Consider the following 70688-nt stretch of genomic DNA (forward strand, 5'->3'; position numbering starts at 1 on the left):
AATGAAAATAAAATAACTATATGTCATAATAATATGTTTTTCTTATCGTCTTATCAAGTCAATATTGAGTATTGTAGATGGATAAAAAAAATTCTTCAAGCATAATAGTGTTATATTTAATATAATATGTAAACAATATATTATTTGGTTCATTAAAGAAATAAAAGTAAAAAAGTTAATTGTTGTTTATTAAATAAATATAATATAGTAGACTAAAATCAGAAATGTAGGGTACTATTTATTAGAAAAACAAAAATAACCTATTATTCCTAGGTAATCAAAATTAAAAATATTTTATAAAAGAAAACATCACGAGCATTGTACACAACCGACTGTAAAAATTGTTTTTTAAAATAGTTTAATATCAAACTATAATAAATGTATATTTACTAACAAACTACTAAGAATTAATATGACTTTATCGGTTAATGAATATATCAATTTAAGAATAATAATTCTGTTGTTAAATTTGAATATTACGTAGGTTTTATATTTTTATAAGAAGTATAATATTAGTCTATAAAGTAATAATAGTTATTAAGATTACAGTACAGTAACTATTTTGCATCGGTTTCTTGATTTCTTTATTGTAATAAATAAGCACTTTTTTCATTGATTAATGAATATTACATATAGTTCAAAAACAAATGTATTAGGTACAACGGTATAAAATATTATGTTGTTGACATTAAATTTTACATACTTTATTTTTATTAAAAAAATATTGAACATAGAAAAATACTATTACTTTGTCTTAATGTATATAAAAAAAAAACACGTTCTACATTTATGAATTCATATTTTTTAACAATTTATTTGTTTTTAATATAATTTTGAAAATACAAGTTAAGCTAGTACACACAATTTTTTTTTTAACAAATTTCAAAATAAAACATTTATTTTATACCCGTTAAATACTGTATTAGGAAATGTGTCTTAAGTGTTATCTAGAATTAAGAAGAAGTATAGATCTTAGTAGTTAACGCCGCTTAACCGAAATATCCGTAGTGCACAAAGCATAATATGGGTTAAGATTAAAGCTAATGTTAAAAACCAAGAACCTAACTCCTTGTAATCCTAAACTTACTAAAACACACCAACCAAATTTGAAGTAATAAGTAAATAAGTAAGTACTGCATAAATGTAATACAAATTTTTTAAGTCATAAAATTATGAGACTTTGAAATGTTCTACTAAATTAAATTTTTTTTATAACATTGAAATAGTAATTAAGAGCTATCCGAGACCTATCCTCTCTTATAATTTGTAACAGGTGTTTGACTAGCGTTTTGTATTTATTTATGTACCTACTAAAAAAATGATATTATTAGTATTATTTAATAGAAATATTATATTTAAGTATACCTAATAATCAGCACGGTCAATTTTAAGTATGTCTAGTAATTTTAAAGGAAAATTAAAAATGTATATTGTTTGCAGTTGTCCGTTCAGCGTTCTGACAATAGTATAAAGGATTGCGTTCCAACTTTTTTCGGATAACACTGACTAGAGTAGGTGCCTCTGACACTTCAAAAAACAAAATATTATTATATGGTTGTAACATTATAGTTTAATAAGTTGACTAGCAAGCTATATGAGATCTTTGGGCTTTTGAGAGTTAAATATGATACTCAAGCCAGTCAACCTGTTAAGTAGTTTAATACATTATTTTATTTTACCTATTATAGTTTCTTAGTTTTCATAATGAAGTAGGTTTTATGTATAGTTTCATATCATTGTACATCATAGATCAAACAAACGCTTTCAAAATAACTTGTCACCAATTAGAACATGTTCCAAGATAATTGTATTGATGTATCGGAAAGAGTATGAAAAAGATGAATTACAATGCCTTCACCTAATACAAAGAAAGAAAAAAAATTGTTATATTTATAATAGTTTAAAATAATTTTAAGTAGTTAACTTACCATTAAGCATTTTATCATTTTTGATTAAACAAATCAAACTTCTTTATTCCGAAAAGTTTAATTGTGATTAACGAATCGAATGACGAAATTTTCTTATAAATATTATAGTTTTTCAAACAACTTTAAAGATAAGTATTTTTTAGTTTTAGAATACCATTTTCCAATGGAATTAAACGCAAATATATTTAAAATTAACGTAAAACGTTATGTGTCAGTGTTAATATAAACAGCACATCGCTGTACGGTTATTGACTATAAAGATTTAAGTATTTCATTAGAACGGCAATTTTTAGATTACATCATAATAACAGTAACAAAATGTACTAACTACTCACTACTGTTACCAAACACTATACATTACAATACGGGACAGAATCGTAGTGGTTGCCTATATCTACATAATCAGGCGTTCACAATATACTTTCTTAGATTCCAACTAAAATAAACATTAAAAAAGAAGAAATAATTTTAAATTATATTTAATAACTTATTCTACATGTTATGATGTATATATTTGTAGGTTGGCTCATATATTAAAAGAAAATTAAACAAATAAAATGTATTATTAAAAAATTATACGATTTATTTATTTTATTTTCAAAACAGGCACAATTGCTTAAAGAAATAATATACAGTGATATACATTATATATATATACTTAAAAATAATACTAAAACCTACTAAGCGTAGAAAAAGATAGGTCGCATTAGCACTCAAAGACCAAAAAAATTTGAATAAAATAGTTAGTCAATAAAAAACTAATGCAAAAAACTTTCTAAACAAATTAGCGACTTTAGCTCTACTAGAACAAGGATTATTATTTCAAGACTAAATTCATAAAACACTCTAAAGGTAGAATTTATTATTAGAAAATAAGTGTAACATTAAAACTAAAATGATTGAGTTAGTTAATCGTTACATACTTATAATTCCTAATATTTGTATAAATTGTAAATTCTTATTTATAGATAAGAAATTAAATGTCACTACAAATTCTTTTATAAAAAAAATGTAATAATCAGCTACAATTTAAGACTGTAAAAAACAAAAAAGTTAAAAAAAAATAATGAGTTTATAATAAAGTGTATATACAGTTAATAAATTACGAATGTATTTCTTAAACACACTATAAAATAATTATAAAACACAAAATCATAGACACCGATATAACTTTCTTATCATTGACTGTCCCGTATTGTAATGTACATATAGTCACAGATATATATAATAAACTAGATTGCTAACTAGCGATAAGAATTGAAGCCGACGGTCCGCCATCCTAGTGGGATTTATGTGTGTTATCAATGCATATAATATACATAATTATATCAATATTATATATATATATATGTAATTGTTATAAACATATATTATTCTCGCGTGATAAGGTTCTAATTCCCACCGAAATGGCGAAAAGTGGCTGCTTCAATCTTCTCTATTGGTGGCATGTACGGTTAGCAATCTAGTTTATTATGTATATCCATGTGTATAGTATTTGCTGTTACTAAAACGATTCGTGGTCACTTGGTCTGACTGGTCTTGATATTGATAGGTAAAATGTTTAACCCTTCACTGCATGAATTTTGTTTTTTAACCATATGCTATAAACGTACTTAATACTACTTAAAAAAATAAAAATACATTTTTTTTTTTTTTTTGAGTTTTGGTTTCATGGAAAACGCTAATTAAAGAATTTTACCAAATATTGAACATTGTGCAGTGAAGGGTTAACGCGTTTGTAAAAGATAAGAATTTAGAGTAATATTATAGCAGGTATAATTTAGACTACAGCTAAATTATCAAAACAAGCGTCGTATATTATCTTGTTATCTGTTGACAGATTCATATCATTCAAATATTCTTATTGGAACTTGCATGTACAGCAGCTATCCGCGCATTGACTTAAGCGTCTCTTAAATATTGCTGAAAGAATATTTTACCTCCTACCCCGCACGTCTATTACTTCAAATGCTAATAACTTTAAAACTAATATTTGGCACTAAGCTTGCGCTATGTCATTTTTTTAAAAATAATACTGTCTATCTAAAAACGAAATTATTTATAGGGGTTACCATTTGAAAATCAAAAGTTGGTGTCGAGTTTTTTAGGAAGGGGGGGGGGGATACAAAAAAAAAATTATTATATAATAAGTTAGTATTTTATACACAAACAAATTATTAAACATTTTTTTTTTGTAATAATCTAAGCAGTTTTTGAGTAAAGTAGTGTAGGGCGCTATAAGAATCACCCTGTACATATAAATCTAATTGGTTGATACATTGGACGCCAAATAAGTGATTTGATGTGCAACACTAACGTTTTGTAGAACTTAAAGCGGCTCTTAAGTCTTACCAGATCTATGTTTTTCCTAAGTGCGTCGAACGTCGGATTAATAATGCTTCATATGAAATTACAGTCAATACATGATCACATTTTATATTGACACAATTTTGAGTTTTTTTTTTTGCATTTATTAAAACAAAAAATTCTATCCTGAGACCTTCACTTCCATTGGACAACTCCTCTTTCTTTTAACGTTCTACTCTAGTTTACTCAAAAACTACTTATATTTTATCACTATCACTATGACTGCAGTAGTCTCTTATATTTTATTATCAATGTAAAATAGTTTGAATAATAACACTTTTTAATATTACACCTTAGTTAAATTTAATATAAATACCTTTAGTAAACTAAGTAACACCTTAAATGTTCAACAGTTTTATCGACAAATCTTTTTTTTTTTTCATTAGCCAACTGTACATTATTTTAATTCTAAAATAGATTTAAATTAAAAAGTTTCCAAACATAATGTAAGATAATATTTTATTTAATGACTCGTAAAATTCTGCAGTAAAATATTTGAAAGAAAAAATGTAATCAAAACATTGGAATATTGTTGTAACAATATAGTAGATTCAGTCAACAAGTTTTTTATTTGTTAATTTAATTAAATGGTACATTTAATGTTGTACCCGTGGTTAAAAATTAGGTATTATTGTTGTTGAAAGTAAAGTATCATTTATGATTGATCGAATCCTATCTTAAAATATAATTTAATTAGTACATTTAAAATGTACTCACCTTGTACAATACACATACGTTTTTCATGATTTTATTTTAAATCTTATACCTATTATAAATATATAGATAGCTATATGTAATATAATAAAATATAATTTATATTGTCCAATGGTCTTAGTGAATATTTTAGAATATAACTTAATAAATTTGATATTCTAATTTTTAAATTATTGTTATTGAAATAGGGTCACAGCAGGTGTTATTTTAGTACTTACTTTCAAACTTTAGTTCTTTAAGACACATACAAATATATATATATATATATATATATTAGATTAATCTTAGAATTTATCCGGCTTAGTAAATATGAGGCATCGGTGGAACATTTCAGTAGTTCAGTGAAAATTAGGTAATTAAAACGTTCTAAATTTATACTCATAAAATATATTCAAAACTAGTTTGGTGGGTTCAAATTATACTACAATTATAACATAATATGAAGTAAAGGGCATTTATTTTAATAAAATATCAAGTTTTATTAAAATAATATATATCATTTTTTTTAGTACAAGAGAACACATATCTAATGATTATAATTATATTGTATTTAAAAGAAACTGGTTATTTTTACGCCACTTTTTAGATCCGTCTTGTAAATAAATAAAACGTATTTGTCGTTCATAACTCAATTATGATTAACCGTTTTATATTTGGCTATTGGAATACTTTATTATTTCAAACGAATTAGTCCAATTATAAAATATATATATATCAATAACAAATTAAATATTGTGTAATTGTATGCAACAAAAAAAAAATGTATTACAAGGCGTATAAAGTAAATATGTTGTTTCCTTTTATAAAATACTAATTAATATGACTATAAGAACAGATTTTTTCTCAAGATAGAAAAGAGCAAGAGTACAAAAATGCATAACGTTTATTACAATAACAGGCTAATTATTGCAACAGCATTATTATTATTATTTTTGAATAATATTTCAATGTCTTAGATATTCCAAAACAATAATAATTTTACATACAGTTCTAACAACATGCAGTGAAAACATAAGGAAGGTAGAAACTTTTTCTGAGCGCTATTCGGGGACTTCAGATCTGAAATTAATAGGTTTGATTTAACCTACTAATAATTATCGTACTTAGTTTTGTATGAATAGTGCTATTCAGCAATTATTAATAGATTTATATTGTATGGATAACGTATCTTGTTCTTTAATACTATTATCTTATAAATTCAATCATCACTCTTGTTCTGCCAATAAGTGACATTGTAAACTAGAATTATTTATGTTTGAATAAAAAATATTTTATATATGAATCATACCCTTTGTCAAAACGAACATTGTATACTTCATAATTGATATTAATTATAATAGGATGTTATTGTAAAATTGTTATTTGCCATATTGTCGATAACAAAACGCTGTTAAATCATTAAATAATTAATTAGTACATTTAAATAATTATGCATTGAACAAGATTATGTAATATTCTATACTTTTTATAAATCGTTTTTATTATTATCAAACAGTGTATACGTCATGTCAAGCAGATTTAAAATTATTAACAAGACGGTTCTTTGTAAAACCGTATTGATCGCAATTAATAACTATAGATGAGTTAATATCTCAGAAACGGCTAAATAAAATCAATCAATCACTAAGTCGCCACCAAAATGCGGTGTTATAAATGAGTAGCAAATAACATAATAATATAAACATTATCAACAACTAATTTTACCACCAGATCATTATGTCTCTGAGATAAATGCTCCTTTATCTTTTGTGTAATTTTGGGAGCAAATCGTCTGCTATAGTTACGCCGCTGATTGTATGTATTGAATATAAATGGTTTGTTGGACTCGCCACAGGCTGCATTAATTGTATCAGCTTCTTGGTGGATTTATTCCAAATTACAGTGTCCGGTCAAGAAATCAAATTTGACGAAAACTTAAGTAAGTACTAAAAACCGAAAATATTATTATAATATATTTAGTAAATTTGCAATACTTTATAATTTTGTTCGTACATTTAATAAATAAGAACTACTAAAAATTCCTTTAACGATACAGCTAGAAAATAGATAGTTGTAATTTATTAAAAGCTACATTTTTTTTAAATTTAATGTGGAAAAGTGTTGTGCTATTTAGATGAACGAACAATTTCAAAGGTATAAATAAGAAAAATAATTGTAGTTTATAAGTCCTTAATGACAAAAAAATTTTAAAAAAATTAAAAAAATTTTTTTTTGGACATATGTAGTTAAATTATGTTTTTATGACCCATGTCATCTTTGAACCAATTAAGTTTTTTATTGCTATGAATTTACTGCTTCAAACGTGGGCGGTAAGCTGAAAACTGTCTACTTTAATGATCCACAACACAAACGTGACTGAACGAAAATTTTTCTAATTTATGCAATACTTACTTATAAGTGACATCTGGTAAAAGTTTGGTGTTGGGGGTCATTTAAGTAGGCAGTTTTCAGCAAACCACCCACGTATGAAGCCTTAAGTTAATAGCAAAAAAAACAAAACTTATTTGGTTCAAAGACGATATGAGTCATAAGAACATAATTTAAATTTTATACATACAAAATATTTGTTTTTGATTTAATTGTCTTTAAGGACTTAAAAAGAATGTATGATAAAAATTTCAAACATTACTGAAATATAGTCGCACAACCCATAGATGATTTCACGTGACCTTGTTTATTTTAACCAAAAAAATTTTAACTTTTCTCAAAACGTACCCCAAACGTCTAGTTAAGTTTAAAAAAATAATAACATTTTTTTTATGAGGCATAATGCTAAATATTTTTATTTCAAATTTGTTTGAACGTTGAAAATAGTAGTTACTATCATTATGCACATATAAAAATACCAGTATTAAAAATAATTTAAAACATTTTTATTTAATAAACTATACATTAAATTGTATTAATTAATATTTTAAAACACTTTATACGCAAACATATTTGATTTGTTTTTCAAACGCTTGTTAAATAAAACCAGAAAAAAAATAAATACAATGTTATTCATTATTTAGTACAAAAAAAAGTGATATACAAATTACACGATTATAATTTGTATAACTAGTGGCATGTTTTAATCTAACAAGTGAAATAATATTTTTCCTGTAATATAAAGTATTATAGCATAAGTTCTTATTAAAAAAAAAATTTTTGATTGTTATCATTAAATAATATACTATTACTTGGGCCGATTATTAACCGTTTTCCAAGAAAAAAAACACTTTATTTTTATCTTTTACGTTTTATATTTTTACATTTTTTTTTTCAGGAGTCCGTCATAATATGGCCTATTTTAGAAACAGAACTGTAATAAAGCACAGTTTATTTACAATACTTTTGTGTTTGTATTATATTCAACATGGCGATGCGTTTTCAAGGGACCGTCGAGATTTGCTTGAAGACATAGCTAAAGCAGCAGCGGCTTCTGTTGCGGGTACACAGAACGAGGCTTCTTCAAGTTGGGATGCTACTAAAGATATTGCAACTATAACAGCTAAAGTAGTAAATGATACTGTTGAGGGTACAAAGAACACGACTACTTCAAGTTGGGATGCTACTAAAGATATTGCGAAGAGTTTGCCGCCTAGGAGCCGTCGGGGTTTCCTTAAAAACTTAGATCAAGCTGCAAATGCTACTGTTGAGGGTACAAAGAACACGGCTAACTCAGCTTGGGGTGCTACCAATGATTTTGCCAATAAAACAGCTCAAAAAGCAAGTGATGCGGTTCAAGATCCAAAGAACACAGCTTCTTCAAGTTGGAATGCTACTAAAGATTTTGCAAATAAAACAGCTCAAGCAGCAGATTCTGCTGTTCAGGGTACAAAAAACATGGCTACCTCTGCTTGGGATGCTACTAAAGATTTTGCGAAAAGTTTGCTGCCCAGAAACCGTCGGGATGTGCTTGCCGACATAGCTAAAGCTACAAACGCTGCTGTTGAAGGTACAAAAAACACGGCTAATTCAGCTTGGGGTGCTACCAATGATTTTGCCAATAAAACAGCTCAAGTAGCAAGTGATGCGGTTCAAGATACAAAGAACACAGCTTCTTCAAGTTGGGATGCTACTAAAGATTATGCGAATAAAACAGCTCAAGCAGCAGATTCTGCTGTTCAGGGTACAAAAAACATGGCTACCTCTGCTTGGGATGCTACTAAAGATTTTGCGAAAAGTTTGCCGCCTAGAAACCGTCGGGATTACCTTGAAAACATTGAAATGACAGCAAAGGCCCTTGCAGGTAAAACAAAAATAGGTAACTCAGCTGAGGATGCTACTAAAGATTGTGCAAATAAACCAGCTGAAGTAATAAATGATACTGTTGAGGGTACAAAAAACACGGGTAAATCAGCTGACGATGCTTTGAATCATGAATATATATTAGCAAGGGATACTGTTCAGGATACAAATAACATGACTGCTTCAAATTTGAATGTTACTAAAGATTTTGCGAAAAGTTTGCCGCCTAGAAACCGTCGGGATGTGCTTGCCGACATAGCTAAAGCTACAAATGCTGCTGTTGAAGGTACAAAAAACACGGCTAATTCAGCTTGGGGTGCTACCAATGATTTTGCCAATAAAACAGCTCAAGTAGCAAGTGATGCGGTTCAAGATACAAAGAACACAGCTTCTTCAAGTTGGGATGCTACTAAAGATTATGCGAATAAAACAGCTCAAGCAGCAGATTCTGCTGTTCAGGGTACAAAAAACATGGCTACCTCAGCTTGGGATGCTACTAAAGATTTTGCGAAAAGTTTGCCGCCTAGAAACCGTCGGGATTACCTTGAAAACATTGAAATGACAGCAAAGGCCCTTGCAGGTAAAACAAAAATAGGTAACTCAGCTGAGGATGCTACTAAAGATTGTGCAAATAAACCAGCTGAAGTAATAAATGATACTGTTGAGGGTACAAAAAACACGGGTAAATCAGCTGACGATGCTTTGAATCAGGAATATATAATAGCAAGGGATACTGTTCAGGATACAAAGAACATGGCTGCTTCAAATTTGAATGTTACTAAAGATTTTGCGAAAAGTTTGCCGCCTAGAAACCGTCGGGATGTGCTTGCCGACATAGCTAAAGCTACAAACGCTGCTGTTGAGGGTACAAAGAACACGGCTAACTCAGCTTGGGATGCTACCAATGATTTTGCCAATAATACAGCTCAAAAAGCAAGTGATGCGGTTCAAGATACAAAGAACACAGCTTCTTCAAGTTGGAATGCTACTAAAGATTATGCGAATAAAACAGCTCAAGCAGCAGATTCTGCTGTTCAAGGTACAAAAAACATGGCTACCTCAGCTTGGGATGCTACTAAAGATTTTGCGAAAAGTTTGCCGCCTAGAAACCGTCGGGATTACCTTGAAAACATTGAAATGACAGCAAAGGCCCTTGCAGGTAAAACAAAAATAGGTAACTCAGCTGAGGATGCTACTAAAGATTGTGCAAATAAACCAGCTGAAGTAATAAATGATACTGTTGAGGGTACAAAAAACACGGGTAAATCAGCTGACGATGCTTTGAATCAGGAATATATAATAGCAAGGGATACTGTTCAGGATACAAAGAACATGGCTGCTTCAAATTTGAATGTTACTAAAGATTTTGCGAAAAGTTTGCCGCCTAGAAACCGTCGGGATGTGCTTGCCGACATAGCTAAAGCTACAAACGCTGCTGTTGAGGGTACAAAGAACACGGCTAACTCAGCTTGGGATGCTACCAATGATTTTGCCAATAATACAGCTCAAAAAGCAAGTGATGCGGTTCAAGATACAAAGAACACAGCTTCTTCAAGTTGGAATGCTACTAAAGATTATGCGAATAAAACAGCTCAAGCAGCAGATTCTGCTGTTCAAGGTACAAAAAACATGGCTACCTCAGCTTGGGATGCTACTAAAGATTTTGCGAAAAGTTTGCCGCCTAGAAACCGTCGGGATTACCTTGAAAACATTGAAATGACAGCAAAGGCCCTTGCAGGTAAAACAAAAATAGGTAACTCAGCTGAGGACGCTACTAAAGATTGTGCAAATAAACCAGCTGAAGTAATAAATGATACTGTTGAGGGTACAAAAAACACGGGTAAATCAGCTGACAATGCTTTGAATCATGAATATACAATAGCAAGGGATACTGTTCAGGATACAAAGAACATGACTGCTTCAAATTTGAATGTTACTAAAGATTTTGCGAAAAGTTTGCCGCCTAGAAACCGTCGGGATGTGCTTGCCGACATAGCTAAAGCTACAAATGCTGCTGTTGAGAGTACAAAGAACACGGCTAACTCAGCTTGGCAGGCTATGAAAGATTTTGCGAATAAACCAGCTAGAGAAACGGGTGACGCTGGTAAGAGTACAACGGACACGCGTCCTCCAGATCCGGAACTTTTTGAAAATTTGCCGCCTTCATTAGTAGATGACACTGATGAGGATACATCGGACTCGGAACCTCCACCTTGGGAATCTATTAACAATTTAGAAGATAGAATGCCGCCTGCAGAAATGGATGAAACTGAAGAGGATATATCGGACATGGGTCCTCCAACTTGGGATGTTAAAGGTATAAAGAGAAACATGCCGCAAAGGGTCCGTCGGGATTTGCTTGACGACATAGGTAAAGCAGCAAATGCTACTGTTAAGGGTACAATGAACGTTAACTCAGCTTGGGATGCTACTAAAGTTTTTACGAATAAAACAGCTCGATTAGCAAGTGATACGGTTGAACATACAAAGAACACAGCTGCTTTAGCTTGGGATGCTACTGCAGATTTTACGAATAAAACAGCTCAATTAGCAAACTCTACTTTTGAGGGTACAAAGAACACGGCTACTTCAAGTTGGGAAGCTACTAAAAATTTAGGAAGAATGTTGCCGCCTAGAGACCGTCGGGATATTTTGCTTGACGACAATGCTAAAGCAGCAGTTATTCCTTATAAGGGCACAACGAAAACGACTACTTCAAGTTTTAATCTTACTAGAGATTTTGAGGACAGGTCCAATAGGTTTTGAACATAGTTATTATTATTGATGTGTTTTTTTTTTTACTTTAAATCTCACAGAAAGGTGTAAATGTCATACCACACAATTAATATCAGCGCATACTAGTATCAATGAATGTTACATTATATGTCAAACAATTCTCATTTGTATATATTTTTTAAATATTGTCTAAATATCTTATAGCTGCCTTGAAAACTAAAGGTTATTTTAATAATAATAAAACTGTTATATTTAAACATAGGGATATTACTTTAAGAACACTAATCATTTTTTGAGCTTTGTACAAATGTATTTTTTTTATTTAATATTTTATTATAATCATAATTATGACATATCCTTGTGATTACAATATAACATCGGTATATACATAATATATAGGTATCATTAAATAAACCATGGCAGCTGAATAGGAACAAAGTTATTTTTTACCCAGCCTAGTTTTTTTTATTAATGCGGTCGTGATATTTAAATATTATGTTTTTCCTATTTATATAAAATACTAATTAGTATGCATAATGAAAGGTGATTCTATTGCGAGATGAACAAGAGCAAAGTACAGATATTTCATAACATTTGTTTACGAGAAACTACTTTCAACTAAATTAAGATTAATTTAAGGACTAGGACACCACCAAACAAAATGTATGGACGACCTAATTAGGTGGAGGTAATATATTTAATTAACTACATTGCTAATGTAAGAATATTACACCGGTCACAAACAAAAACGGTTGGAGATGTAAAGACTTTCAAATAGGTAAACATTAATTTGATAATATCTACTATATTTATTTAAATGATAAATTAATATTTTTGAAAATTTTAGACATAGCTAATAAAAGTATATATATATTGTAAAATACAAATTTAAAAACATTATTGATACGATGAAACAACCATGTCTTAATCTAGATTGAAAGTATTTAAAACATATTCATACTTTTATTTGGGATTTACTAAATTAAAAAAAAAATTTTTATTTTTATATTACAGTTAGTAATTTACCATCGAAAATAAGTTTTGTTTATCCTATAAAAGTATTATGCTCATTTTTACAAGTTTGGGTTGTTCTTGAGGTGTTGGGATACTACTCTTTTATCCCCTTATCTCTATTTATTACAATAACAAGTGTTGACTGTATCCAACAGGTCTTCCCTACTCTTACGCCGGCTACGTCACTGGATGTATGTTTTGAATAACAAACATACTCATGTGGTCTTATTCACGGCAGTGATGTTCTTGTTTCCTTGCCCACTACACTTGAAACGGTCAAATATAGTGTGACCGGCCAGAGAAGGTAAATAAGATTTCATAAAACAAAAGTAAGTACTAAAAATCAGTAATTGAAATTATATAATATATTTAATCATTTCACAGTACCTAAGTACCTTTACAAAATACCCATATTAATGATTCAGTAGATAGTTATAATATTAAAAAAAACATGATACAACAACATATTGTTATGACGCGATAGCACCTTTTGTGTAAAGAAATCATTTACCCCCCAAAAAAAGGGTAAACGAATCCCTCCCCCCCCCTAAAAAAATGTGATAAATGTATGCATAAGAACTATCACAAGATTCGATGACGATTTTGGCTGGAGTTTGATTAATCATAATTTCATTATAACATGGAAACGACTAGTTGGTGACGGCCTTGGAACTGTTTACTGACCAGTCATTTGTTTTTATTAGATAATATTCTCATTCAAATAAATAAACATTATTTTTTACATCGTATATTTGATTATTTTTTTTTTTTATTTAAAAACACTAACTCTTTAAACCAACATAACCTAACGCAGATAATGTTTTTCAAATCTTGCTAGTTCATAACTATAAAACCAAATGACTAGCATCATGCACATGTACTCAATATTATATTCCTTTGAACGTTATACAGTTATCTTTCGTACGATTACATATTTTTAATGCGTCAATTATTATTATGATTTATATTTGACAATGTGTTTTCCATCTTTCATGTTTTACATTCATTTTCTCATTGACTAGTTTGATCTTATGATTGAAGAATGGACCGGGCGTATTTAATACATAAGCAGCAGTGTTCAAAAATGTCAAAAGTAAATTGTATGTTACACATACATATTATTTAAATTACTAATTTTGAACATAACGTTACAATGAAAATAATGACTAGTCGTAAAAAACCATTGTCTAAACATTTAATAACTCAAAATTTAATTGTTCAAAACTGGTTATCTGCCAACCTAATCTAACCTCTGAGAATCTAATACAAAGAATGCTAATTTTTTACTTTTAAAATCTATTCCTTATTATTTTCTCTTGAAAATAGGGGTTTTAACATTATTTAGAATTTCAATTTTGAATTATCACGTGAAATTATTATAATATATGTTATATTGGTTAGGTTTCTAGGTGGCTAGGCCACTGGTTTCTATATCAATTAATAACATAATGTTGTATAGACTACTTAGGAAATATATGTTTCATGTTTCTAATAGATTCTAACCGTACTCAATTGACGTGTCCATTTTCACCGTCAAAAGATGAAGCTCAACGGATTATGTCTTTTATCTGTGATGCTAGTTAGTTCTTTGAATTTCGTTGCGGGACATTCTTATCATTTGGATCAACGTCCTGATTTTGAACCTATGCCTGATTTCGCAATGGACAAAGTAAGTCTGAGTGAAATGGACCAAATCAAGGAAGTAATAAATGTTTATGGGTTTACTAAATTTTCATCGAATGTGACTTTAATAAACTTTGATAACCAACGAATAGCCGAAGCCAAAAAAAAGTGGGTAAAAAAAATATTATTTCATTAAACTTACGTTAAAAATGTTATGAATAATAAAAATACAATGATCGCACTGAATTTATTTTAATTGGTTATTATTATTATCATCGTTCATAATATTATAACTGAATCAAAATAGTTTAATTAAAAAAATTCTTACAAATTATAACAATAACAAAAACAATATTATATAAACACAATAATAACATAATATTAGTGTTGCACAGTCAGTGGTAACAGCAAACCACCTTAGTAAATAATAATTTTTTTAATGATAATAATATGATGAGATGTAATTCTTTGTATTGTACAAAATACTTTGTTATTATACAAGTAAACCAATTAATTCTACAATATTATATATGTACATATGGTAACCAAACCGGAAATGTTAACAAAACAAGCTATACCGAGATACACAATTATAATGATAAACAATGACTTTCATTTTCTCTTCTACATAAAAAATAAAAGGAAAAAACACGTATTGGTTCAAGGTCAAGTCTGTTTATTTACACTTTTTATATATATTTTTTTTTACAACACCGCTTAAGGTTTCGTAAGTTTTTTTACTAATAATCATTTTATGGAAATTTTATGAAAAATATTATGAAAATAAGCGTAAATTATTTTGTGAGGCGAATTTACATCAAACAAATTTTTTAACACTCAAAATTCACAAAAACAACCGACTACTGTTTTAAATTCTTACGGGCGTCTATGCATATGAAAATACTTTTAAACTTGAAAATGTTTTAAATTAAAAATGTTTAAGTGTATCACGTTTTTGATTACAGACATATGCATGACTTCCTAGATAATAGATGAAAATCAGTTTTATTGGAATGGGGTTCGTTAAACATTTTTTTTTCAGACCATTATTGGACAGGGAGTGCCTACTAAATGCTTAATCGTTGTGAAGTTAATACCTTCTCAGCTCCTCGTTGAAACTAAAATAAAATTGTTGTGTGTTGTGTTAAAAGGCCACATAAGAAAAACATTGTTACATTTGAGGCGCTCAGATGTCAAACCGATTGACTCCATTTTTTTTTCAAATTGCATGGTTGTATTAAAAAAGTCTAAAATTTTCAGTGGCCAAGATAAATAACTCCATAGTGGAATTTTTCACCACTAGAACGAGCTAAGAAAACTGGAAATTGTACTTGCATACATTGTTTCAGATAACTTTAACTGCCAGTTAATCAGTACGGCTTCTGAGCGCCTCGTTTAATTCCTATGCACTAATCCGTGGTTTTTTGTTAATAGTTTTTAGGAACGTGGTATGCCGTGCAAACGACTTCAACGTCAAGGCCGTGTGTGATGTATGAGTTTACAAACTCACCGGAACAGGATCTGACCAATACAAATTGTATCAACTGCACAAACTGTGTAAGTTGTGTTAATTGCAGAAACTGTGTAAATTGTAAGTCTTGTACAAACTGCACAAATTGTCAAAGACAGTACAAGCTGTACAGGTTGTAATAACTTAAGAGGCTGTACAAGCTGTACGAACTGCGATAACTGTACGAATTGTCAGCATTGCACGAAATGTGTGAATTGCAATGACAGCATAAGCTGTACGGACTGTACAGACTGCAGACAGTGTACAAGCTGCACGAATTGTAGAAGCTGCACAAACTGTAGAAGCTGCACAAACTGTACGGATTTATCGAATTGCACGAGTGCTACAAATGTATCACACACCTGTCCCCGGTACCGAATGACACAAACCAATGGAGATTCACCGAGAAATTCAGCAAGAAATTCACCGAGAAATTCAGCTGCCAGAGCCAACAATTACCAATACGTCGGTCTGCTGCAACCCGACCCGAATGTGCCGTCCAAGATGTCTGTTTCCAGCCTTCCGTGTCAGTATTTTCGACCGGTTCGATCGAACGGATTTACATAAAAAAATAAAGTAGCTACCTGATTAATTTAGTAATTTATATGATTTCCATTGCAGACGTGCCGGGGAAATCGCCGTTCGTCGTGTTCGCCACTGATTATGTAAACTATGCGGGCGCATACTCTTTACAGAGAAAACCGTCCGGCCACAAATATGCTGTAACCATTTTGTCGAGATCAAAAGTCTTGGACAAAAGGTACCTGGATAAGGTAAATACAAACAAAAAAAAAAAACGAACAATTGCTTTTCTACAACTTGTTAGGTGACGTTTGTGCAAAAGACACGGCTAGTAGTAATGTATCTGCATGAAGTGTAGATACTCTTGACTTTTTTTTTTTTTTTAGGGTATTTTTATCACTTAGTTTCAACACAAATCATCTCAGTAAAAAAAAAAAAATAATAATAATGTGCTTTTTTTTTAATTTACAGTTGCACGACCTAATAGGTTCATCCAGAACGAGTCCGTATGCTCTGTCAGTCGTCGATCAATTGAACTGTAACCCTACTAACCAGAATTTCAACGTTGAAAGTAATGAAGAACCGTTTAGTGGTAATAAATATAAATACACGGTCACCAACGGACAAAGCGTCGGCAATGTGATTGACGATGACAAGAATGTCTACATTTCGGTCGTCGATGAGATCAATCCTGAAGCCTTTAATGTTTGAAACAAATCATGTTTAACTTTTAGGTGAACGTTATCTTTAATTTAGTTTTACCACAATTTTGTAAATTTAAAACAAAATCCAATAAATTTTAAAACAGGTCCCAGGCATCTATAATAATTGCATTAAGTCAATATTAAATAACACACTACATCTTAATTACTTTCAATAGCAAATTAATGGTTAAAATGTCATTACAAACAATACCTCACAAAAAGTGCATACAATGTTAACAACACAAAATGCAAATGATGCAATTTATGTAGATTCATTTTAATAGATTGCCACATTTTCCTGAAATCTAAATAAAAATTTTAATGACTTAATATAACGTCCATGTTTTGGTTATGATCAAAAAAAAATATATAATTCATGATATAATATTGTACAGGGTAAATTTTTTAACGCCGTACAATAATTGTTGTTAAAAAATTATTCAGATCAAAAATGTTTATTTTATATTTAAATTGTTACGGTTTAATACAATTTTTATATTGAAAAAAAATACACTGAATTATAAATGATTTATTACTGCATGTCATAAATTGTATAGATTTCATATAATTTTGTTATAAAGAGATCATTTTTGTTCAGGAATATTTGTTTAGTTCAGAAATATCCAATTAAGATATTTAAGTTCTTGCCTGTTCTGTTTGTAAAAATTAATTATTAGATAAAATATATAAGTGTCTTCAGTATGTGTAATTTTTCTTTATTTGATTGGCGTGTCAGACGTTACTTTGATAATAAGTAGGTTTAAAATAGAATAATCAGTTTAGTAATGGAAAATTTTAAGTAAGAGATTATGTTTGAAAAGCAAGTGGTAAAAGTGTTAGAAAATTTCAAGTATTTGGGCTAAGTCATATCAGAGAAAACTGGAATTGAAAAAGACAAAGCAAGTGGACTGAAGTGTAGTTAGATGCGGTATGAAAAAGGCAACAAAAGGTGTTGTGTTTCAGGAATTTTTGAGATGGATGTGTAGAGTGACTAGGTTAGAGTGTTGGACGGAATGATGAGGAATAAGTAAAAAAAAGGAAGTTTAGGATTTACAGCTCTATAATGAATTAAAATCAAACGGTACCAAAGGATAAATTCGGGTTAAGGTAACAAAATAGATACAACAAAATAATTTCTAAAGTAATATTGTTCATATAGTTGCATTACAGCGTAAGGTGATAGGTTTATTGTATTTTTTCACAGTAAATAACTTAAGAATTCATTGTTACTTAATCTACCTTAAAGAATTCATAGAAATGTAGACTTTCTTGTCACCAACAGCTTGTCCGAGGTTTTCACCCGCCTTGGTGCCTGCAATCATATTTTTTGGATTGAACTGCTGGTCATTAGATTCTAGACTGATATTCTCGTCCAGATGATTGCAGTTTGATTGGTCAACGATTGACAGATCGTATGGACTCACGTTAACCGAAGCCATTAAGTTGTGCATCTTTCAATTTCAAAAAAAAATTACATTTTATTCTCAATTGCAAAGATTCAACATGATAAAACCATCTTTTTTGGTATCCCCAGATAACATAGATTCTTACAAAGGCCACTTTAATTTACCTTATTTAGGTACGTTTTGTCTAAGACTTTGGATCTCGACAAAATGGTTACAGAATGTTTGTGGCCGAAAGGTTTTTTTTGGCAAGAGTATACACCTGCATAGTTTACATAGTCAGTGGCAAACACAACAAAAGAAGATTTCCCCGCAACATCTGCAATGTGAATTAAACAAATTACCAATAAGGTGAAAATCTATTTGTTACATAATTCTCATCTAACATGTTGGAAATATTCTGAACTCAAGTACTTACTCAGAGGAGAATTACTTGTCATTCTTGATGGCAAACTTTTATCAGCTTTCAATTGTCCAACATAACGGTTATTATTGGATTTAATTATTACATTGACTTTAAAATTTTCGATAATTTGTTCAAATTTAGTCGATTGTGAGCAATTAGTGTTTGTGCTATTTGTTCTATTCATACAATGTGACAAATTACTACACGTTGTACAATTTGTACAATATTCGCATACTCTACAAGTTGTACAATTTAGGCAACCATCACAGTTGTTACAACTAGTACAATTTGTACAGTTTGTGCAGTTGTTGCAACTTGTGCAATTAACACAATTTACACAGTTTGTACAATTCGTGCAAGTACCATCGTTGAATTCCTGTGTGAACTCATACACCAAACACGGACTTGACTTTGGCGTCTCTTGTACGGCGTACCATGAACCTAACAGCTTTTAAATTAATAAGAAATTAGCACACAAGATCCAATTAAGACAGTTTTTAGGTTTTCTTTTTTTGGTATTAATTAGTAAATGTCCAGAAGACTACAACTAAGAATAACTAACATACTTTTTTATTATTAATTTTACAATGATATGTTTTTCACACAAAACCTTTTAAGATTTAGGAATACAAAAGACATTTATTGGTCCCTTAAAACCTGATTGACTGGACCGGTTATGATTTAAAGTTAATAAAAGTGCTTTACGTTGGTGGCTGCAAATATATCGTCAGTATTTAAAAATAATTAAGCATAGCATGGGTACCTAACACGTTAAAAAAGGGCCCACTAAGGGTTACACTAATGTGTTTATTTTATTGGAAATAGTATATTTTGTGTTTACCAATAAAAATGTTCTCCTCTAAACAAACAGGTTTTCTAAGACATTTTGTATCAATAAAATTCATTAAAATTTGAGTTCTTCCTGTTTTTGAACTCTATATTTCTAAAGACCCATTTTTTAATTGGATTAGTATTTATCTAGCAAAATGTATCATTAATTTAAAATTGAACACGGTATATTAAAAATAAAATAAAATTAGTACCTAGTTGTTCAGTAATTTTATAATATAACCTGCCCATCTGCGTCAAATACATTACTTGGACTTACTTTATCCATTACAAACTCAGGCATAGGGTCGAAATCGGGACATTGGTCCAAATGATATGAATGCCCCGAAACGAAATTCAAAGAGCTAGCTAGCAACACTGTTAAAATACATAGTCCTTTGAACTTCATCGTATGACTGTGAAAATGTATTATATCCTTTATCAATGGACACTGCAATGGCGTGCGATTAGAATCTATTAAAAACATATAACATCTAACACTGTAACTACAATATACCTATTGTATGGCTGAATAATAATTGTTAAATGAATTTTGGGTAGTTTTGGCGAGTGACTGCAAAATGAATAAATGTTTTATAATTTTAACCACGGTTTTAGTACTTACTTGTTTTGATATGTTACTTGCTTTCTTGATCGGTCACTGTATACTTGTTTATTGGAGGTGCATCCGCCGAGAACGCAAACCAATCACTACTGTCTGCTATGAGTCTGACAAACTATTTATAATATTCAGTATAAACGATAATACAGCCAGTAACACTATTCATATATTCTCTAAATATATAAAAAAAGGGTTTTCAATTTTTTCACTCTAAAGAATAAGTATACCATCTTATACTAATTTGGAAAATCCACCAATAAATTTTCTTAATTTGATTTTGATTTGTATTTTATAATGGCTTTAGTTTAAAAAAAAAATGGAATAGTTAAAAAATGATTATATTACTTCTTCGAAGGTTACTATATTTCGTACCATTTTTGTCCTTAAAAAGTTAACAACATAATAGGCTGACTATACAGGGTGATACATTTGATACTTTTTTTTCCTATACTTGTAGGTACATGTTTTACTATATTTTTCAGTACGTTGAGCATTTTCAACATCTAAGACTGTCAAAGTTGTTTTTCCGAATAGCAAACATACATTTTTAAGTCGATAAATGGGTAGTAAAAAATTAAATTATGTAATTTTCCTTTGAATTTTAAATATAAGGTTAAGTTTTTGCGCGTGGCTACTATTTAATGATTGGTCACTTCTAAAATGATGTCACTAACTTCTCATGTTAGCACATCCACCAGCCTGCATCCAATCTGCTTTTATACAATAAATTATATACTACTAGAAATAAAAGTTTTTTCATTAATAGCCACAATAAATTAAAGTTTTGAAACAGCTATGAATTTAAAATACTTTACTATATGCTATTATGTAGTGTTTCTTAATTCTTAACGTCATATTGTAATTATTAGTTTAATTAAAACTATATTTAAACCTAATTAACATGTTATTGAATGTATTATGCAATTTTTGTACTCTTGTTCCTTCGACAATCTTTTTAACCTATACTAATTAGTGTTTTATAAATAGAAATAACATATTTACACATATTCTTAAACCATATTTGTATTGTGTATAATTGTTTTTTAGCATTTAGTTTATTATGAAATCATAATTTTGATATGACCAATTATTCGTTTAAAATACTAAAACATTTATTGTATATTAATTCGCGTCTATATTATAATGTGTATTTTTTTTATTTATTCGCTTAGGTCATACTTTAACTACCTGCCTATTTGTTATCTATTTTAGAATCGTTATACCTTGTTTCTTCTTCTTGATGCAGTACTTTAATATTTAAGTGGGTGAGTGTGTGTGAATTATGTAATAGAAAGAAGGTTCTTAAGTAAATTATATTAAATTAATTCAACTAATACAGTGTTATGCTTTATTAGTCAAAATGGGTTGGAACACAGTATTATGTTCTTTATCGAAAAAACCAGTACAGTGGGGTCGGGGCTTAGTGGGGGCGGGGAGGTCACAGGTTTATAGGAATTTTTAAATCTGTAAGTGATAAAATCATTTTCGAAAAAACGCTTCGATGCAAATCGGTAGTCAGTATTTTCAAGCCGGTACAGTCCAAACCAAGCACAGTGTAAACCAGCAAAGTTAGAAGTATTAAATTGAGATTAAGCAACGAGGGGACGGAGAGGTCACAGGTCTACAGGAATTATTAAAAATAAAAGTGATAAAATTGAATAAAATCGCTATGATTTTTTTTTAATTTTTATTAAAGTATTGTTCAGTCCATTTTTAAAATGCGGTTAGGTTAAGCGTTGTCTCGAAAACACAAGTTCTTTTACTTTAGAAATCCACTGGTAAGATTTGATGTGCGTTTTCCATTATCACTGTTTACATAAATGAAAATACAGTAACCGTTTGTGTAAAAAAAAAATGTGTACACGTTCAAAAGACTGTAAACATTATTTACATACCCATATGGAGCTTACATTATAATAACGTACACCTAACGTCGACAAAACACCTATACAGGATCTTAAGCGTTTCACGGTCCACCCGACTTACTGGGGATTTTCTAAAAATATTAAAAAACCACATAGGTATGTGAATCGTTTTTGATTTTCTATCATACTATGATATTTTATGGTCATTGGAATTTTTTTACTCTACGGTAAGAGGATTTAGGGGGGGATTGATTTTGGAAACTCTTATAGCAAACTTTTGATAGATATTTTTTTTAGTAGAACAGAATTTGATTGAACCTAAAAGTTGCTTTTAGGAACTTATTTAAAAAAATGCGATTTCTATAAAAAACATATTGTAATGCATTTTAACGACTCATTTTTAACTATTTATATAAATAAATAGGTTTTTTTTTTTTTAATATAAATATCCACATTTGAATCAATAGGTTTTAGTCAACCTCGAATCTAACCTTTTCATTACAACTATGGTTTTGGAATTTGACCAACGTTTATGGGTTTTCTAAAAAATTTAATATATATGCGGTAATACGAGAAAAATCAGCAACATAACATAAAAAAAAAAGTTTCCTACATTCAATTGACCACCCTGTATGTTTATGTGGTCTTCATCAAAATATAGAATGCAGTAGAATCAAAGTTGGCAAACATTTAAATACAAATAAGAGAATTTTCATTTGATAAAAGACAAAAATGTATTATGTGGTTTTTACCGATCGGCTATACCCATAATCGAATCGAATTTCCCTGTTCATCCGACTTTTGTCAACGAAGCTCAATTCTGGTAAGGTCAGGTTATACTAAACGTTAAAAAAAAAAACCATTATGCATTTCAAAATTATTGCTATTATTCTTTTCGCCATTTACTTCGCGACGGTGACACAGGTTAGTATAAAACATTAATAATAATAATAATAATTTCAACAAAACGGTCGGTAATTAATAGTACTTATGATACCTCATAGAGCATCGGACTCGATAAGAATCAAGTGCAAAAGATTTCGATTTTTTTCGAAGAACACGAAAAACCCTTAAGCAAAATTCCCGAAGAAGGTTTCAAAAAATTGGCGGATAATTTCGTCAAAACGATTGTTCAACTGTTGAGGCCATACGAAAAATCTTCAAACAAAATGGCAATGAGAGATATGGTGAAATTGGCGAATGAATTGGGAATGAAGAACTTTTCAAATTTTAAATACAACAAAGGTGACAAACTTTATTTGAACAGGTTTTACGTTTTTTTTGGTGATAACCGAATGTTGTCGGTATAAGATAACATCCGTCTTTTCGGTATTTAATATTTTATCAGCCTAACGCATTCAATGGCTTTAACGCGGTTGAAAACGGTTTACAATATTTTTAAATGTTTTCTTAACTACAGATGAGTCCGACGGTCAAAAAGTACAAGATCTATTGGTATATCTGGCCAGCCACGATAAGCGTACCGACGACTGGAGGAAGGTATTAACAAAACAAAATATTTAAAAAATTATGGAATTTAATTTTTTTTTTTTTTTTATTTCCATACATATTGATTTTTACATAGACGCCAAGCTTAACGTCTTACGAAGTCAGAATTTTCGGCGGCCTGTTTAATGAATTCGATATCTATGAGCCTCACGCTAGTCGACATCATTTGCTCATTGACTGTTTGAATCTACACAAGTCCGTCAAATACAGCTTATTGGACGTCTTAGACGTCCTACTAGACGAAGGTATTGTTGAACAAACTAAGAAAGTTAACTATGTATTGCCAAGTTCGATCATTTTTAATTAATTATTAGGCGACGGTGTAATTAACGCCGCGAAGTTCTTGGAAGGCTATTTGAGCGTAAAACCACGAGTATGTAAATAGTTTAGTCAAATACTAGATAAAATACATAACATATAGCTATTCTTTTGATATCCAAGTCTAATTACATTATTTGTAAATAATAATCTATTAGCATTAAAAAAAACTCCAGTCATACTTTTCTTATTTACATGATAACAATTGTACTTAGGGCAGAGGTCTAAGCGTGAATCAAGTTCACAACCTAATCAGATTACACAAAAATCACAAAACAGATGATGGTCACATTAAACCTGTCGAAATAACAAAGTTATTCAACAAGTTATCTATAGTTACAGAAGACCTTAAAAACCGATTGATTTTTCCATCCATCCGTAAGAATAAATTAATAATATTATCATGTTTCTTATTATCAATTGATATATTTAATAAACTTAAAAATATTAATTATTATTATAAATAATTCTTTATCAATATTATTCTATGCAGACTCTGCAAATTTACTTTTTATCTGTACAAATCAATAGGTAATAACTATCTTTTACTTAATTATATTTTATTATTTCAATATTTAAGATAAAATACGGTTTGTATATTTATTTACGAATATTTAATTAATGAACAATAATTTTAATCCGTAAATAATAAAATATAATCTATATGGTTTTATTAATTTAAGGGTGAACTCCCTTTTTATGTGTATTTTGATTATAGGGTCTGCTGCTTTGGAGTTGCAAGAGCTGTTGATTGTTACTGCAGAATACAACAATGAGGTCAACGTAAAAGTAATACTAATAATTTTATTTCGATTGGCTTTTATATCATTTTATGCACCACACATGAGATCTAACGAGGCACTATTGACTTTGATGATTTCTCAGACTTCCAGTGTATTGTCTACCAAGAAAGTGAGATCTTTGATGTGGGAGTTCTCTACACACGACAAAAACAAAAACGGTTTGCTCGATAAAGCCGAACTTACAGAAATTACAAGAACTGTTAGCGCTCTTATTGAACAATTCGATTCCGATGGTAATATAATTGCAAATTATAGTGTAAACAAAATCGGTTTAATTGTTTTTCTTCTAAACACTACCAGTACCAGGACAGTAAAATGTATCATGGCTGAAATACTAAAATAGTGAATCTGGATAAACAAGATTAGCTTCTATCTTGTTAAATAAACATAATACATCATTACAACATATATTCCAAAAACTTTGAAACATTAAAATATTAACTTGTTTACTGATATTTGTTTTTACTTTTAGATGACCAACATCTAAATGTTGCAGAGTTTTTCATGATGATTTTCGGAATATTTCTTAATAGACCACAATTATACTAATATTATGAGTGTGCTTTTATAATGAGAAATAAATTTGATATTTTTATGTTTACTTCCAAGACTGTGTTATTTTATACATATATCCATTATGTAAATATGTATATATCCTTATTGATAATAGGAGATATCAATGTCGCTAATATCAATGTTTTATGCTGCAAATATTGGTACTGTGCTAAAACACAGCCAACCATTAATTATTGGACGGAATGAAGTATAAGTATAAAAAAGGAAGTTTAGGATTTATAGCTCTATAATGAATTAAAATCAAATGGTACCAAAGGATAAATTCGGATTAAGGTAACAAAATATATACAACAAAATAATTTCTAAAGTAATATTGTTCATATAGTTGCATTACAATTTATGGTGATAGGTTTTTTGTAATTTTTCACAGTAAATAACTTAAGAATTTATTGGTACTTAATCTACCTTAAGGAATTCATAGAAATGTGGACTTTCTTGTCACCAACAGCTTGTCCGAGGTTTTCACCCGCCTTGGTGCCTGCAATCATATTTTTTGGATTGAACTGCTGGTCATTAGCTTCTAGACTGATATTCTCGTCAAGATGATTGCAGTTTGATTGGTCAACGATTGACAGATCGTATGGACTCACGTTAACCGAAGCCATTAAGTTGTGCATCTTTCAAATTCAAAAAAAATGACATTTTATTCTCAATTGCAAAGATTCAACATGATAAAACCATCTTTTTTGGTATCCCCAGATAACATAGATTCTTACAAAGGCCACTTTAATTTACCTTATTTAGGTACGTTTTGTCTAAGACTTTGGATCTCGACAAAATGGTAATAGAATGTTTGTGGCCGAAAGGTTTTTTTTGGCAAGTGTATACACCTGCATAGTTTACATAGTCAGTGGCAAATACAACAAAATAAGATTTGCCCGCAACATCTGCAATGTGAATTAAACAAATTACCAATAAGGTGAAAATCTATTTGTTACATAATTCTCATCTAACATGTTGGAAATATTCTGAACTCAAGTACTTACTCAGAGGAGAATTACTTGTCATTCTTGATGGCAAATTTTTATCAGCTTTCAATTGTCCAACATAACGGTTATTGTTAGCTTTAATTATTACATTGACTTTAAAATTTTCGATAATTTGTTCAAATTTAGTCGATTGTGAGCAATTAGTGTTTGACTGATTTGTTCTATTTGTACAATGTGACAAATTACTACAATTTGTACAATTTGTACAACTTTCGCATATTTTGCAATTTGTACAATTTTGGCAACCGTTACAGTGGCTACAACCAGTGCAGTTTGTACAGTTTGTGCAGTTGATGCAATTTGTACAATTAACACAATTTACACAGTTTGTACAGTTCGTGCAAGTACCATCGTTGAATTCCTGTGTGAACTCATACACCAAACACGGACTTGACTTTGGCGTCTCTTGTACGGCGTACCATGAACCTAACAGCTTTTAAATTAATAAGAAATTAGCAGACAAGATCCAAATTAAGACAGTTTTTTTTTTGGTATTAATTAGTAAATGTCCAGAAGACTACAACTAAGAATAACTAACATACTTTTTTAATATTAATTTTACAATGATATGTTTTTCACACAAAACCTTATAAGATTTAGGAATACAAAAGACATTTATTGGTCCCTTAAAACCTGATTGACTGGACCGGTTATGATTTAAAGTTAATAAAAGTGCTTCACGTTGGTGGCTGCAAATATATCGTCAGTATTTAAAAATAATTAAGCATAGCATGGGTACCTAACACGTTAAAAAAGGGCCCACTAAGGGTTACACTAATGTGTTTATTTTATTGGAAATAGTATATTTTGTGTTTACCAATAAAAATGTTCTCCTCTAAACAAACAGGTTTTCTAAGACATTTTGTATCAATAAAATTCATTAAAATTTGAGTTAGTTCCTGTTTTTGAACTCTATATTTCTAAAGACCCATTTTTTAATTGGATTAGTATTTATCTAGCAAAATGTATCATTAATTTAAAATTGAACACGGTGTATTAAAAATAAAATAAAATTGGTACCCAATTGTTCAGTAATTTTATAATATAACCTGCCCATCTGCGTCAAATACATTACTTGGACTTACTTTATCCATTACAAACTCAGGCATAGGGTCGAAATCGGGACATTGGTCCAAATGATATGAATGCCCCGAAACGAAATTCAAAGAGCTAGCTAGCAACACTGTTAAAATACATAGTCCTTTGAACTTCATCGTATGACTGTGAAAATGTATTATATCCTTTATCAATGGACACTGCAATGGCGTGCGATTAGAGTCTATTAAAAACATATAACATAATATATTTTTAAGTTGGCAATATATTATATTATTAAGTGGCATAGAAACCAGTGCTCGACCGAATATTCTAGTTTTTAATTTCTATCATGCAATAAAAAATTAAAAAATCCTCTGTAGTCCTTACTTATCATTGTAAAAAATGTCAAGTGAAGACCAAGGGGGGTTTCGACCTTTCAAACCCTTCAAAATTAGGCCTTGACAATAATATAATATATACACATGGTATTCACTGATACACGAGGTTATCCAAATTTTATGTTAAAACAATTCTATGAAAAAATGTTTTAGTAAAAAGTGGTCCCAATAAAGTCCTCATTATAATAATGATTATTAATTGTAAATATGTTTAATAACATTCAAGTTGAAAATATTTTTTCTTAAAGAGTAATATTAACAGGGCATTTTCATAAGTCGAGTAGTAAGCCATGTATTAGCCTTTAATTGTATCATAGTACTGTGTTGAGCCTTTTTAAACACTGTAACTATATACCTATTGTATGGCTGAATAATTGTTAAATTAATTTAGGGTAGTTTTGCGAGTGACTGCAAAATGATTAAATATTTTATAATTTTAACTACAGATTTTAGTACTTACTTGTTTTTATATGTTAATTGCTTTCTCAATCGGTCACTGTATACTTGTTTGTTTGAGGTGCACCCGTCGAGAACGCAAACCAATCACTAATTATAGTGTTATGCTCTATTAGAATAAATGGGTTGGAAAACAGTATTATGTTCTTTATCAAAAAATCATTAAGGTTAATGACGGTAGATAGGTAATCTATTTCAGGTACGGGTGATGCTTGGTTAGAACAATAATGTTTTGTAACAAATTAAATATTTGATCTTTCTACTAATAATTAATTGGTTTTAGTTGAAAATATCCTAATTACAATCTTATTTAATGAACGACGACTGACTTCTTTAACCTTATTCCATTATTTTTTTACTCCTTTATTAGACCAAGTAATAATTTACTTTTATTAAGATTAATAGGGTTTTAAATCACAATGAAATATTGTAAGTTTGTAGGTTTTATTTTTGGAAACAATTCAGTCAACATTTTTGTAGTACAGTATACAATAAATAATTTTTTAGTAAATATTTCAATTAAATTATATGAATATTTTTAAATATTTATAGTAAAACTGAAATGGTAACTTATTCATTTAATTAACATTTTAAATTAAGAATCATTTACTAAACATTTCGACTCGACGATAACCAGTTTTGAATAGTTATTTGAATAAAATGAATTTAGTAATTTTACAATATTTAACAAAACATAAATTCTATGTTAATACGTTAGAATTAAAAAAATATTTTAAATAATAATGGTTTTCAAAAAGAACAACTACTAAATTGTTATTATTTTACCAGAAAGTTAGTGTCTTTCGTTAAAGGGATCACCCTGTATACTTATTCTGTATGATACAATTGTACCATATTGTGCTTTTTTAAATGACTATAAGCATAACATTTTGAGAGACCTTTTAAACCTCAATTCGCAATTTGCAAAAATACAACGTTACATTATATAAAATACTCGCAAACATAATAATATGAAGGTTACATTTATTACATACTTGTTTCTTAAATATTTAATGAAAACTGCACATTTCACACTTATAGCCTTATAGGTTTATAATAAAAAAAAAGTATCGAAAATATTGAAGAAGGACCGAAATTTAACATTTTTTGACAAACATATCTACTTTTAATAGATATTGTTTTTTTCATAATTTTTTAATGGTAATTTGCTATCTGAAAGTATTGAAAATATTTTAGACCTTGTTGTAAATGCCTGAAGCAATTTCTAAAAATTACTGTTTGTAAATTGGTTAAATAATTTCATGTGACTGAATGATAATGTTTAGTTAAACAGAAGGGTTATTATTTACATTAACCCGTTTGGTCTACCTCGAGGCCATCAAATTTATAAATAAATTTATTAATATGAAATCAAATGATTAGTTTGATTACTATTATTATTTTTATATTTTGGAAATTTAAAGCTCCAAGTTTTATAAATTCCCCCTTTAAAACTATATAATAATATAAATATTCGGTACGGTGTAATATCAAATAGTTTTGTCTTTTTAAAATTATTTTCAATGTTGTTCAATTGTTGTTCTCGAATTTCTTCTTTTTTTTTTTGCATTTTCTGTCAGCACTTTAACTTGGTATATTAAAATTCGATGGTTATAACAAATCATAGGTTCACAATAACTTTGCAGCAGACATCAAATTTTAGAATTTTTGCACATACATATTTTATTATATTTTTTTTAAACGTCCGTTTAGAATATTCATAAAACCAAGTATATTAAATGTGTAATAAAATAACATAATGTAGTGTAACCTAAATATAAATATTATTGCTGAAATCCCTTAAAAAAATGTGTTCATTGTACCAACACTACTACAAGTTTTGTACAAATTTGAGAGTGCAATTATTATAAAACAAAAACAAGTCTAATTGGATCGGATCACAGCTGTCATTAGTGGGGATGGAGTATAGAATACTGTTTTTTATTTTTAAGTATTTAAATTAATTTAATAAAAACATTTTTTACTGAAAGCATATATCATAAGAAATTTTCTAATGTTTTATTATTTTTTTCCTTTTAAATATTATATTTTACAGTTTAATTTTTTTTAACAAGGCACATCCAAAATTGATTTCAACTAAGCTATATAGTTCTCCAACTAAACAAATAGGCTTAAAAATTTAACACTTTTGACTAAAAAAAGTAAGAGAATAATTTTGATTTTGAATTTAATAAACAATGGTAAATGGATGTTACATCGTACAATATAAATGTAATGGGTTACCTATACTTTGTCATGCTGTACAAATTTAGAATTTATTCAGCTAATAGTTTGATTTAAATTTGATGGTAAAGTAAATGTTCTCCTCGTCGCTATCGTCGTCGATGTCATTCTGATCATTACTATATTCACTGGATTTCTTCTTAGGATGGTTACAGCCCGAATGGTCGACGGTTGAGAGTTTCACATCATTTGGATTCGTTTGAACAGACTCTATAAATTCTACCAACTGTAAATTAAAAACAAAAATAAATATATACATATATATATATATATGTTTTAACTGCAAATAATCGATTTTAAATAACAAAGCAAATGTTATTTTCTATTTACATCATCTAGGTCCTGTTTGTCTAAGCTCTCAGATCTGGACAAAATGGTTGTATAATGTTTGTAGCCGTTAGGCGTTTTTTGACAAGAGTATACACCGGCATAGTTTTCATAGTCAGTGGCGAACACAACAAAAGAAGGTATCCCAGCATGATCAGCTGCAAAGTAAATAATACAAATTACCAATTAGCTATCACCATATTCTATAATATACATTTGTTGACTACGAAACACACAGTGCACTGGTTTAGTTGTGCGATGAGAATAACCAGATGGCAACAATATACTGGTGATAATTTGAATATGTCTAGTTTTTGCATGTTATAAGCTTGTTGGAAAGTTTAAAGTTCAAATCCCAAGTACTTACACGGTGGGGAAACAACAGACATGTTTGATGGTAAATTTGGATCGGCTTCCAACGTTCCAGTAAAATAGTAATCATTGAGTTTAGCTACAATACAATGTAATTAAACACTTTATATAATTCATTTTTAAATACTGAGATAGTAGGGCAATTGTTGGAATAAAATAAATATTATACTCAAAATTCAACTACTTACTCAGAGGGGAAGGAACAGTCACAGTTATTGGTGCACTTGGACGGGATGCCATATACCGGTAGTCATTGGATTGATCTGGATTTAGCCAAAGGTCTTGACAGTTGGACCTACCTACTAGGTTTTTACAATTTGTGCAGTTTGAACATGCTGTCAAGTTTTCACTAATTGTAACGTTTGAACAATCATTACAATTTATAGATTTTTCACCATTAGAGCAACTCACACAATCTGTACACTCGTTCAAATTCGAACTATCTCTACAACCGGTTGACAATCTAGTATTTGAACAACCTATACAATCAGAACAACCTGGACTGTTGTCACAACTTATACAATCGACCGTACCTCTACAATTCGTACAGTCTACACAATTTGTAAGATCAACACAGTTGTCACAATTCGTACAATCTTTGCAATTTACACAATTGGTGCAATCCTTACAGTTTATGCAGTTTTCCAAGTCCCATTCGTCTTTGCGAAAATATCTATATCCATCCAGATTACCCTTACAACCGATACAGTCTTTATATTTTATACAGTCCGTACAGTCTTCACAGTTTAAACAAGCCACACAGTTTTCGCAGTTCTTACAACCTTCACAATCCACACAATTTATGTTTGCCAACTCATGTGAGTCTTCAAAATCCTCTGCGATTTCGAGCTCTTGGAACTTTTCAAAATCCTCTGCGCTTTCGGACTCTTGTGACTGTTCGAAGTCCTCTGCGCTTTTAAACTCTTGTGACTTTTCGCAGTTCTCTGCGCTTTTAAACTCTTGTGACTTATCGAAATCCTGTGTGGTTTCAAGTTCCTGAGTGTAAAAATCGTACACTAAGCATCGTTTGAACGGCGACGTCGTTTTCTGGGCGTACCATAGTCCTAAAAACTATAGAAACAACGACGACGGATTAGTACTAGCAGTGCACAGGAATTCATTTAAATAACTGTTTTCAAGACACTTGTTATGTTTTAACATAATAATTGTCATAATAGCTGGATACATGGGATGAGGTAAGAGATTAGAGTTAAAAGATGGTCCAGCTGTATGCAGGAGATGAGGTAAGAGAATAGGGTTAAGATATCTGCTGATAAGGTCCATCTGAATGTATAGGAAACAATAGTTTATAAAATATTCATATTCTCCCAAAAATGTGTGTCTTAAATCAGATGGGTCACCCTGTCCCATTTATATACTTAAGCTAATATGCGCATACTGATATCAGTCTTAGTTATGGTTTACAAAATGAAAATTTGGTATACAATTGTTTTTTTTTTTCAAATAAATGTCTTTTCAAAAATAGCATACATTACTTGGACTTACTTTGTCCATATCGAAATTAGGCTGAGGTTCAAAATTTAGGCACTCATATCCCGAAACGACATTCAAAGAACTAACTAGCAACACAGTTATAAGACGCAATCCGTTGAACTTCATTGTATAACGGTGAAATGTACTTTTGTAAACTGAATACTATTGAATTATAAAAAAAAACATAACAATTAATATAATATAATAAAAAAAAAAATGATGATTAATTAAGCAAACAAAGTAACTAATTTAAAAAAAAAAACCCTTTTATGGTATAGCACTACTTCAGAAGTACTTTTGGTCTAATTTTCAGACCTTAAGTTCAAAAACTTCACTTTAAAAAGATGAATAAAAAAAAGTTTCCATCTCTTTAAGGGATTTATGATGTTTTCTTGGTTGCAAACGTTTATTGGTAGTACTTAAATTTTGAAGGGACCGAAGTAAGCTCTTTATTTGTAGTCTTGCTACAAAAAAATAGACACAAAACACTCTTAAAACTTAATTAATTAAATAAATACAAAACATAAACTACAATTACTTTTATCATTCTTAAGTTTATTAAACCATTCGACCATATTTGACGTTGCATTTTTTTTATTAGAGTTAACTAAGTTTTTCTTTTATTTATAAAACTTGACTAGGTACTTACAAATTATAATGTTTATTATTCGGTCCGTTATTTACTTTAAACAAAATTATACTTAACAGAGATAAAACCATACCTATCCGTTAGTAAAAATATGACCACAAAATTTTTTTTAAAAATTATGGCTATTATAAAAAGATATCTATTCCAACAATACTATCCAAAAACGTCATTGTCTTATGTTTAAGATAGAAAATAGAAAATAAGTATTAAAATTTTAAAGAAGCAATTAAATTTTAAGTATTTTAAAAATTTTCCTAATCGAATATTTAATACATACTTGCAACTCTTAAAAGTAGATAGTTCAACTTGATTTGATGAGGTTGACAACTTGTTTTCAAGTGACTTTCTCGCATAATATAATGGTTTACATTGCGACCGGAACGCTAAAATCGAAATCTATTTTGTAGGGTTGCCTTTGTAAATTTATTTGCAAAGCTGGTTGAGTACGACTTTTTATCGATACAAAAATATTAATACAAATTTATACCTATTTGATAGGTATTCGCTTTTTTTTTTTTTTTTCATTAAAAATGTGTTGCATTGCATTAAAAAGTATAGTCAACACATTTTTATTCATATGCGCTTTAACCATAAAGAATTTCGGGTTTTTCCGACTCACCACTTTAACTGATAATATTCTTGAACTTTATTCAACATAATCCCAAAAGTAATTTTTAATTTCAATATAATTACATATTTTGCTATACACTTCAGACTACTTTCTTCTCAATTATTGGTTTTACAATCACTCCTATAACTAAATATGTTTAGGAATTTGAATTATATTATTCTGTATGTTAATTTATCCGTAAAATATTTTATATTGTAAAAGTATTCACTGTTTTTCCTTGTACAGCATAAAAATAAAACTAAAAGTTACATAAAATTAAAAGTTTACCATAGCATAACTATAACTTTGAAGTTTTTTAGCAAACGAAAAGTAAATAGGGATAACATGTATTCAATGCAGTTTGTAAGGTCTTTGTGACTTGTAAAATTATGTTATTAGAATATATTTTGTAATTTAAAGTAATAAATGCACAAATTGTGAAAAAAATTGTAATTTGCACAATGCCTCACTAAAATAGTATGGCATTTTTGAGAGTATTGTCGACTTATGATTTATACCTAGAAACTTTCAATAGTCACAAAGCCAGCACATTATTCAGGTGTTTTATTTTTAGTTAAATTATTAAGTTTAAATTGAAATATTATGAAGTCGTGTCAGTGACAAAGAGTAATAAATAATTATGAATTTAATTATTTATAAGAGCGAGCTGTTGGTTTTCAGCTTTTATAAGTAGGTGGGAAGTTTTTGTTTTACAATGATGGGATTTTTTTTATATCTGAACCCCCAGTATCTTTTAAGACTCTATTTTTTTGTATTATTTATTTTGATTGGAGTTACATTTCAAACGTTAATCACAAAAATACCCTCGAGTGAAAAATACAAAAGAATTATTTTATTTATTTTCTAGAAACATACTTTATCAGTTTAACAAGTGTCGATCATGAAATAAATTGAAAGTATTAGGATTAGAACAAAAATACTCACTATTAAGTAGAAAATATGTAAAATCAAGCAAATAGGTTTCTTTCTAGTTTCTCGAGTGAATTGCTAAAAGTTTAGCTATAAGTTTTTAATTATGAGCTAAGTTTTATATTGGATTGGAACGCTCAATATTCATTCATTGCAAATCACAAATTATATAATATTTCATTTTAAAACCTATTTCACCACATAAATCATAGGTGTAAAACAATATTGAATGTAAGTTAATAATGTAATGTTTTTTTTATGTTAACAGTTATATTTAGGATTTACAACTAGGTGTAATACGGTATAAGCTTCCATGTCCAATTACAAAGCTGTGGCATCAAGTTAAAAGGGCTTTATCTTTGTTTTACATTAATGCATTTAAGCCATACCAATGTAGGTTTCTTTTACCGAACAAAACGATTTTAATTACAAACAGTAATAGTATTTTTTTGTAGGTTATGATTGATATGAAAACACATAGTTTCTTGTACTCAGGGCGACACTTAAGTATGTGAAAAAAACACAGTATTTAAATTATATTCCCAAACCTAATTGTCGGTAAGAACACCGGTTGTGATCTGTAATGTAGTTTAATATTGTCCCACTTAGTACTATAATATGTATTTATATTTGTGTATTAATACAGAATTTTAAATATGAAGGAAAATCCAATAATTCGACCAACAACACTGTTTTGAGACACAAAGTTGCTGACTAAGTGACACTTTTATTAGTTCTGGTGTTGCAAAATCCGAAAAATGTCTAAGTCATCATCAATTTTGTATTTCTTTTAAAATAATATATATTGTACAGTTGAATTTTATTTAACAAGGCTTAACCCAAAATTGATTTACATTAAGCTTGAGGCCTAAGACTTTAGGATGTTTGAAGTTCTATTTAAAAAATGTAAGGTAATATTGTTGATTTTTTATTGAATTGAATAAGCTGGTTACAGCATCCACGTGGGGCGTGGATTCATCTCTTCGGCTGTCTCTAAATCGACAGAAACGTAGACTTTCGCGTCATCGTCAACGACACTCTGATCAATACTATCCACACTGGATCTCTCAAAAGGATGGTCACAGTTCGAGTGGTCAACCGTTTTGAACTCACTCGGGTGCACTTTGGCCGAGAGTATTAACTCCATAATCTATAAATTAAAAAAAAAAACATAAAAATTGTTTTCAACTTCAAAACTATCAATGTCCAATCATTAACCTTATCTGAGTTTGCTTTGTCTAAGTCCTTTGTTCTGGACAATATGGTTATAGAATGTTTGTTGCAGGCCGGCATGTCTTGGCAAGTGTATACACCGGCATAGGTCACATAGTCGGTGGCGAAGACGTTAAAAGAGGCTTTCCCGTCTGTTAAAGGAATTGTACAAATCACTAATCAGGTAAATGTTCAAATTCCGAAGCACTTACCCTGAGTCGAATAAACAGACATTGTTGACGGTAATTCCGGATCGGCTACCAATTGTCCAAAATAATTGTACTTGAAGTATGTGACTACATCGAACGGTAGTCTAGGGTTTTTCACTCCTACAAGATCTCTTTGGTTCACAAGATTTTCACAACCTATACAGTTGAAACAACCTATACAGCCAATACACTTTACGCACGACACACAATCTATACAATCTTCACACCATGTAGAATCCTCGCAATTCTTACACTCTTTACAGTGTCTACAATGCTTACAATTCTCACTATCTTTACAGGCTACACATTTCACGCATCTGGTACAGTTGATACTTTTTACGCACTCTACGTTACTCGCACTGTCTTCATCACAAAGTGCACAATCTATGTTTTCCCGTTTCTGTATGTGCGTAAACTCATACACTAAACATTGATTTGGCGACAATGTCGTTGTGACGGCGTACCAGCGTCCTAAAAACTTAAGAAACAACAGTCGGGTTAGGTTGTGATTTAGCACTGTTTTTGTTTTGATTTGAACTAATATATATATATATAACCGGCTTGACCGATGACCACCGACCGTAGTTATGATTTACCGAAATTCAAATTTGCCACTCGATTGTTTTATTTTGTTACAATACAGGGTGTATCAAAAAGAATGGTGGCGTTTAAAACGGCTGTGGGTCCACAACCTACAGCCGTTGGAAATCCCACCATTTTTTTTTTGATACACCCTGTATACCTTGTCAATCATCAGACGCATTTCTCGGACTTACTCGTTTCATATCGAAATCGGGCAATGGTTTCAAGTTAAGACAGTCGTGTGTCGTCAAAACGGTATTCAAAGAACAAACCAGCAACAATGGTAACAGACGCATGCCGTTGGACTTCATTGTAGTACGATGGGGATGTGGACTAATCGAATAAAACATAACAATTATATTACTTAGTACATAATGTTATATGTCTTTTATGTTATGTCTACCAATAAAATAAATAATTACCAAATAAGTAAACTTGAATTTTTGTGTCTAATCTACCTTTATTAAATGACAGTAAACTTCGGTGACAGGTTCGTCGTTAATATTTCTAATAGATCATTCATCCTGATGGTTATTATATAGATTTGATGTTAGAGGTAGCATATCCTAAACGGAGTTTTAATTTTGGTGACTAAATAAAACAGTGTAGAATATATAGCCAAATGAGGGAAAAATACCCTGACTGGTCAACCACAACGGTTTTGGATTGGTTTATATATGATTCAATTAAGAACATCGCAGAGTGCAAAAATTAATTCTACATAATATTTTAAATCAAAACAATGTCAATAAAATTTTTTTTTTTGCAACGCATTATTGTGTGCTAAATTCCAAATTTTGTAAAATGTTTTATTTGGACGTGTATTGATTTAGAGAACTGTTTTTTTGTGGGCTATTACTCATGTTTTGTCATTATTATATTGCTACAAAACTAAAAAAAAAAAAAAGACACTAAAAACAATGAAAATGTATTGTGTTTTTGCACACAGTAACTCCAAAGTATTTTGCATATGTCTAATGCATTGAATAGTTCAACAAATCTGAGTACATGTCTGTTGTTATGAATTTTTATGTGTATTATTATTACTCATATTTTAATCCATGTCAACACCCAATTGTATTCTAACAGTAAAATCATTTTCAGGGACAAAAAATATTGCGGTTACTTGAAAACAACAATTCGCATAAAGCGGTTAAAACTTATATTAGTAAAAGGTCGACCTGTATCGAACAAAAAATAAGTGGTTTTTCAGTGAAATACTTTTGCATATGAAACATGTGTACAAATAAGAACCGTTACAACGACAACCACGGCAGAAAACACAAAAACAATTTCGTTTTAACAGCAAATGAAGTATGAATAAATTTTCAGTTGAAACGTACGCGTCAATTAAATATCCGTTTATATATTTATAATGCAAATTGAGAACAATTTTCAAAAATACCGGCCATAATATACAGTTTTGATGACCAAAAACCAAAAACAAAAAAATTATAAGCAGTGTGGTGCATTGTAAAAAAACAACCAACATATTACAATATATGTTATTACTTAACAAACAATAGAGTATTTAATGCATTTTTTTCTATTAGCCCCATAAAAAAAAAAGAATAATATTACTGTTAAAAATCAATCAGTACATCCTTTAAACAATAACGGCCTTTGTCATGTTTGAGAAGTTAAATTTTATCATTCTTAATTTTATGAAATCATATTTCACGTTTAATATATTTTTATTAGAGTTAACTAAGTTTTTCTGGAATTTTTTATTTTATTTTCTAAAACTTGACTAGGTACTTACAAATCAAAATGCTTAATACTCGGTCTGTTATTTACTTTAAACAGAAATAATACCATTCCCATCATGTTAATACAAATATGTCCATTATAAAAAAATGTTTTTAAAAATGTATGGCTATTATAAAAAAATAAAATAATAATCTATTCCAACAATACTATCCAAAAACGTCATTGTCTTATGTGTAAGATACAAAATAGAAAATAAGTATTAAAATCTTAAAGAAGCGATTGAATTTTAAGTATTTTAAAATTTTCCTAATCGAATATTTAAAACATACTTGCAACTTTGAAAAGTAGGTAGTTCAACTTGATTTGATGAGGTTGACAAACTGTTTTCAAGTGACTTTATCGCACATAATGGCTTATAATGCGAACCTAACCTAACCGAAACGCTAAAATCTAAATCTAATTTCTAGGGTTGCCTTTGTAAATTTATTTGCAAAGCTGGTTGAGTATGACTTTTTATCGATACAAAAATATTAATATTAATTTATACTTTACATAAATCATAATTCTTATTACTAGATTTATAATTTTTTTAAAGCAAAAACATAAAATAAAATAATCGAAGTAAGATAACATTTTAGATTGAATGTTATATTCATTAAAAAAAAAATATTTATATCTAATCCAACAGTATTTATTTGGCCAAACAATAATTAAATGCAATATACCATTTTATCGAAAGGGTACACAAAATATGAATATGTATTTAAAATTAATGTGCTTTAAAATTTGCCCATATACGATTAAAAGCATACTTACAACTTTTGAAACTTGATAGCACAACAACTTGAATAAACGATTTGAATAGATAAGCGGTTTTAAACTGATTGTCTTGTGTCTTGTCTATGGGCTTATATTTCGACCAAAATGTAAATAAATTTTGATGGGTGTTTAAGTTAATTTATTTGCACTGCTATTAGCTCTTTGTTAAATATATACATACTGATTTATTAAAATTATTAGAACAAAAGGTTTTGGTAAAAGAGTTTTGAGAGTACACGTGTATTATTAATATAAGATGTTTGTCTTACAATGATTTATTATTTTGTTTTCTTCATTTATTTCATATTTCTACCAACCTTCTAAATTAGTTTTTTTTATAGCAACTTTTGAAACTTAAACACAAACCTATACATTATTTTATTAACTTTTTACATTTTCAATACTTATCAATACAAGTCTGGAAGGGGGTGGGAACATACAAATTTGAGGAAAACTGTGATCACATTATATGAAAAAAAATCAATTATTAAACCCAGTAAGATATTATTGAGTGGCACAAGATATGACTGAAAACGCAAACTTTCTTACTTTAAACTTTCAAGGCGTTTACCTAACTAATAAAAAACAATTTTTTTTTGTTTTTAAAATCACAAATTTTCTTAAAGTGTATAATAGTTTTTTAGATGAATATTTTGATTTTTTTAACAGAATTCTAATTTTTTCGACATATATTTATATGAATGGTATAAACGAACAAAATCCCTATTGTTTTATTTTCAAATTCCTGTTTTTTGTTAAAGAACAATTAAAAATTGTTGACCAATGTTTTTATTTTTATTTCATATTTTGATACATTTATAAAATTGGTTTAATGGGTTTTTATAGAATTTGACACTTAAAAACCAATGTTTTAATTTTAGCTTAAAAAGCAGTTCCTCGCTTCGGGAATAGTTTTAATCTTTTTACTTCTAAACCCTAACTTTTTAGGCAAACCTAACCAAAAAGTTCACTGATCATCAGATCAATAAGGAATGTATAAATTATTTTAAATGTTAAAAAGTGAGGTTTCTGAACAATTTTGCATATCGACACATGTGTTTCAAAAGTGATACCTAGTCTAAAAGTAAACAAAAAAAACCATTTTTTTTTTTTCAAATATTGCTTACTTGCACATTGGTTGTGCTAATTTTAAAACGAATTTCAAATGCAATTTGAAAAATATGGACTTAAGATAAACCAATTTCCTTTTTTTTAGATTTAGCAAAAAGTGAACATGTCTATGAAATTTCCCATTTTATATTTCTTTGGAAAAACTATTGTGTACAGTTCAATTTTATTTAACAAAGCGTAGCAAAAATTTACAGCCAACGCGGTTTTCACATTCTACACAACCCTCGCATTCTTTACATTTTTTACACTTGACACAACCGTCACAGCTTTGGCAATCCACAGAATCTCTAGTGTTCACACTGTCTACACAACCTTCACAATTTATGTTTACGCCCTTCTGTGTGTTTGTAAACTCATACACTAAACATTGACTTGGTGACAATGTCGTTTGAACGGCGTACCAGTATCCTAAAAACTTTACAAACAACGCCGGATTAGTATGTGTACACAATCTCAGTTATGATTTACCAAAATTCAAAATTTTAGCACTCAATTTTTTTTGTTTTACTATAAAAAATACCTCGTCAAGTATAAGTTGGACTTACTTGTTCCATATCGAAATCAGGCATAGATTCCAACTGTACCGCCAAAACGGAATTCAAAGTACAAACCACCAACAACAATGGTAAAAGACGCATTCCATTGAACTTCATGTTATGACAATGTGAATGCACTTGTGAACTGCGTTGACTATTAAAGTCAAAGAAAACATACAAATTGTATATTACTTAGTAACATAAATGTCATTATACAACACTTGCGATAAGTGGAGTAAATAAAAAGGAATCGACCCTTCCAATACCCAAAATTTGGCATCTACAATAATAAGATTATCTTATAAAAAAACCCTGAAAATTTTACATCAACTCTGAGTTCTGCTTCGAGTTCAGCAAAAAAACTAAATATTGTATCTAAAATAAATTTTCAAAATATATTCAAACTTCAAAATGCCACAAAACAGATTTGTTTTTACAGCTTCTTAGGCATTTTAAAACCAATTGCGCTTTTCAACAATACAGTGACGATTATATTATAGCCAGCGAAAGTGTTTGTTGATTACATTAAGATTTTAATATTTGAATAGAAAATGTACTTTCAAAGTTTCAGCGTTCATTACTAGATATTATTGACAATCCAGTCAAAATCACTTTGTTTTTTTTTTTTTTTTAATTGCATAATGTACTAGAAAATTCAGTAGGTATATTCTGTTAAATTTTAATTGGAAATAGGTACTCCCTTTATATATTTATTCTACTAACACTATCGTTATTAATTAATTTTAGGTTAATATATTTTACAGAGAAAGTGATTTCAAAAATAATCCTTACTTATTTAGAGCAAAATAATGTATAAAACAATCGAAATAAGATTAGCATTTTAAAAAGAATTTCACATCTATTTAAAAATAAAAACAAATCTAAGCCAACAGTACACGTTAAGGCAAATGATAATTAAATTGGAAATGTATTTTGTCATCGTCTTATATTGACAGAGAAGTTTAAATACAAATTTGCATCTTAAATACTTTTTAAAATTTTCTCATATTATCTAATTAAAAGCATACTTACATATTTTGCAAGTTGATAGTGCAGCTTACTTAAACTATAGAAATGTTATAACAATATCCATGACTAAGTTCAATCCGCTGAGCTTGACAAACGGTTTTGAAGCTTCTTTCTTGTGTTTTTTCCATGAAGACATAAGTATTGTTTACTAAATTCTTACCTTAACGTACGTTAGTTGGAAAACAAGATTTTTACTTTGGAAAAACACTTGTGTGGCCTAATGTGCGTTTACATTTTCACCGTGTACTACATGTAAAAATATAATACTCATTCATAATAAATACAAAAATTGTACATATTCAAAAGACTTAACATTATTTAGATAATGTTAAATGATAATATTAAGCTTTGTTATTATGCATTATTAATTTTGATATAATATACATTATTTAACAATAATTTAACTTGTTTCTAATCCACCCTTTATTGATTGTACTTGGTTGTTATGAGTAACGTTAACTTGAAAATACAACATAACTTATATAATTCGGTTAAGACATTTTACAATAAAGTTGCATAGCTGATTTTTGCAATATCAATCGCTAATAAAACGAGGTAAAACCAATACCGCCAAACTAAAAGTAATAAATAAAAAAAATAATTTCAACCGAATGGAAAAGGCCAACTAAATTTGGCCAACTTAAATGCGGTTACCTTTTTAGCACACAACAGTCATCAAAACATTTCAAGCCGTATGGCTATCCTCTACTATGTGTTTTGTAATAACAACGTGTAAAGAATAATTAAGACTAATATTCCAAAAAAAAAAAAACACTATATCCAGCCAGTGACGGTCAGTACTCAGCAAGACGGTAAATTCTATCTATTTTGGATAGGTCATGCCTATTTGTGCAAACTATTATTAATAGATACAAACTAACCCCTTCCTCCCCCCTCCCCAAGTAAAAATCATAAAGAGCTTTAACCCTAACCGTGGAAAATGTTGTCGTGAAAAATTGGAATAGAGTCAATAGAGCCACGCTTATTTTTTTTTACGTTTAAACACACTATTTTATTTTCTGGTGAGTTTCAACCGATTTTCAAGGAGAAATTATTGGTATTTTTGCAACTTTCGGTAACGTGTGTTGTGAACACATCGCATCGGTTTAGCTGTTAAAAACAACAGCAAGGAACAAACCGAGAACAAAAAAAAAACACTTTTGATTGACAACATAGGAAAGACAAATACTGTAATATTTTTGAACTCTATCCATCACAGAAAAACATTCACTACACATAGTTTAACGTTGCTCGTTCTACATATTTTTCCATCCGAAAGGTCACTGGATTTATAAAAAAAACTTCAGTTTATTGTGTTCAATATTGGTGAGAGACATTGCGAAAATGATTTTCACAAAATGTTGTGCGCTATTAATGATTATTTTCATGATCCAACACGAGCCGCTGTTGTGCGATGAAAATCAACTGGTCGAGCATGCAAAACTAGTGGAACAGTTAAGGCAAGTAAATTCATTTAAAAATGGCTACGAAACCGACGAGGTCGGACCCGATTTCTCTAGTTTATCCAATGAACATCTAAGGGAAAACATATCTTTCAGATTCGACCTACTTAAATGCGGTCATCTTTTGAGCGCCCGTTCTCATTTTTCAATAGTCGACAAAATGTTTCAAAAAAACGACTCTTCACTGTTTGACAGTTTGTTTGGTTTCTTAGGCGAATCCGTGGCAATGGTTAGCTTATTTTTCGACGTAAAAAGACTGCAGATGTCTGAGGTATGGTTAGTTTACAATCACGCATTCGCCGTGAACAGCCACTCCAAAAACTACTCTCACACATCTCAGATAAGACGAATGACTCAAAATCATGGTGTTCAGAAACATTTGATGGAGCAAAATCGTTTTGTCGTTGCTGAACTCGACAAATATCTCGAGAAAACGTGTTCCGGTGACAATATTTTCAAGAAAGCACAAAGCGTTGAAGGAGGGGATCCGTTTTCAAAGACCGGTAAATATTCTAGTTCTCATGCACATTATCAAATACTCGAGAATAAAAGGATGCTAAACGATTTACACGAGCATAATCTGGAAAAAGGACTCGGCAGATTTATCAACACAAACATCAACGAAACCTATTTAAAAAACGCAATTGACGAAAAATATGTTCAGTTTCAAACCAGATTTCAATCGTATTCACCTTCGCTTTTGGACAGCAACACTCGGGATAAGTTCAATCAAACGATGAATTGTTATTTAAAGTTTTCCAAAAACAATGCGTTGGAAGGATTACTTATGTTTGGGAAACTTAATATCATGATTATTGACATATTTAGATTTATGTTGGTGCAACTCACGTGGGAATTCATAGCGCAAATAAATCATATGATAAACTCAGAGCCAAACCGAGCTGGTGAATTTAACACAGAAAAAAACATTGATTTTTACATTGGAGATTTTCAATCGGTTTTACCACAAGTTATCAGTAGGTTACATTTAAACGATGGCGATATCTTCTATGAACTCAACAGTGTCTTAACAGAAGGTACAGATCATTTCAAACAAAACGCAGTCCAAATGTTTGCACTATTCAAAAATGAACATCAAAGGGTATCCCGTGTTTTCAATATGCCACCATCGGAACATATGTCACAAAAATCGGTTCAACATCATTTGGATAAAGCGAGAATAGTTATTGGTGAGATCCAACTGTACTTTAGCGATTCTCTTGAATTCGATTTGTATCAATCTCACATAAAGTTTATCAATGACTATAGCGATCGTATATTGAGGTTTTTGCCAGAATCCAGTAGATGTTTAATTTTATAATAGGGTATTTTTTTTTTGGTAACTATTCCCGTATCCTATTTGTAATATATAAATATTAATAATTTTGAATCATTTCTTCGATATCAGAATATATTATAATGTTATTATCAAGGTTATTTAGTTAATGTACAATTTTCAAAACATATACTATCTTTATTTCAATTTATGTGTTAAATCTACTGTACTTGTAAAAAAATGCAATTGTAATAATAAAATATGTTTGATTTGATGAATCGTGTGAATGTTATTTCTCACATAAAAATATATTATCTTTATCAATACCTACTATAATAATTATACTTACTTAATATGAGTTCTCAGCCTCGATTGCTAACTTTTTATGTGTTTTTAGCATGACAAGTTCAAATATTAAGTACTTAAAACGAATGTCGCCAAATAAGGATTATTCTTATAATATTTTTAAATGTATTGTAATTTTAGTGAACTGACATGTGCAAAAAAAACGAGTAAGGTAGGTATATCATGCCACAATGATAGTACAGTGGAGGGAAAAGGTTATTATTATATTTGCAGCCTTTTGTGTTCAGACACATTCTAGTATGTTTATATGTCTGAGATCTTAACCTAAAGCCAAGTAGATTTCTTTGCTGTTTATTACATAATATATAGTTTATAATACAATATACATTAACCACTTGCACTATTTCGTTGACAGGTACTAATATGAATACAAGTTTGGTAGTAAATCTAATTAATGTGGAAAACTTGTCTTATTTTTGCTTTTCTAAGTGATGTTTAAAGGCTTAAAGTAGATTTAAAACGGGGCTATAACATAATACACCATTTTCCCAAAAAACCGTAGTCAATTTTTTTTATACTTGTAATACAGTCTAGCGCACACCGACTGTAGACAATTACAATATTTCGTTTTGGTCTTAATTTAAAATCGAAACAGCTTTTTACTAAACAACAATAAATATGACTATTTGTTGGTTCAAATTTATCCGTTGTGTTGATACAAGCGTCGTTGTTAACATTAAGCTTTGCGTTTATATAACAAACAAACTATTTGACAAATATTCTTGTTAGAATGTTGCTTGAATGTTATATTGTTAAACTATTATTAAACTTGTACAGTTATTTAATCATATCGAACTTCAACGGAGTTGGAGATAACGGACTGAACGACCAAAAGAAGAACCAGACCATGAGCAGATCGGTAAAATATATTTATTTGTAAATTTTGTACAACAAACCAACTGATTTCTTATATGTTCTTCTTCTATTGTGTTATATTATAAGAACCATTCTATTATACATTTAATTTTTACTTTGATGCGGAGCTGAGATAATATTGTTTTTACAATGATGCGTTTGTAAAAATGTTTTGTACCTGGGCCCATGGTATCTTATGGAACTCTAAAACGATTTTTTCATGTAGCCGGTTAGGTAACTCTAGAAAAATTATAGCTTTCTCAAACTTTTATTAAGGGAGAAATTAAAAAAAAAAAAAAGTCAACGAATGAACAATCAATAGATACTTGAAGAATCATAAACACATCATTGTAGTTAAAATGTACTTGTATATTTTTAAACCATCTACAGAATCTCATCAAAACGTTTATTTTAAACCTTTTTTTTATCATTTTCAGTTAACCGGCAATAGACCTAACTCGCTGGCCAACAATTTTTTTTTATGAAAAATGACCGTGAGCAGAGAGAGGCGAGAAAGAAAATGGACTGGCTGGTGGAAAGTTTGTGCAACAGCTTGTAAACATTTGCGTTGCATTGAAAGCCCAATGCGGTGAAAACAGATATGTTATGCAAAGCAAACGAGACATTGACGATTTGCTTCGAGAGCAGAACCAGATGAAAAACGAATTAAAGAGACTACAATCGAAAATGGCACAACTTAAGAATGACAATGAAAAACTTACCGAGGAAAAGATGTGGACGAAATAAGATTTGACCGTGAAAAAACGCGTTTATACCGAAATTCTTAAAATAAAATACCAAACCCATAAGAAAGGTTGGTTAAACCGCAACGTAACCTCAGAAAACACTTGAGAAGAAAAAAATAATCCAAGATAGGCGACAAGAATTTGAAATAGAATTGTTCGCCATGAAATCCCAGCTAGCTGCAATCATCGACTAAACTGCTAGATGTAAATCCATCTGGAGGCTTACTCTGAACTAACTACAAACTTGCAAGGAGGCATCGCACAAATGGCCAAAGACTGATATGAAAACAAAAAAACTTACAGAGGCAAACACACTGCCAAAGAAATATCTGAATAAAAGAAACGTATCATCATATAGTAATAATATTACTTAGCACGGAGAAGATCAAACATCTAGCAGGTAGACACGCCTAATATAGCTAATTTATTTTGTTAATTGATACAATATATGGCGCACAGACTTTTTACATTATTAATAAAAACAGTAAATTATCACTAACAAGAAGTGTCATCAACGGGTGGCTGCTTTCGTCAATGGCTGTTCATGTGCCTCCTATGTGTACTATTATTGTGCCTAGAGCTACAGATTGTTTATATAAAAATAAGGAAAAAATATATACACATAATTTATTATTATATACCAACTGAGTACATTTTTATAGGTAGTCTCATTTTAATTTAAAATTTTTTACTGAAGCTGATTATTATTATAAATATTAATCATAAACCCTATTTGAAATGTATCTATTTAACATTTTTACAAAAAAAAAAGAAATATAAAATGGTTAATATCATTAAAAGTATATAATTAAAAAATAGAGTTAAGTGCGTTATTTCAAAATTAAATACAGTTGGATAACAGCTGCAGATATTTAGCAGCAAATATTGTAATAAATATTACACCAAACACATGATAACAGTGCATGATTCTTATTATGTTTTTTTTTATATAGCCTAAATATTCAACAAAGTTTATTAGGAAGGTAAACTGTATTTTTAAAATACTTATTGTTTTTTTTTTTTTATTAGATATTGTCAAAAACGAAGAAATACAAGAGCTTAAGTGGAATTTAATAGCCGAGTGCCATATTGTTGTCACAGCAGTTCAGGCAATATCCGAATACCGCTTGGAAAAATTGAACACTTAGAAGCTGAAGAGGAGATAAAGTTATGATCCTATTATAATGTACACCCTATCCAAGAAAACTTAGTTAATAGTACCTTAGGCAGTACCGTCTTTAGCCGAAAATTGCTAGGTCGGAGTTTGCTTGTATGGTTGATTTTATGGTTTCTTCATTACTTTCATCCATTTTCTTTTTTACCGTCGCCATTTTTTTTCTTCAAATTCTAGTCTTTCCTATTTAGTTGCTACATTAAAGGTCCAAGCGATTCTTACATGTTGTCCAGCGGGTTCTTTCGACTTTGTTTATTCATATATTTCTTTGGCAGTGTGTTTGCCTCTGTAAGTTTTATTGGTTTCATCTCCATCTTTGGCCATATGTGCGATGCCTCCTCGCAATTTCGTAGTTAGTTCAGAGTAAGCCTTCATGATGAATTTACATCTAGCCGTTTATTCGATGATTGCAGCTAGCTGGGATTTCATGGCAGACAATTCTATTTCAAATTCTTGTCGCCAATCTTGGATTACTTTTTTTCCTTCACAAGTTTTTTCTGACGTTACGTTGCGGTTTAACCAGCCTTTCTTATCGGTTTGTAATTTTTTTAGAATTTCGGTAATAACGCCTTTTTTTCTCGGTCAAGTCCTTTTTCGTCAGCATCTTTTCCTCGGTAGGTTTTTCACTGTCGTTCTTAAGTTGTGCCATTTTCGATTAGAGTCTCTTTAATTCGTCTTTCATCTGGTTCTGCTCTCGAGCATATAATGAGATTCTGTAGATGGTTTAAAGATATACAAATACATATTAACTACATTCATGTTTTTATGATTCTTCAGGTATCTATCGATTGTTGATTAGTTCACATATGTTTTTAAAAGTTTTCCTCGATAAAAGTTTGAGAAAGGTATAGCTATTCTAGAGTTACCTTGATTCTAATTTTGAAGCTAAATCCCTGATACTGCACCTAACAATTTGGACCTACCTAGATTTTTGGAACTAAAGGGGTGATTTTTTTTCAATTTAAAAGCCAAAAAAAGTTCCTTGGATGTACTAATTTCTGTTTGACAGCCCGTCGTAGTTTCACTATGACCATAGTTGTAATGTATTGAACTCAATTACATTGAAAGATATTATATTTATCACTATATTCTATTTAAATTTGTTTAACTGTAAAATTGAATGATATGTTTAATTTTTGCATTGTTATTATAAATTGTGTATACTTGTTAATTGCTATACTATTGTGTATTTACTATGATTATCTTTGTTTTGTTTCTTCTTTAATAAAAATTCATTGTTATCATTATGGCCCATTTTGTATTTTGATATTTATGATATGTAATTACTTTATTGATAAAAATAAACTTTATTCCAGACTGTGTCTCTGTCGACACACTACCTATATTGGCAAATTAATTACATAACAAACTACAATTTTTAAAATTATTTTTTTCCTTTTAAATATTTTACAGTTTAATTTTATTTAGCAAACACAAGCACATCAAACGTTCCCGTCGCTGGCAGTTCGTCCTTAGAACGGTAACAGAACGTTTGGTCAATGAATGTAAGATCAGTTAGATTCACTTTAGCCGAAATCAATAAGTCAATCATCTGTAATTTAAAAAAAAAACAAAATATTTTGTTTAAAATGTCTATCACTTAACAATGAATATGTCATTTTTAATTTACCTTATATAGATACATGTCGTTCATTTTTTTTGATCTGGACAAAATAACTACATAATGTTGATGGCCGAAAGGCATTTGTTGACAAGAGTATACACCGGCATAGTTCACATAATCAGTGGCGAACACAATTAAAGACGATTGATCATCTAAACCTACAAAGTGAGTTGTAAAAATTACTACTAATTAGGTATCAGCCATATTAAACCAATTTTGTCGACTATGGGCAAGTATATATTTTAATTTAAATGTTCAAATCTCAAGACGTGCTGCTTACTCAGAGGGGAAACATCAGACATAGACATTATTGATGGTATATTTGGATTGACTTTCAATTCTCCAAAGAAATTGTAGCCAATGGAGTTAGTTACAATGGAGTGTGAGCTTTCGACAAGTTCTTGCCATTTGTGCAAACTGGGACAAATTATACAATTCGTACAATCCGCACAGTTGCTTAAACGTATACCGTTTGTACAATCTCTGCAATTTGTACATTCTATGCAATTTACACAGTTCGAACAATTCCTGCAATTCGTACAATTTATACAGTTTGTACAGTTCACACAATTTACACAATTTGTGTTTTCCAGTTTCTGCATTGTATCAAAATCATATATTAAACACTGACTTGGTGGCCATGTCGTTTGAACGGCGTACCATCGTCCTAAAAACTTAAGAAACAACAGCGGATTACTAAGAGTACACAGAAACAAGTAGGGTCCCTTGACTGAGCCATTTAAAAAATCCTAAACCAAAGAAAGTTAAACGTATCACATATTCATTACTTGGACTTACTTTATCCATCACAAACTCCGGCATAGGGTAAAAATCAGGACATCCGTCCAAGTGATAAGAATGTCCCGCAACGAAATCCAAAGAACAAACTAACAACACAGATAAAAGGCGCAATCCATTGAACTTCATTGTTTGGCGGTGCAAATGGGCACCTAAATATTACTATAATAATAAAAATAAAAAAACATCAAAATTATATTATCTACTTTAGTAGTAGACAATATTTATTAATGAGAATTATAAAAAACAAGTTTTCTCGTTTTCATCATGCAACAAATCGAAAACACTTGTATGGTCATTAAGACTTATTATTGTAAAAAACGATAATGATGAGAATTTTTTACTAAAAAAGAAAGTAAGTAGTTCCATGGACATATCTATCTGGTTAATGGAAATGATTTTGTTTAATTAAGATTTTTCAAAATCAATACTTGCAATCTTCTGGAAAGGGATCTCGCCCTAACTCTTATCCGCCTGATTGGAGTCTATGATCATTTAATTTTGTTTTAAAATACCTACCTATAAGTACATGCAATAACGAAGAATTTATTTAACGAAAAATTCTCTGTAATTTTTTCTATGCGCAAAAGCAACATGATATGTTGTTGGCCGATAATTATTTTAACAATAGCCATCCGTTTATTAATATATTTAAGATGTGTAGCCGCTTACTTATAATTAATATACTGACAACATTTTAAAAGCACAATGTAAACGTATTGAGCATTTTATGATTTTAATCAAGAAATTTAGTACTTACTATTATTTAAATCTTATTTACTCGGCTGACCCGTCACTTACTTATTTCTTAGAACAAACTGTATTGTGTTTCCAATCAGTAGAAAACAACTGTTGCCTTCGGTCGCACACTTAAAGAGATTGGGCGTTCAACATTAGATAATTATAGATTGTATAATTTTAGATAATTTGTACATGCAAAATCCCAACAAAGAAAATATATATATAGATATATGTATAATAATATGATGTTAATTAAAAATAAATAATTTTGATCATGTTATTAAATCAATCATAACATTAAAATATATTTTTGATATCCGGGGTCACGACCTCAGGTTTTGGTTGGCATGTTTGTTGCATGTTAATCGGTCGAAACAATTTAGTAAAAAATTAAAAAATTAAAATATTAAGTTGATCAAGGTTATTATTTAGATAAATATGAACCTAACGCAACCGCCGATGACCTGTCTATATTATTTAATTGACCAACAACTGTTATTATACAACTTGTTTTAGTTGCACGTGCCAAAATGTGTATTGAAATTGACTTTAAATGACAAATTAACATTTATTGCGTAGTTGTAGCTTTTCCACTTTTGTATTAATTATATCCAAAAAAATACACACTCAAGCGTGGAAGAACACAAATAGTGTGTAGTTTACTGTTTTTGTTATTTAATTTGTTATAGCGTGTAGTAATTAGTAAAATGATAAATGTGTAATATATAACGAAAATTCAATTAAATTGCAAATGTGAATTTTTGTCTCTTATTTTTAAGAACAAAGAAAATGTCTAACAAATGTAATTACTTATGTTCTATTGTTGATATTATAATTGAATTTTCGATGCTTTATATTGGAACTATAAAAGTAAACAATTTCTCGAAAATTATTTTGGTAGGATTACACAAACATGTCATGATCATACTAGATTGAAATTGATAATGTAAATTGAAACAAATACTGTGCAGATAACACGCATGAAGTATTTCATGTAGAATTATCACTAATATATTTCATTAATAAAAAACTTAGAATAAATAAATTATATGATGAAATAAAACCGAAATTGTACTAATTACAACGGTACCAAGAACATTTTTGAAAATTTAGAGAGGAAGACATGTTTTTATTTGGTATGATTGTGAATTTCTATATAACAAGAAAAACAATTTTACAAAAAGGAATTAAAAAAATAAATGCTCACAGATTTATTTAGGTTTTTTTTTATTTCTAATAAGTTATTCAGCGGCGAGTGGGTTGTTTGATATATTTTATACTGTGTTGTAAATTAAATAATACTCTTTTTGATACTCACTTATAGTTAAACTTCTTGTTATGTAGATATTATTATAATAATGTTTTCCCACTTACTTTGTCACAGCGCGCTGAAGTTCTGTAGATTTTAGTATTTGAATTATTGAAAAGTTTATAGTGTACCATTTTGATACACGAAAATTATAATTGTAAAACATTTTACACTATTTTAGAAGTAACACTGTTATTCACACATGAAAAATGTGAAGTCACTAAATAGTTAATATAAAATATAATTGTGCCAACGGTGTGGTCATATTATAAAATACAATTTTTGTATACAAAAGTGTGTTTTATAGAACATGTTATTATTGATACCGTTTTAAATTGTTAGGCTTGGTAAATAAATGTTTGTCAATGAAGATATTTGTACCCTTGAGTAGGCTGACCTATTGCGCTTACTTGATCAATCCAATTGACATGGTATTACTAGTAATTAATTTTCACTATACTTACACCCTAACCAATTCCAAACAACAAAAAACTGATTTTTTTTTTTCAATTTTCAGGTGCCACATTTTATAGGAGAAGTCATTTTTTCTTATATTTTTTATATAATGCTCGAAACGCCTTATACATTACTTTTGAGATGTCAACATTTTAATCCGTAATGAAATCATAATTTAAACTATTGAAAAAAAACATTTTAATCTTTAATGTTAAAACATTATATAAATTTCACTTATATTTTCCCCTCTTTTTTCCATTTTTTATTTTTAAATAAAATTATATACTACAGTTTTTAAAGGCACTAAAGTCAAACTTCAATCTAGTTAAAGTGTGTTTTATAGAACATTACAATTTTACTTATCATTTGTTCATAATATTTGTTGTGATTATGGTTATAAATATTTTTTTTTTAACCACCACCAAGAGTGTTGAAACAAATCAATCATATTCGAATAGATTTCAAAATACAGCCCTAATCATTTAACGGTTGATGGCTGTTTTGACTTTTCTGTCTGATTCGTATCTGTTAATTTGTTTTATCCTTTTCACGAGTACTGACACTCGTGGACGCCGCATTTTCATTTTTATCTTAAAAATAATTTTATTATAAAACATTTTTTTTCGTTGTGTAAATATTGTTAAATGATCACCTCTTTTAACATAATCTTCTAATTGTTTGCGTAATCTCAAGCAGGGCATTTCCCATAACAAAACTATCGGTATGCTGACTAAAAACGATATCATGTAATCACTTAATATGTTGCGAATCTAAAAATAGACATAAATGTTATGTTAAATGATTCGAGAAAAAAATTGTATTTCTATTACCGTTGTCCAAGAATTTATCGGAGATAGTGTTTTATTTGAAGCCACCGATTGTATTATAAATATTAAATGACAAAAATACATGCTGTAGTTGAAGTGTCCGAAAAATGTTAAAAAACGGCTTTCCAAGAATTTCACTTGGCTATCGAGATTGATGATCATCACATACGATACACAAAGTGAGAACACGATTCTTGCTAACGAATAGAATAGTACATGGTGCCATGGGTTGTATTCCACTCCAGGTAAATAAAAGTAACTCGGTATCAGGTGACACAAATACATTATTATTGCAGAAAAAAACGAACCGAATTTTCTGTGCGTCTGAAAATGTAATAGACAAGAGTAATATAATTGTTGTACAAAAAAAAATCGCATATTAGATAAAACCAGATAAAAAAATCGAAAAATGTAAACAAAACTTTTATACTCTAGGGCCAGTGTGACCAAAAAATGAAGAAGAAAAAATCCTCCCGTTAAACAGTGTGGTCAACATCCGCAATGTAATCACGCCATCAACAATGAATTGTTATCAACAAATATTTCTTATCAGCTAAAGTTATTATTGTAACACTCTGTGTAGGTACAATATTTTTGGCATTAATTAATTATTTAACCATACAGCAATAAGAAGAGTAAACCAATTATAAAATCGTTACTTGAAAATCTGGCTTTAACTAATCAGTGGTAAAATACTGCGAAATATTATATATATATATATATGTATATTTTAATATAGCATTGTTGCTTCGATGTGTACTCACAACGGATATTTGTACACCATTATTTTTCATTTTCGTATATACATGTGCCGCCGCTATTCCAATCAAGTATGTTGTACTTCTTTGATGACTCTTTATATAAACTTCGGTGTAGAAAGGAGAGGTTCGACGGGACAACAATTCGCTAGACAAACAATTGTGTAAACCATTATTCAAACTGTGTTTTACTGAGTTTTCACAGCGAATCTAGCGTTTTAGGAAAAGTACAAAATACAATACATTATGAAGTTATCACCTCGGGTATATGGACAAAAGTCCCCACGTTTTATTGTTGTAAATGGTCCTCGATGGTAAGTAAATGGACATTGCAAACACAATAGCATAAATCCAATAGCCCAGTTTTCTTCTCTTCCATATGATATAGGTTATGATTTCTCCAACGATGAACAAATGGACTTCAACGGGCACGTACCAAGAATGGGAAAGACACTGCAAAAAATTATCATTTCTTATTGTCATTCTAAAAATTTAAAGATTTTTTTGTTTGTATCCTTCAACAGCAGTTTTGTTTTCGACATATTTTCTTAAACGCTGATGTTTTCCAACATTGTTTCTCTAATTATTATTTAAAAAAAATGGTAATTACCGTTTCGTGGTTATTGACGTAAGTGTTAATAAATAAAATGTTAGTCCACCAGTTTTTACGGCAATATTGAACTTCACGATCCATAAGCTGATTCCAAAAAGGTCCGTCTCCTAAGTAAGGTAATACGGATTTAACGAACCATATGACCATTATGTATGCTGGCAATAATCTAGGGCAAAACGGCAACTTCAAACGATTAATTTAGGTAAATATAAAAATTAATATCTATTATAAAAATAGCGTTCAACGGCGGCTTACCTGAATACTCGATTAAATACCGAGTAGAAAATATTCAGTTGTTTATTGTTTTTCATTCGGTTATTTATTGTCCTGTAAAAAAAGAACCCCGCAAAGACAAAAAATGTTTCCAGCGCCAACGTTGAAGAAATCAACCTCTTGTTTGTTAGAACCTAAAAAAAAACATTGATGTTTTCTTTTTTATTCGACTATAGTAAACGGGTGAAACTTAAAAAATAAATAAAATTTCATTATTACGCTTTCGACGTGCTCGGGATTTACTGTTGGTGTCATTAAGTTTCCCAATCTTCTATGTGTGGCAACTACCAAAAACGTCCCAATTGTTTTAATTCCATCGATAAAAGTCACATTATTATTATGATTTTTTGGCTCTTCGAGTAAATCATTCAAACTCGTTCTTATCGAAAACGAATGCAAAATGGTTTCTGAAACAAAAACAAACATTTTCTTGCACACCATTTCGTAGTTTTTTTAACAATAACTTTACAAAACAATTATTACGCACTTATAATTTCATTATTTTTTCTGTTAACATATTGATTGTCTATTATATTCATTTCGTATAAAGTCCCTGCTAAGACCGTTGCAATGATTAATAATACTATAATGCTGAAAAACAAAGCGCATAATGTTATTAAATATTACCTAAATATAATGCAATACAATAAAGCAATTTTTTAGAGAATATTTTGTTTTTGTCTTTCCTAATTGCCCTCAAAATAAAAATAAAACATTTGGTCGACAAACTAATTTAATATCCGAGTCATATTATTCCTACATCTAAGTAAAAAATCTACATTTCTTTGTATATAAGGGAAAGTGGGATTTACATTTTCGACCATTTGGATACGGTTTCTAACCGGTTGGTAAATTTTGGTTGTATACCTAAAAGCTATGAGGATACCATCAGCATGTTTTCCTAATTTAGACACCCTGTTTGGTGTGTACGAAAAAGAATTAACAGAAATATTTACCGATAGAATTTATTTATTGAAAAATTCTCTGTATCTTTAAACTCAATTCGCTGATAAATTATTCAAAACTTGAACATATTTGCACCTAATTCATTTATTATTTATACCATATTTTAAGAACAATGAAAATATCTATAAAATGTTGTGCTATTTTTTATATTTCTTATTCTCACCTCTTGTGATAACTTTGAAAAACTTTCAATTATGTTTTCTATTAACATATTGATTGTCTATTATATTGATTTCGTATTAAGTCCCTGCTAAGACCGTAGCAATGATTAATAACACTATAAGGCTAAAAAACAAAGCGCATAATGTTATTAAATATTACCTAAATATAATGCAATACTATAAAGCAATTTTTTTCAAAGGATATTTTGTTTTTATTTTTTCTTATTGTCCATTAATGCAAAGAAAAGCATTTGGTCGACAAAATAATTATCAACATATTCGAATCATATTATTCCTACATCTAAGTAAGAAATCTACATTTCTTTGTATAGACTTTGTGGCTAGAGAGGAAACTAATTATAATATTAATCTATTGTGATTTTGGATTGCTCAATTCTCCAGTCCGTCAAAATTGAAATTAAAAACAAAAAAACAACTTCTTTTGACATTTTTTTCTATTTAGCGGTGAAGGGAAATTGGGGTTTTTAATTTTTCGACCATTTGGATACGGTTGCTAACCGGTTGATAAATTTTGGTTGTATACCTAAAAGCTATGAGGTATCCATCAGCATATTTTCCTGATTTAGACACCCTGTTTGGTGTGTACAACAAAGGATCAACAAAAACATTGACCGATATGTTATAACGTTGAAACGTAGGTTCCAGCAGTGTTTGAACTGATGTCTGTATGTCTTGGCGACTACAAGAGTCGGGGACGCATAGTGCCCAATATATGTTGTCAGTCTGAGGAAGTTTAGAATCTTCATCAATCTAAAAAAAAAGCATAAATTAAAAATATCTGAACAACTGGAGTAAGTTATCATTTTGGTTTATGTAAAAAAAAAAAGGTATGCACAATTAACAAACTGGATTTTAGTCATGGTTAATCATCTTAATAATTTTTTTTAGTTACTTTCAATTTGTCCCAAACGTCGGACGCGTTATAATTGCCAGCAGGTAATCTAAACTGAATATTAGGCAAGACGTACGTGCCGTGTATATTCAACTTTTCTGAATATGCTTTCATACATTGATCATAAAGACCTAGTTCGTATTTGATGCCCGATAAAAGTCCGCTTGGATACTTTGCCGAAGAATCATACACTGGAAACCGAATTTACCAATTATTTTCATTAATTTCCAGTCAAACGTGTACATGATAATTTTAATGAACCGCCAATATAATATATTCGTGATTATGTGTTTTAAAATAGTTTTTAGAAATTCAAATGTGTTTTAAATAAGCATTTTCTTAAAAGACTCGTTTAATTTATATTATCTTACTTTGAATGGCCCATAGTTCTTGTTTGACTAGACCTTCTTTATACAGCTTTCCATCTTCGGTACACTTTGGAGATTCGTTTGAAAATGGCGTGAATGTATTCATTAACATAGCAAACATATTTCCTATCCATATTGTGCCATTGTCACTGTTTTCGATGCCGTATAGTGTTGGTTCCTTTTCACTCATATGCCGTTCTTCACTTTGCTTAGACGGTTGTGCGCATGCATTGACATTTTCTGGAATTGCAGACGATAATTGGGAGCTATAAGGTATTGTTTGGAAGTATACGGCAAACAACAAAATCATTAGTGCCTTCATCTTCAGTCACAATCTAAAATAACAAAATTCTTGATTAGAAAAATGGTGTTCCTTTACACCTTTTGCACATATGACTTCAAACATGGCAAAAAAAAAAATTCTATTTTATAATATGACCACACCATTGGCACAACTATATTTTATATTAACTATTTAGTGACTTCACATTTTTCACGTGTGAATAACGGTGTTACTTCTAAAACAGTGTGTAAAATGTTTTACAATGATAATTTTTGTGTATCAAAATTGCGAACTGTAACTTTTTCAATAATTAAAATACTAAAATTTACAGAACTTTAGCACACTGCGACAAAGTAAGTGGGAAAACATTATTATAATACTATTAATAATAATATTTACATAATAAGAAGTTTAATTATAAGTAAGTATCAAATAGAGTATTATTTAATTTACAACACAGTATAAAATATATCAAACAACCCACTCGCCGCTGAATAAGTTATGAGAAATAAAAAAAAAAACCTAAATAAATCTGTAAGCATTTATTTTTTTAATTCCGTTTTGTAAAACTGATTTTCTTGTTATATAAGAAATTCACAATCATACCAAATAAAAACATGCCTTCCTCTCAAAATTTACAAAAATCTTTTTGGTACAGTTGCAATTAGTACAATTCCGGTTTTATTTCATCATATAATTTATTTATCCTAAGTTTTTTATTAATGAAATATAATAGTGATAATTTTACATTAAATACTTTACCTGTGATTATCCGTACACTATAAGTAATATAAAACAAAATAGTTTTGTGTACTTACTTACAGTCCCAGTCTAGTACGAGTTGATCATGATATATTTCTGTAATCCTACTAAAATAATTTCCGAAAATTTTTCCCTAATTTTGTCCAAAAATTAAGCATAATATTAATGTGTTATACGATTTCATGTCCGTGTGAACATACATGAATTAAAATAATGCATTATAATATATTCCACATGATTTTACGTTATATACATATATATTACATTATTATTCATCATTGTTCAAGAAAAAAAAAAAATTTTTTTATAGTTTTTTTGCGTGGGAACTGAAAATTTTGGTTTTTCAAAGTTATCACAAGAGGTGAGAATAAGAAATATAAAAAATAGCACAACATTTTATAGATATTTTCATTGTTCTTAAAATATGGTATAAATAATAAATTAATTAGGTGCAAATATGTTCAAGTTTTGAATAATTTATCAGCGAATTGAGTTTAAAGATACAGAGAATTTTTCAATAAATAAATTCTATCGGTAAATATTTCTGTTAATTCTTTTTCGTACACACCAAACAGGGTGTCTAAATTAGGAAAACATGCTGATGGTATCCTCATAGCTTTTAGGTATACAACCAAAATTTACCAACCGGTTAGAAACCGTATCCAAATGGTCGAAAATGTAAATCCCACTTTCCCTTCACCGCTAAATAGAAAAAAATATCAGAAGTAGTGGTTTTTTTTGTTTTTAATTGCAATTTTGACGGACTATCCGACTTTACAATATATTAATATTATAATTAGTTTCCTCTCTAGCCACAAAGTCTATACAAAGAAATGAATAACCACGAATCGGTAATTACCGTGTCAGTTCACATGAAAGTGTCGGGAAATAATTACCGTAATATTATACGAAAATTGATTAAAATATGCACAAATAATAACAGCCAATTTTAATTTTTTTAAATGTAATAAAAATTAATTACATTTTTGGTGGGTTAAGCTTTTCTAGTGCTTATGACTCATCTTTTGTCATTTTATTAAAAACGTAATTGGAACCAACAAGCATTTGGCAAAAAAAAAATAGAATGTTTGTGAGTTCAGATCTTACAGTTATATTAATTACTAATTGTTTATAAAAGTTATGTTTAATCTTATATTTGGTTGTTGGAATCTGAAAATTGTAAAAATAATTATTTTTACCTGGATATTTTTTTAATTAAAAATTTATTTAATAACTATGATAAAAGCGCCAATTCACATGAAGGTGTAGGAAAACAGAATGAAATACTATCTAACAAAAAATCTGAATTAGGTAGGTATAATTTTTAAATAAATTTCCAAAACTAATAAGTTTTGCTATTTAGTGGACCAATAAAACATTTGTATTCGTTCGATTAATTTTGATTGATATTTATAAATTATATAAAAAAGAAACATTGCCATCAACCGTTAACCGATTGGGGCTTCATTTATTAATCTATTCGATGTTATTGATTTGTTTCAACACTTTTTGTGGTGGTAAAAAAAAATATTTAATATTGTAATCACAACAAAAACTATGAACAAATAAATAAGTCAAATTGTAATGTTGAATTTTAATTTTAATTAACTCGGGGTGTACAATTTTGAGCAATTTCGGATTCAGACCGAAATTTTGTCAAGTAGGGACATTCTTAATTAAATTCATAGAAATTATGTTCTATAAAACACACTTTAACTAGATTGAAGTTTGACTTTAGTGCCTTTAAGAACTGTAGTATATAACTTTAATTTAAAAATAAAAAATGGAAAAAAAGAGGGGAAAATATAAGTGAAATTTATATAATGTTTTTACATTAAAGATTAAAATGTTTTTTTTTCAATAGTTTAAAAAATGATTTCAGTACAGATTAAAATGTAGACATTCTCAAATGTAGTGTATAAGGCGTTTCGAACATTATATCAAAAATATAAGAAAAAATGAATGTAACTACGACTACCCCTATAAAATGTGGCACCTGAAAATTGAAAAAAAAAATCAGTTTTTTTGTTGCTTGGAATTGGTTAGAGTGTAAGTATAGTGAAAATGACTTACTAGTAATACCATGTCAATGTGTACAGGCACATCAGCATCGAAGTGCAATAAGAAAATGACAATTGGATTGATCAATTCGGTTTAAATCGCTTTCAAGGATGCTGCGATAGTCGGAAAAATAAATAACCTACCAAAATAGAGTCCTAGTTATTGAACTAATAATTACACATCACAGTTTAACCTTAAAATAAAGATTTTGTAAAAAATTGCCTATACTTTACTCCTTAAGGTAATCTTGTATTGATCTCAATAGTCTTCTATGAATTATGTTCTATTGTCCATATCTTCTTGTTAAAGGACGTTTGTCCGTTGAGTTTATAATAAATAAATTTAAAAAAATATTTTCCTCCCCACATAAAATGACAATGCCGATGCGGTAAGGGCAAGTGAAATGACGGATGGACTAATGAATTATTTGTTTTGATTACTTTTTAGACTCCATCGTCTAAAAGATGAAAAAAAAAGAAGAAATTAATTTTTTTTGTTAAATACAAAGTAACTTAACTTTTTTTTTAGATATAAAAAAGGGAGAAAACCCACATAAAGCACAAAAAAGGGGTACAACAATTTCACAAGAGATCAAATGTATGTATATAAATGTTTTTTCCTTTCAAAATTATTTTAAAAAAGTAGGTAAAATCGGTATAATGCTTAAAGTGTTCAACGCTTGATGGAACAAAAAAAAACAGAAGACCTCGCCAATTTCAATCAAGAGGACGAAGACAGCTCTTCTACGAAAACATGGTGGGCAGACAAGCTAAATACTGAAGAAGCCTTTGTTCAACATGACCAAAAGAATAGAGTTTTAAACTAATGCAAGGAACCACATACACGTTAAACCTTAGCAAAATCAAGATATCGAAATAAAACAAATAATAATGACAGAAAAATCGTAAAGACAAGTAAAAATAAGAAAAAATAGCACATTCAGTCTGTAACACAACATTCTAACGTTACATATTATTTTAAACTGAGTTAACAGTTAAAAGTTATGAATAATCAGTTAACAAAAAACCATTAACTTAACTGAAGTTAAGTTAATTTTTATCATTTTTTTTTTTTTTAATTAACACCTCAGCAGAGGTGGTTCTTTTAAGTATCTAGAAAAGCTCATACACTGATATAGATAAGAAAATAAATAGCTAACACTAGTATCTTGACAAGAAAGTGAATAATTATGTTACTAGTAAACAATAGTAATTATTATTATTTTTGTTGGTCGTTATTAATCGTCCACAATTATTTCTACTTAACTCGTTAATGCCCAGCCTTGAAAAAAAGTGGCACCTATTATTAATTATATTATTATTATTAATTATTGTTATACAATTTGACAACGTTTGATTTGTAGGTATAAAACAGTTTTTTTTTTTTATCTTTAAGGTGCAGTGTTTGCAAATTAGCATCAAAGCGTTTATTGTAAAGAAATTATATACCACTTTTGTTAATAATATTTCCATTAGACCTGTGACCTCTCCGACCCATTGTACTTTGTTTCCATTAACTCGACCTTATAAAAAAAATGAATAACCTTACAACACTTTTCAATGTTTCATTAAAATTGCATATAATTTACTTCTTAGTAAGCTATCTGTAGTATGACTATTAATCGATGGTTTAATCTGTAATACAATCAGATGAGAAAGGCTTGCACTATTTTACACAACTTGGGGATACTCCCACTCATTAGAATGTGGCTTATTGGAATGTGGAAAGTATTCCGAAACCTTGGCAGACCAGTTAAGCTACTCGAGTGAGAGTGACCTCGAGATGAGTAGGTACATTTACTATTGTCACAGTCATTGTAGTGCTAATACGGAAAGGAAAATGAAAACCAAAATTGTGTCAATATTGTTGATTTTATTTTTTCTTTATAAACGTCGAGTATCCGGAGAACATGTTGATAGTGATATTTTCATGACTACTCTGCCAGCTTATGCCGTTGCGGCTGAGTCGCAGATATTGGAAAGTTCAAGTTCATGTCGAAATCAATTGCAAACGTTTCACGATGCTATCGACAACAAAGAGCGATGGAGTCTAAAAAGTAATCAAAACAAATAATCCGTTAGTCCATCCATCATTTTACCTTGCCCTTGCCATCGTCACTGTCATTTCACGTGGGGGAAAATATTTATGAACGATTTTTGTTCAAGTGTTGGATGCAAGTGGACAACCAAAATCCGGGTTTTTCATTCGAAATAGATTTTGGCTTGGAGTCAAGAGCCAATGTTTGACTCTTCACAATGAAAATGTTCATTCACCACCATTTCAAGTGAACTATTATGCTGCACATATTCGATATCACCTCGAAAAACCAATAATTCATGCAAGTAGTTTTATTTTCTACCATCAAATTCGTGGATTAAAGTGTATTAAAATAATAATGTATTTATCTCCTTCTTTTGTAGAATACATTGATATTGGGACTCTGTTTGCCGGGTGTTTGCACAACGAACAATTTAAAACAAATTTTAAAAAATATTTTTGAAAAACAGAGCCCGATAGCTGTGGGCAATCTTTATGGATTGAATTATACGCTTGTGAATGTAAATGATCTCAAAGACAACTATGACTATCTCAAAAACGGAATCGCAATCACGACTATGTATGTGTATCAAGTCTAGACACTTATTTTTTTCTTATTATTTTCATTAAAAAATTGTTCTTTTTATATGTGCTCCAAGAATAATTATCATCATGTCTTTCCTGGTAATGATTATTGGTACTGCTTACGATATCATCGTGCATCAAAGAAGAAACGATGAAATAAATAAAAAATCTGTGATAAATTATTCCAAAAACAATAGTGTTGTTGGTTAGTCAAAAAATTGAATTAAAAGTAATATATTTTAATAATTTGGTAGTTTTGTTTTTTCTGTGATACAGAAAGTTCAACTGAAATCGGCCAACATAATTTAACAATAAAACAAAGTACATTTTGCCAAATTCTACTTTGTTTTTCAATTCACAAAAACACAAAGTTATTATTTGATACCCAAGAAGGAACAGCTTCAATCCAAAGTGCTCATGGTCTCAAAGTTATTTTCATGGCTTGGATTATTTGGTGTCATGCTTTAAGCTTTGTCTATGATTACACTGGTAAACAGGAATGAAAATATTTATACAATTGTTTTTTTTTATAAACAAACAATACAAATTAAACGTGTTTTTTTTAAATTTTAGATAATTACATGTTTCATTTAACTGTCGATCCAAATTTACTAACAAGTATTATCTACTACGGTAGTCTATCAGTTGACACATTTTTCTTTTTAAGTGGGTTCTTAGTTGTTTATGTCGTTTACAATCAAGAAAATACAAAAATAGATCAAGGAAAAGAACCAACACGATTGTCATTTGGTTTGGTTTTCAAATTGATATTGAAGAAATTCATCAGGTATAGATAATAATTTGATTTATTTATTTTGTATGGTCTTTTTAAGTTGGATCATTTAATATATTGTAAGTGCATTTTTTTCTTTCCAGAATCGCACCAGCTTATTTCATGTCGGTAGGCGTCGCATATATATGTTTTTCTATGATCGAGAAAAGATCCCAATTTACCATGTCCGAGAAAGTAAAAGTTAATTGTGAAAAATATTGGTGGACAAACGTACTGTTCATTAACAATTTTTTTAGCTTTGACGATATGGTAAAAATACGACTAAAATTGAAATGTTGCTTTATTCAATTACAAAAGTCATTCGCAAGTTGAATCTGTAACTAATTTATACATTTTTAGTGTGGCAGCTGGACCTGGTACTTGCCAAACGACATGCAATTTTTCATAATCGGAAAAATGTTGGCTATTGGTTCATTAACGTGAGTGAAATCCCCTCAATAATTTTTGTTTAAATTACAACCACACTATTTTAATGTACTAAATTTAATTTTCAAATATTTTGTCAAGGTATTTCTATACCTGCGCTGCATTCTGGTCGGCTTTAATGATTATTACAATAGCCGCGAGCGGTTACTATTCTTTTTCCAACGATTATAGGCAAGTAAAATCGGTTAAAAATATATTTAACGACTGTAATGGGAAATAATTGTATTATGGACCGCAAATATGTTTACAGGTTTTCTATGTTTATGGAGAAAAGAGATTTTTTGTATAAATCACCAGTTGCACGAATTGGTCCGTATTTGGTCGGTATTGCTGTTGCATATATTTTATTTAGAATGAAAAAAAATTGCGATTTAAATATGGTAAATAGAATAAATAATTAAACTATCGGGAAACTAATTAAAAATTCCAATTGAAATTAACTTACAAATCGTTGCATTGTTTATTTTTTCTAGATAACAAACTATATTCTCTGGTTTCTAGCAATTGCTTCACTTGTCGGAAGTACTTGTTTATATGGTAATATTTCATCAGTTTTTGGAGTAGCAATTTATGTTGCATTGGCCAAAACCATCTGGGGGTTGGCCATTGGCTGGATAATTGTGGGTTGTGCGACTGGCAATGGAGGTACATTAATTATTATCAAATCTCAAAACAACAAGTCTACAATTTTATTCATAAATTGGAAAAAATATTGATATCGTTTTACATTGTTAGGCTTGGTAAACAAATTTTTGTCAATGAAGATGTTTGTACCATTGAGTAGGCTGACCTATTGCGCTTACTTGATCAATCCAATTGTCATTTTCTTATTGCACTTCGATGCTGATGTGCCTGTACACATTGACATGGTATTACTAGTAAGTCATTTTCACTATACTTACACCCTAATCAATTCCGAACAACACAAAAACTAATTTTTAAATTTTCAGGTGCCACATTTTATAGGAGTAACCGTTGTCACATTCTTCTTTTCTTATATTTTTTATATAATGTTCGAAACGCCTTATACATTACTTTTGAGAATGTTTACAGTATAATCCCCGATAAAATCATTTTTCAAACCATTGAAAAAATATATATATTTATCATTAATGTAACTAAGTAACTACAGTAAAGCTCCTGGTAAAAGAAAATGTACCCAAGATTAAAACCGACAATGTTATAAATATACTGTTTAAGTGTAAAACAATATATAATAAATATTTCATATAAATTTACTTATTATAAGTTCTAAATTATAACCCATACGCTATTGATTTAAGCACAACAAAATCATTTTTTAATTAATTCATATTATTAAATCAAAATCAACGATAAAATAAATAAATAAAATTCCAATTTTTCCTTTTTTTTTTTTTTAAGACATTATTCAGGTGTTTTTGAAAAATGTATTTTTCTGGCTTGAAAATTCATCGTTTCCGATCTAAGTACGTCTCTAATCAAACATTTTAATCATAACAAATATTTATTATTTATTTAAAAGCACAAAACTGTTTAGTTTAGTTTACTTTATTAACCAACCACTTAAAATTACTATTAACTATTTGAATTGCATTTAAAATGTCAAGTGGTTGATTGTATTCAAATAGTTGTATTCCATGAAAATTAATTAGTATTTCTTTATCTTAACATATTATATTACACGAGTTATAACTGAGAAGTTAAATAATATATAGATTTATCGATAAACTCTAAACCGCAAATCCCAATATTGTGTTGTCATTTATCTAACAAAACATACTATAAATATACTCATCCGATTAATATCAAACATAAATGGTTTTAATTTGAAAAACATATTTTTTTTAATAATACTTTTATTATGAAAAATGTTTAGTAAACGGCTGTTAATCGATTAGACGACAATATTATAAATATTGAATTCTACGTAATACTTAATTAAAGTTATTATGATTACGAGACGACGATGTTAAACAAGTGGAGAAAAATGAGTTTATGTTAAAAAAAAAACCCCCAATCATTTTTTGTCGGCTTTAAGCTTTTGAAGTGCCCGCTTGACTTTTTTCCGCGTCTTTGTCGCCCTCTTCCTTTTTGCGTTGGACCATTTCTCTCAAGTTGTTTTCGCTTTCTTTCAAATTTCCGTTCAAATATTGTTTACTATTCTAAAAGAAATCATAAATTATTTATAAATATATATATTTTTTCTCCCAATAATATGCTAGGTTAATATATTATTACTTCTAAAACTTTAATCTTTTGTTCTGTATCGTCGTTGAACTTGTTCAAGTTTTTGAATACGTCGTCTCTTGGCGTCAACACAAACGCTCGTCCCAGAGCTTCATAGGTCTTGACGTCTTTCGGTATCGTCTAAAAAAAAAAAAATTAATTAATTCAACACTTTGATAGCGTAACAATAATTAATTTAAATTATCAGCTTTTGTCCGTTACTTCTAGTTCTTGTTTCGTCAAAAGATTATGTTGCTTGTGTTGGCGCAATGTGTTTATTTGTAAATCGGCCAGCTTGATTTTTTGTGAAGTGTATACGAGTTTTTCTTGAAGTTCGTGGAACGCCTGAAAACGATATTATCAAATTTTCACTAGGTATATCTATAATAAATAATAATAATATTAGGTATCAGCTACTCAAATACAATAATGTGAATACCTAATAATTCCAAAATGGTTAACCGCAATAATAATAATACGATAACAGTCGTGTGATTAAACGTAAAAGTCGATTTAACTTTTGTAACAAGCTATTTTATAAGACTGTTTCATTTTATAACAATCACATTAAGTTATTTATGCTTAATTATTTTTTCTGAAGGTTATTTTATAAAAGTACTAAACTGATTAAAATATAATTTATTGATTTTATTTTTTATTATAAGCTTTATTTTATAGTATTATAATTGTTTGTATTTTGTAAAATAATAACTAATAAGTACATCATACATATTTTTGGTTTAATAAATATAAATAAAATCAAGACAGATTTAAATAAACTTTACATAGTTATTATTTATAAGTTGAATTTCATTAAAAACAATTTTAAACACCCAATAAAAAAGCTATTGCTTAAAACAGAATTTTAAAATATTTAAACAAAAACTATATTTTTTACTAAAGTACATATTTTTTTTACGGTTTAAGTAATAGTGTTAACAAATTTTTTTAAACACATCTTATCTGCGGCGGATATCGTTAAAGGAAAAATGTCTTGATGTTTAGCAGAGCATTGCTTTTAAACACCTTATCAGGTTGTTGAGACGATACAGAATTTAAAATCTAAAGTAACTAAATAACCAAATAGGTTTTCGAACAATGACAAACGTAAAGTGGCCAAATTGATTTTTTTGGCTTTAATCTATATTAATTTCTTAAATATAATGTCAAGATGTGACGACGGTATTTGTTCGTTTTATCGTTTATCGCGAATAAAGTCAAATTTACAACTTACATTTTTGAAACAGTACTTAATGCTTGTGTTTACCGGTTTAATTAAGTTACTATCGTTTTCAATTTTGGAATTATTATAATAAAACTTAACAAGTCGGTGAAAAAAAAACTCGTGTTTGGTAAAGTAAGAAAATTATGTTATTGTAACTTACTATTTGGCGGTAATAAATTACTTTGATTACTTACTTTTCTCAAGTCCATATCTACTTCCATTTTGAAATTTAAAAGTAATTCTTGACTTTTGAGAATAATTATAATGAGTTTTTAAATAGTTTTATTAAATATTTAGAATAATATTTAGATAATGTTAAAAATTATTATCAGTGTTAATCAAACTAACAAACGCTGATAAAAAAAAAATGATAACGGTATGCTTTTTCAGTGCGTTCACATTTTGGGAAAAAATTATTGTACAATAAATTTACATTAATAATATGTTAATTTTTTTGTATTAACTAATCCGGTAGATCGCATTGCTTTTTGCAATCCGTAGCCCAAAATAATATTATTATATTATAAAACTTTAAAATAAATAATATAATAATATTATTATAGTTTATAATATAATTCAAATTCCATTGTTTAGAATCCAGCTCAAGTTGGCCATATTGATTGGCTTAAACAATGTCGATTTGTGTTTTTTAAGAAGTTTGACTTATAAGCTTGGACTACAAAATCCTGTAGAACTATTAGAAGGAGGTGCATAGTGATTTATTATTTAATTTTGAACTAACTAATAATAAAATAAGTTGTCCTGAAATCTCGGTGGAAATAATTTCACTCCCAGTCGTACAACTATAATACTTATAAAGAATCCTTAAGCCATGTTCAATGCTCAGGGAATGTAATGCTATTAATTTAGACTTTAATTATGAGGATGAATTCAAACTATGTATACTTATATTGACTGTGTCATAGTTAACCAATCGGTCTGTGTTTGCAACTAAAAACAATACAACAGTTATTTACCTATATATTAGTTGATGCACAGTTTCATCAAAATACTGTAAAACGTTACCCAAACCATCTAATAAACAAAATTGATCAATAATATTATTTTAACTTTAAACCTACCAAAAACTATAACAGTGAAAACAGTAGATGGTAAATTTAAATAAAACATTTGTATTTATCAGCTTTCATCGATAAATTGACTTTATGACGGAATTATTACTAAAAAATTATCATCATACCATTATTTAAATAGTCCTAGACCTAAAGGGAAATAGTTTATACTGTTTTATCCAGATGGAATTAATAAGTATTCGGTAATAAGTAATTTATTAATTAAGTTTAGCATTGTGCAAGTATAGTAGGTATCTGTGATAAAAAGATATTTATCAAGTACTTCGAAGTTTTTATGTATTCTAATTAAATTTATTCGTTCAGTTGGTAACTCATAAATTCTTGACTTCGTTTAATATTATAAATGTGTGATCAGCAGTTATTCATTATTACTTTTCACCACAAATTCAGGGCGCATAGCATTTGAATGTTTAAAGTGAAAATATTTGATAAAGTTGTAGAAAAATAATTTTTTAACTGTTTAATTTGAACATGGTACTTCTGAAACATAAATTATTAGCACTTTTACAAATAGATTTGTATATTTTATACTTCTTCTTAAAAAAAAGTTGATTATATAAAAATTTATTTTGTTGCACTATTTAAGTTTCAAAAATTCACAGCGCTCTTTTTTAATATTATAAAAAGGTAAATATATAATTATATCATTTATTTTAAAATAACATAAACAAAAATGTTTACCAAAAGAAAAACAACAAAATTGACATTATTTTAAGAGAAAATGAGTGTCTTACGTTAAACGGATCACCCGGTACTTGTACCTCCGGATCAGTGTACCGTTTAAGTTATAAAAGTTAATAAGACTGTGGAAAATACTGAAAAAGGTAAATATTTGGTAATTTTAGAATATTATTCTACATTACCATATTAAACTAAAGTGTCTACAAAATGAAAAACCACAATATTGCGATTATTTTAAGCCAAAATTACTGTCTTGTCCTTAACGAATTACCATTGTATGTGTTGGACTGAATTCAGTCGGTAAGTTATTTGAATTAAAAGAAAAATAATTTATTTATGGCACACAATATTGTATAGATTAAATCTTTCAAATTAGAATACGTTTAATATGTTTGGAACAATCTTCGAAAAATAACCATATAATTATTTATTA

At 29.3% G+C, this 70688-nt stretch overlaps 9 protein-coding genes across 20 annotated transcripts in view; 3 read left to right on the plus strand and 6 right to left on the minus strand.

Annotated features, from left to right (window-relative positions):
• The first annotated feature begins 6725 nt into the window (after positions 1 to 6725).
• Positions 6726 to 12426, plus strand: LOC126843076 (uncharacterized). 4 transcript variants are annotated; one of them, XM_050580385.1, is made up of 3 exons: positions 6726 to 6927; positions 8275 to 9183; positions 9466 to 12426. In XM_050580385.1, the coding sequence occupies exons 1-3, from the start codon at positions 6741 to 6743 to the stop codon at positions 12003 to 12005; spliced, it is 3636 nt and encodes a 1211-aa protein (XP_050436342.1). In that variant the 5' UTR covers positions 6726 to 6740; the 3' UTR covers positions 12006 to 12426. The 4 variants fall into 4 exon arrangements, with proteins under 4 accessions (XP_050436342.1, XP_050436343.1, XP_050436344.1 ...); XM_050580386.1 differs by having other exon boundaries at positions 8275 to 8842; positions 9140 to 12426; XM_050580387.1 differs by having other exon boundaries at positions 8275 to 8649; positions 8947 to 12426.
• A 622-nt stretch (positions 12427 to 13048) lies between these two features.
• On the plus strand, positions 13049 to 17880 carry LOC126842945 (uncharacterized). The gene is made up of 6 exons (XM_050580189.1): positions 13049 to 13318; positions 14485 to 14658; positions 16047 to 16246; positions 16284 to 16648; positions 16744 to 16895; positions 17116 to 17880. Exons 2-6 carry the CDS (start codon positions 14530 to 14532, stop codon positions 17353 to 17355), a joined length of 1086 nt encoding a protein of 361 aa, XP_050436146.1. The 5' UTR covers positions 13049 to 13318; positions 14485 to 14529; the 3' UTR covers positions 17356 to 17880.
• Positions 17881 to 26033: 8153 nt separating this feature from the next.
• Positions 26034 to 28664, minus strand: LOC126843224 (uncharacterized). Its single transcript, XM_050580601.1, has 5 exons — positions 28564 to 28664; positions 27753 to 27946; positions 26665 to 27100; positions 26414 to 26565; positions 26034 to 26295 (listed from the first exon to the last, which is right to left on the minus strand). The coding sequence occupies exons 2-5, from the start codon at positions 27879 to 27881 to the stop codon at positions 26080 to 26082; spliced, it is 933 nt and encodes a 310-aa protein (XP_050436558.1). The 5' UTR covers positions 27882 to 27946; positions 28564 to 28664; the 3' UTR covers positions 26034 to 26079.
• Positions 28665 to 30843: 2179 nt separating this feature from the next.
• Positions 30844 to 33122, minus strand: LOC126843641 (uncharacterized). The gene is made up of 4 exons (XM_050581289.1): positions 33009 to 33122; positions 32282 to 32573; positions 31134 to 31288; positions 30844 to 31029 (listed from the first exon to the last, which is right to left on the minus strand). The coding sequence occupies exons 1-4, from the start codon at positions 33120 to 33122 to the stop codon at positions 30844 to 30846; spliced, it is 747 nt and encodes a 248-aa protein (XP_050437246.1).
• Positions 33123 to 36134: 3012 nt separating this feature from the next.
• Positions 36135 to 39758, minus strand: LOC126843642 (uncharacterized). The gene is made up of 6 exons (XM_050581290.1): positions 39715 to 39758; positions 37611 to 37712; positions 37383 to 37521; positions 36610 to 37084; positions 36404 to 36549; positions 36135 to 36335 (listed from the first exon to the last, which is right to left on the minus strand). The coding sequence occupies exons 3-6, from the start codon at positions 37497 to 37499 to the stop codon at positions 36135 to 36137; spliced, it is 939 nt and encodes a 312-aa protein (XP_050437247.1). The 5' UTR covers positions 37500 to 37521; positions 37611 to 37712; positions 39715 to 39758.
• A 9828-nt stretch (positions 39759 to 49586) lies between these two features.
• Positions 49587 to 51581, minus strand: LOC126843227 (uncharacterized). Of its 3 annotated transcripts, none has more exons than XM_050580606.1 (5): positions 51476 to 51581; positions 50716 to 50877; positions 50198 to 50591; positions 49924 to 50075; positions 49587 to 49845 (listed from the first exon to the last, which is right to left on the minus strand). In XM_050580606.1, the coding sequence occupies exons 2-5, from the start codon at positions 50842 to 50844 to the stop codon at positions 49714 to 49716; spliced, it is 807 nt and encodes a 268-aa protein (XP_050436563.1). In that variant the 5' UTR covers positions 50845 to 50877; positions 51476 to 51581; the 3' UTR covers positions 49587 to 49713. The 3 variants fall into 3 exon arrangements, with proteins under 3 accessions (XP_050436563.1, XP_050436562.1, XP_050436564.1); XM_050580605.1 differs by lacking the exon at positions 51476 to 51581 and adding an exon at positions 51235 to 51377; XM_050580607.1 differs by lacking the exon at positions 51476 to 51581 and adding an exon at positions 51147 to 51163.
• Positions 51582 to 53450: 1869 nt separating this feature from the next.
• LOC126843120 (nose resistant to fluoxetine protein 6-like) lies at positions 53451 to 61506 on the minus strand. 4 transcript variants are annotated; one of them, XM_050580465.1, is made up of 13 exons: positions 61440 to 61506; positions 58104 to 58435; positions 57733 to 57923; positions 57364 to 57590; positions 56180 to 56283; positions 55912 to 56099; positions 55675 to 55826; positions 55417 to 55585; positions 55066 to 55259; positions 54813 to 54954; positions 54052 to 54372; positions 53874 to 53991; positions 53451 to 53811 (listed from the first exon to the last, which is right to left on the minus strand). In XM_050580465.1, exons 2-13 carry the CDS (start codon positions 58420 to 58422, stop codon positions 53750 to 53752), a joined length of 2187 nt encoding a protein of 728 aa, XP_050436422.1. In that variant the 5' UTR covers positions 58423 to 58435; positions 61440 to 61506; the 3' UTR covers positions 53451 to 53749. The 4 variants fall into 4 exon arrangements, with proteins under 4 accessions (XP_050436422.1, XP_050436425.1, XP_050436423.1 ...); XM_050580468.1 differs by lacking the exon at positions 61440 to 61506 and adding an exon at positions 59714 to 59766; XM_050580466.1 differs by lacking the exon at positions 61440 to 61506 and adding an exon at positions 59202 to 59303.
• Positions 61507 to 62756: 1250 nt separating this feature from the next.
• LOC126843121 (doublesex- and mab-3-related transcription factor A2-like) overlaps positions 62757 to 70688 on the plus strand; it is a 14873-nt gene continuing 6941 nt past the window's right edge. The window contains exons 1-13 of one of the 4 annotated variants that reach the window (XM_050580470.1): positions 62757 to 63262; positions 63372 to 63544; positions 63627 to 63823; positions 63903 to 64033; positions 64105 to 64317; positions 64402 to 64615; positions 64705 to 64870; positions 64961 to 65040; positions 65129 to 65218; positions 65298 to 65427; positions 65521 to 65692; positions 65783 to 65925; positions 69075 to 69364. In XM_050580470.1, the coding sequence (XP_050436427.1) occupies positions 62989 to 63262; positions 63372 to 63544; positions 63627 to 63823; positions 63903 to 64033; positions 64105 to 64317; positions 64402 to 64615; positions 64705 to 64870; positions 64961 to 65040; positions 65129 to 65218; positions 65298 to 65427; positions 65521 to 65692; positions 65783 to 65925; positions 69075 to 69149 (2058 nt within the window). In that variant the 5' untranslated portion in view covers positions 62757 to 62988 and the 3' untranslated portion in view covers positions 69150 to 69364. Of the gene's footprint in view, positions 63263 to 63371; positions 63545 to 63626; positions 63824 to 63902; positions 64034 to 64104; positions 64318 to 64401; positions 64616 to 64704; positions 64871 to 64960; positions 65041 to 65128; positions 65219 to 65297; positions 65428 to 65520; positions 65693 to 65782; positions 65926 to 65997; positions 66350 to 69074; positions 69365 to 70688 lie in introns of those variants that run through there. The other 3 variants (XM_050580469.1, XM_050580471.1, XM_050580472.1) reach the window with 3 other exon arrangements.
• LOC126843123 (prefoldin subunit 1-like) lies at positions 66888 to 68810 on the minus strand. Its single transcript, XM_050580473.1, has 4 exons — positions 68675 to 68810; positions 67478 to 67600; positions 67268 to 67396; positions 66888 to 67191 (listed from the first exon to the last, which is right to left on the minus strand). Exons 1-4 carry the CDS (start codon positions 68699 to 68701, stop codon positions 67063 to 67065), a joined length of 408 nt encoding a protein of 135 aa, XP_050436430.1. The 5' UTR covers positions 68702 to 68810; the 3' UTR covers positions 66888 to 67062.

The sequence above is a fragment of the Adelges cooleyi genome, unplaced genomic scaffold (assembly GCF_023614345.1).
Source record: "Adelges cooleyi isolate 19-005CV unplaced genomic scaffold, UGA_ACOO_1.1 ACOO_flye_CR_arks_rails_tigmint_CR_PRNA_574, whole genome shotgun sequence".
Classification (NCBI taxonomy): Eukaryota; Metazoa; Arthropoda; class Insecta; order Hemiptera; family Adelgidae; genus Adelges; species Adelges cooleyi.

Bases quoted from the DNA above. Each gene is read 5' to 3' on its own strand.
- LOC126843224 (XM_050580601.1), bottom strand. From the start codon at position 27,881: ATGAAGTTCAAAGGACTATGTATTTTAACAGTGTTGCTAGCTAGCTCT. The intron at 27,101-27,752 runs GTAAGTCCAAGT...TTAATTTAAAAG, and splicing joins CTGAGTTTGTAATGGATAAA to CTGTTAGGTTCATGGTACGC. The intron at 26,296-26,413 runs GTAAATTAAAGT...TGAATTTGAAAG, and splicing joins ACAAAACGTACCTAAATAAG to ATGCACAACTTAATGGCTTC.
- LOC126843641 (XM_050581289.1), bottom strand. From the start codon at position 33,122: ATGAAGTTCAACGGATTGCGTCTTATAACTGTGTTGCTAGTTAGTTCT. The intron at 31,289-32,281 runs GTAAGAACTGCG...TTTACTTTGCAG, and splicing joins TTGTGTGGATTGTGAAGGTT to CTGATCATGCTGGGATACCT. The intron at 31,030-31,133 runs GTAAATAGAAAA...TTTAATTTACAG, and splicing joins ACAAACAGGACCTAGATGAT to TTGGTAGAATTTATAGAGTC.
- LOC126843227 (XM_050580606.1), bottom strand. From the start codon at position 50,844: ATGAAGTTCAATGGATTGCGCCTTTTATCTGTGTTGTTAGTTTGTTCT. The intron at 50,592-50,715 runs GTAAGTCCAAGT...TTGTTTCTTAAG, and splicing joins CGGAGTTTGTGATGGATAAA to TTTTTAGGACGATGGTACGC. The intron at 49,846-49,923 runs GTAAATTAAAAA...TTTAAATTACAG, and splicing joins ACGACATGTATCTATATAAG to ATGATTGACTTATTGATTTC.
- LOC126843642 (XM_050581290.1), bottom strand. From the start codon at position 37,499: ATGAAGTCCAACGGCATGCGTCTGTTACCATTGTTGCTGGTTTGTTCT. The intron at 37,085-37,382 runs GTAAGTCCGAGA...TTGTTTCTTAAG, and splicing joins CCGATTTCGATATGAAACGA to TTTTTAGGACGCTGGTACGC. The intron at 36,550-36,609 runs GTAAGTGCTTCG...TTCCTTTAACAG, and splicing joins GTCTGTTTATTCGACTCAGG to ACGGGAAAGCCTCTTTTAAC.
- LOC126843123 (XM_050580473.1), bottom strand. From the start codon at position 68,701: ATGGAAGTAGATATGGACTTGAGAAAA. The intron at 67,601-68,674 runs GTAAGTAATCAA...TATCGTTTTCAG, and splicing joins TAGATATGGACTTGAGAAAA to GCGTTCCACGAACTTCAAGA. The intron at 67,192-67,267 runs GTAATAATATAT...GATTTCTTTTAG, and splicing joins AAAAGATTAAAGTTTTAGAA to AATAGTAAACAATATTTGAA.
- LOC126843120 (XM_050580465.1), bottom strand. From the start codon at position 58,422: ATGAAGGCACTAATGATTTTGTTGTTTGCCGTATACTTCCAAACAATA. The intron at 57,591-57,732 runs GTAACTAAAAAA...CTTTTTTTTTAG, and splicing joins ACGTTTGGGACAAATTGAAA to ATTGATGAAGATTCTAAACT. The intron at 54,373-54,812 runs GTGAGTACACAT...TTACATTTTCAG, and splicing joins ATGGTGTACAAATATCCGTT to ACGCACAGAAAATTCGGTTC.
- LOC126843076 (XM_050580384.1), top strand. From the start codon at position 6,741: ATGCTCCTTTATCTTTTGTGTAATTTTGGGAGCAAATCGTCTGCTATA. The intron at 6,928-8,274 runs GTAAGTACTAAA...TTTTTTTTTCAG, and splicing joins CAAATTTGACGAAAACTTAA to GAGTCCGTCATAATATGGCC.
- LOC126842945 (XM_050580189.1), top strand. From the start codon at position 14,530: ATGAAGCTCAACGGATTATGTCTTTTATCTGTGATGCTAGTTAGTTCT. The intron at 16,247-16,283 runs GCTGTACAGGTT...AGGCTGTACAAG, and splicing joins AATTGTCAAAGACAGTACAA to CTGTACGAACTGCGATAACT. The intron at 16,896-17,115 runs GTAAATACAAAC...TTTAATTTACAG, and splicing joins ACAAAAGGTACCTGGATAAG to TTGCACGACCTAATAGGTTC.